Source organism: Jaculus jaculus, chromosome 2 (assembly GCF_020740685.1).
Source record: "Jaculus jaculus isolate mJacJac1 chromosome 2, mJacJac1.mat.Y.cur, whole genome shotgun sequence".
Classification (NCBI taxonomy): Eukaryota; Metazoa; Chordata; class Mammalia; order Rodentia; family Dipodidae; genus Jaculus; species Jaculus jaculus.
In genome coordinates this window covers 136,556,172-136,628,260 of record NC_059103.1, presented here as the reverse complement: position 1 = coordinate 136,628,260, position 72,089 = coordinate 136,556,172, and the positions used below count along the sequence as shown (strand labels likewise).

The following is a 72,089-nucleotide window of genomic DNA, read 5'->3' as shown; positions in this document are numbered from 1 at the left end:
ACATACCTAGTGGTTTGCCTTGAAAACATTTTTTGTAGACATACAATATGTGGCGTAAAGTCACACTGGTTGCCCTGAAAATGTTGCCAAAGCTATCAAGGAGCCCATGTGCAGTTATATAGCTTCCAAAGGTTTCTGCTTAGAGAAGCAACTTAGACCCTCAAAATGTCTTGGGGTGGCCTCATTCATCTCTCTCACAGTGCACCAATCCTTTTGCTCTCAGACCTGGATGATTTATGTGTTGCTCTCTTGAGTATTTTTCTTGGCCAGCAAAAATGAATACCATGGATGTAATAAGCTTGTAGGCTTAAGGGTCTACCCACAGAGGGTCCAAGAAATAAAAAAAGTAGTGGCAAAAAATATAGTCTGGATGATTTATAGTTTCAATTAAGAGGCAATGGTATAATACTTAAGTAAGTTTCCTATGTTTATTTGAAAATTTTAATTTGTGGTATTAAGATGTGTTGTCAGTCCTTCATATCTGTGTATTCTTTAGATTCAACTCAATGCAGATAAAAATATTTCTCAGGGGAAATTTGCATGTGACAAACACATATGCTATCTGTCTCTTGCTATGTAATGCCCTGTGCCCTTGTAGCTATTGGTGTTTTGCAGTGTTAAGTCAAACTAAGTCAACCTGAGAGGCCTTAGTGCACATGTACACACACACACACACACACACACACACACACACACACACACACACACACAGCATATGTACTGAACCCATACAGAAGTTTTCCCTTTCTTGAGTTATTCCCCAAACAATACAGAAAAAGAAAACCATCTTTTTATATAGTAGTAAGTATGGTCTAGAGATGATTAAAGTACAAGGGAGTATTTGTGTAGATTATAAGCAAATTCTATGCCACTGAACATCTTTGGACTTTGGTACCTGAGGGCATAATGGAGCCTCTACACATACTAAGGGCTGACTGTACTGATGGAAAAGAAAAAACACAGTTGGCTCTTTCTGGGCCTGTATAAAAAGTCTAGCATAGTCCATCCATGTGAATGAGCTTTGTTTCATATCCTGTTGCTTTGTGCTTGCATTTATTTTGAAGAGAAATAAAATGAGAGAAGTGGAGAAATGACACTGAAACCAACAGTGAAGTACTGTTTACGTTTTAAATATTGAATCAAGAGCCAAAAAATAATCATACTTAAAATGTAAAAATGCAGGGCCCCCAAGGAAATGGGAGCAGGGGCAAGGGGACAAAAGTTATAATCTATTATAACACACACACACACACACACACACACACATACATATATATTACATATATAATATTTTAAAAGCATAAACTTTGGGCTAGAGAGATGACTCAACAGTTAAGAATTTTGCCATTTAAGCTATTTACTACACTAGTATAGTAAATAACAAACTTTGAGTACATGGTAAAAAAGAAAGTCAGTTTGGAGGAACTTAATCTAAGAAACTTAGACTATGAAGAAAACCACACATTTGCTATTCATTTGTTCATTACTATGTTACTAGTGGGAGTAAAAATTTGCAAGTAGTCTTGATCAGCTATATTAGAGATGAATTATTAGAATTCTATTCTGTAAATTACTATGTAGCTTCTGTGTTAGTGTTCATGAAGATTATGTAGCAACATGGAAAATGCCTACAATGCCCTCTGAGAAAAAAGCTAGATTACCATCTAAGTGAAAAAAAAAAAAAAAAAAGAGAGAGAAAGCTATCAAATGTTAACAACTATTCCTGGATAATGGGTCATAAATGGTATTTTTTTTAATCTTCTCTCATGATTATTTTAATCAGTTTTACAATTGGAAACTGATTTCTGTAAAAATCTGTACAAACTGGAAACCAATGAAAAGCACCCAAATTAAAAAAGGCAATACTTAAAGCTAGAAACAAAGAGACAGGGTTACGTTGAAGTTAGTTGTCCAGCATGCAGCTTCACGAGGTATGTCACCTGGGACACAATCTCAAACCGTCGTTGCAGATTGTGGGAGACTGCATGTATTTTAAGAGTGATTGAAGATGGAAAAACAGTGGAATATAATAGCAAGAGAAAGTCGGCCCTCCCAACCCCAGCTGCCAGTAATTCAGCGTTTTTAGCGTAGGGCTTCAAGAACTGATTTCTGTCCATTTACTGAGGCTGGGTGCTGGAGACAGCTTTCCCTAGGCCATTGTGATGGTGATGGCCTAGTCCCTCCGGGGCTCCCAGAGGACCAGGCACTCAATGGCAGCTGTCTGGTTTGGAGTTACTGGGCATCAGAGAGACTCAAAGCCTGTGCACTACTGACCCGGAGGTGAACAGCCCTCACACCTCCTCCCCAGGGGCAAAAGGGACTCATTAGGGTACAGTTTCCAATCCAAACAACCATTAATCTTTCTCAAGGTTAAGAGGCCAGAAAAGCAATTTTGTGGGTAAACTCTCACTATTTTGATACTATACTTCTCTGTATTTTATCAGAGCAGACTTACTTCACTGAACACTTGAGAACATCTCAAAGCTGTGTATTGAGCTATACAAACAATGCCAACCCCGCCATGGAGAAGGAATGAGTGCAAAATGAGTCATCTGTTGATTGTGTGACTTGACAATAACGTGAGGAAACATGGCCTAATTGGAACAAGAATTTTACTTCATTAAATAAGCCAGGGATGTATATTTTAAGTGAAAATGCTGTCATATATGGGATTTCTATGAAAGTAGTTTATAACCACTTAAATATCTTTCTTTTAATTGTCCTTACCTGGCCATGGCAATTAATTTATGTAAGTGAAGCTATGGGTCCAGAACTTTTAAAACAAGAAATCAGTGTAAATACAGGATTTGAAATTAAAAGAATGCACTTAATTGTTGTCTCTGCAACATGAAAATGTTTGATTTATAGAAGTGTACCCTAGTCTCCTGTATGGCAGTCACCTTTTCAAATAGCAAGTAAGTCACAAAACACATCTTTTCCACGTTTTCCAAATAGTAAGGAGCAAAAAGCATTAAGGCTTCCTAAATCTGTTTCTTCATGCTTGGCCTTTAAAATTCTATCTCTGCACAGTCATTGTCAATATGAATACCAAACACTTCCGGTGAGTCATAGTTCAGCATCTGGCTACTGTTAGGAGAGGCATCAAGTACTTAAGACAAGTAGAGAATTCATTTTTATATTTCATATTATGTTTAATTAAACCTCTGAAGATCAGAATTTTACATTCAAGCATAGGTAACACATGAAATCTATTCATAGCATTTTTAAGCTAGAAGAGGCCTTGGTAGAATAAATTAGACTCAGGCGAGACTGGGGCAAAGTCCAGGGCCACTGGCCCTTCATCTAATATTCCCTAAATAATGCCATATAACATTACAGAAAATACTGTATTTATGATTTTGACATCCATAATTCTCCAAGATTGAAAGTATTGGGGGGAAAATGATTTCATAAAATTCCAAATGGCAAAACTTGAATCTGTTCTACACTGAACACTATGCTGAATGCCATGCATGAAGTGGTGTGTAGGCCTCCCCTGCTGCAGCCTCCAGCTATTCCACAGGTCTCCTACTGTCTCTAGCACTAGTTACAAATTACTTGCCTAGAGGATTGTTCACATCCAAGAAATAAGGCCTACAATGATGTGCTTGTGCTAACCATGTAGGCTTTTCCTTATCATTCCCTAAATAATGGAACACGACAAGTACTTTTATGTATGAGGTATTATTCTAGAGATCATTTAAAATTCATAGGAGGGGCCTGGAGAGATGGTTAAGTGGTTAAGGTGCTTGCCTGCAAAGCCTGTTGACCCAGGATCCATTCTCCTGTTTCCATGTAAGCCAGATGCACAAGGTGGCACATGCATCTGGAGTTTGTTTGCAGTGGCTAGAGGTCTTGCATGCCCATTCTCTCTTCTTGCAAATAAATACATAAATAAATAAATAAATAGAGAGAGAAAGAAATAAAAAATATATAAAATAAAATGCATAGGAGAATGGACCTAGGTGATATGGAAATGTTGCTCCATTTTATGCATTTATTTTACTTTATTCGATTTTTTGGTATAGGGGATTGCATCATTTTATAGAAAGAACTTGGCATTCACAGATTTTTGTATCTGCATGGAATGCTAGATTCAATCTCACAAAGACACAGAGAGATGGATGATTGTATAATAAGAGTTCTCTAACCTAATTTATCTGGTCACTTAAAGGAAAAAAAAGATTTTGAGAGGCAGAGAGAGAGAGAGAGAGAATCTAGGCACACCAGGTCCACCTGCCACTGCAAATAAATTCCAGATGCAGGTGCCATTCTGTGTATTTGGCTTTATATGGGTAATGGGGAATTGAACCCAGCCCTTAGGCTTTGCAAGCAAGTACCTTTAACCACTGAGCAATTTCTCCAGTTCCTTTGGTCATTTTTTTAAGAGTATTACAATACCAAATGTATTTTCAGAAATTCATTGACAACTTTTACTGAAAGTTCCTCAAATTGGCATTCCCTAAACAATACGACACATTTACCTGTCTTCTGCCTCATTCACATACTACTTCTGTTCATACATTCCTCATTCTCCTGAACAGCTGGAAGGAATTTAGTGATGCCTGGCCAGCTGACATTCTGTTGTCATCTTATGCTTTTCTTTTGGGAAGTTGGTATAAGGAATATGAATTTTTCAAAGGAATTATCTTTGTTTTGTGTACGTGTGTATGTGTGTATGTGTGTGTGTGTGTGTGTGTGTGTGTGTAATGCTGGCTGAACCCAGGACCTCACATAGGCTAAGCACATACTCTACCACTGAGTTACACTCACAGCCTCTCTTTCTCCTTTTATTAAAATTAGAAAATTGCAGGCTGGAGAGATGGATCAGTGGTTAAAAGCACTTGCTTCCAAAGACTGGTGGCTTTGGTTCAATTCCCTGATACTCAAAAAAAGCCAAATATACAGAGTGGCACGTGCATCTGGAGTTCATTTGCAGCAGCAAAAGACCTTGGTGTACCCATTCCCTCCACCTCTTTCTCTTACTGCTTGAAAATAAACATATTTTAAAAAAATCAGAAAATTGAGCCAGGCATGATGGCACATGTCTTTAATCCCAGCAATGGGGAGGCAGAGGTAGGAGGATTGCTGTGAGATGAAGGCTACTCTGAGACTCCATAGTGCATCCAGGTCATCCTGGGCTAGAGTGAGGTCCTACCTAAAAAAAAAAAAAAAATCACATAAAAATAAAATGAATTTAAAATGTTCAACATCCCTAACCATCAGGGAAATGCAAATTAAAACAACTATGAGATTCTACCTTACCCCCGTAAGTATAGCAAACATTTTTTTTTTTTTTTAATTTTTATTAACATTTTCCATGATTATAAAATATATCCCATGGTAATTCCCTCCCTCCCCACCCCCACACTTTCCCGTTTGAAATTCCATTCTCAATCATATTACCTCCCCATTACAATCATTGTAATTACATATATACAATATCAACCTATTAAGTATCCTCCTCCCTTCCTTTCTCCACCCTTTATGTCTCCTTTTCAACTTACTGGCCTCTGCTACTAAGTATTTTCATTCTCTCACAGAAGCCCAGTCATCTGTAGCTAGGATCCCCATATGAGGGAGAACATGTGGCGCTTGGCTTTCTGGGCCTGGGTTACCTGACTTAGTATAATACTTTCCAGGTCCATCCATTTTTCTGCAAATTTCATAACTTCATTTTTCTTTACCGCTGAGTAGAACTCCATTGTATAAATGTACCACATCTTCATTATCCACTCATCTGTTGAGGGACATCTAGGCTGGTTCCATTTCCCAGCTATTATAAATTGAGCAGCAATAAACATGGTTGAGCATGTACTTCTAAGGAAATGAGATGAATCCTTTGGATATATGCCTAGGAGTGCTATAGCTGGGTCATATGGTAGATCAATCTCTAGCTGCTTTAGGAACCTCCACACTGTTTTCCACAATGGCTGGACCAGATTGCATTCCCACCAGCAGTGCAGAAGGGTTCCTTTTTTTCCACATCCCCGCCAACATTTATGATCATTTGTTTTCATGATGGTGGCCAATCTGACAGGAGTGAGATGGAATCTCAATGTAGTTTTAATCTGCATTTCCCTGATGACTAGTGACGTAGAACATTTTTTTAGGTGCTTATATGCCATTCGTATTTCTTCCTTTGAGAACTCTCTATTTAGCTCCTTAGCCCATTTTTTGATTGGCCTGTTTGATTCCTTATTAGATATCTTTTTGAGTTCTTTGTATATCCTAGATATTAATCCTTTATCAGATATATAGCTGGCGAAGATTTTTTCCCATTCTGTAGGTTGCCTCTTTGCTTTTTTCACTGTGTCCTTTGCGGTGCAAAATCTTTGTAATTTCATTAGGTCCCAGTGGTTAATCTGTGGTTTTATTACCTGAGCAATTGGGGTTGTATTTAGAAAGTCTTTGCCAAGACCAATATGTTGGAGGGTTTCCCCAACTTTTTCCTCTAGCAGTTTCAAAGTTTCCGGTCTGATGTTAAGGTCTTTAATCCATTTGGACTTAATTCTTGTGCATGGCGAGAGAGAAGAATCTATTTTCATCCTTCTGCAGATATTTATCCAGTTTTCAAAACACCATTTGCTGAAGAGGCTGTCTCTTCTCCAATGAGTATTTTTGGCATTTTTATCGAATATCAGGTGGCTATAGCTACTTGGGCTTACATCTGGGTCCTCTATTCTGTTCCACTGATCTACATGTCTGTTTTTGTGCCAGTACCATGCTGTTTTTGTTACTATGGCTCTGTAGTATAGGTTAAAATCAGGTATGGTGATACCACCAGCCTCTTTTTTGTTGCTCAGTATTATTTTAGATATTCGAGGTTTTTTATGATTCCAAATGAATTTTTGGATTGTTTTTTCTATTTCCATGAAGAAAGCCTTTGGAATTTTGATAGGGATTGCATTAAATGTGTAGATTGCTTTAGGTAAGATTGCCATTTTCACTATATTGATTCTTCCAAGCCAGGAACAAGGGATGTTTCTCCACTTTCTAGTGTCTTCTGCAATTTCTCGCTTGAGTGTCTTAAAGTTCTCATTGTATAGATTCTTTACTTCCTTAGTTAGGTTTATTCCAAGGTATTTTATTTTTTTTGATGCAATTGTGAATGGGAGTGATTCTCTGATTTCATCCTCTGTGTGTTTGTTGTTAGCATATATGAAGGCTACTGATTTCTGTGTATTTATTTTGTATCCTGCTACATTGCTGTAGGTTTTGATTAGCTCTAACAGCTTGCTAGTAGAGTCTTTAGGGTCCTTTATGTATAGAATCATGTCATCTGCAAATAATGATAGCTTGATTTCTTCCTTTCCAATTTGTATCCCTTTTATGTGTGTCTCTTGCCTTATTGCTATGGCTAAGACTTCCAAAACTATATTAAATAGAAGTGGAGACAGTGGACACCCTTGTCTTGTTCCTGATTTTAGTGGAAAAGCTTCCAGTTTTTCCCCATTTAGTAATATGTTGGCTGTAGGCTTGTCATAAATAGCCTTTATTATATTGAGATATGTTCCTTCTATTCCCAGTCTCTGTAGGACTTTTATCATGAAGGGATGTTGGATTTTGTCAAATGCTTTCTCTGCATCTAATGAGATGATCATGTGATTTTTGTCCTTCAACCCATTTATGTAATGTATTACATTTATAGATTTGCGTATGTTGAACCATCCCTGCATCTCTGGGATAAAGCCTACTTGGTCAGGGTGAATGATCTTTTTGATATACTCTTGTATTCTGTTTGCCAATATTTTGTTGAGAATTTTTGCATCTATGTTCATGAGGGAGATTGGTCTGTAATTTTCTTTTTTTGTTCTATCTTTGCCTGGTTTTGGTATCAGGGTGATGCTGGCCTCATAGAAGGAGTTTGGTAGGATTCCTTCTTTTTCTATTTCCTGGAAAAGCTTAAGAAGCAATGGTGTTAGCAAACACCATTTTTTTAAAAAATCAAATGAAAACAAATGTTGGTGAGAATGTGAAGAAAATAGGAACCCTCATTCACTGTTGGCTTGAATGCAAGATGGTATAACCAACTACTATGGAAAGCAATATGGAGACTCCTAAAAAGGTTGACTATAAAGTTACCAATGGACCCAGTTATTCCCTTACTTGGCATTTACTGTAAAAGCTCCATGCCTCAGTTCAGAGATATTTGCTCAACTATGTTTATAGCTGCTCAATTCATAATAGCTAAGAATTGGAATCAATCCAGGTGCCCATCATTGGATGAATGGCTAACCAAGATGTGGTATATCTACATGATAGAATTATACTCAGCAGTTAGAAAAAAAATGACACAATAAAATTTGAAGAACAATGGTCAAACTTAGAACAGATAATACTCAGCAAACTCAGACAATCACAGAAAGACAATCAGTGCATGCTCTCACTCATTTGCAGCTCCTAACCTGGAGCAGCTTGAGATGCTGACATACCTAATAGGCATCTCGAGGCCTGGACAATAGGGAGAGTAGGGATTGAGGGGAGGGTGAGGTGGGACACAAAACTGAACCCAAAAGGAACTGGTACCATAGACTTTTATATCCTGGAAGACAGACTAAAAGGTTGAACCCTCAACAGGACCTCAGAGAGAGCACCTGCATCGAAGGGCCCTGGAGAAGGTGAGATGAAGCCTAACCTTGAATTTCTCCTATTTCTTTCTCTTTTTTTTTCCCCTTTCTTTTTTTTCTATTTTCTTTCCTTTTTCTTCTTTCTTTTCCCTTGGTGCTGGCCTGTAACTCTCAATACCAGGATGTGGTTAACACCCACAATGAGCTGTTGATCAAAGAGACCTACAAGGTTTCTAAAAATAAGACAGACTTCTGTCAGAGCACTTGATTACCCACCAGAGGTTAATGGTAAAACCCTACTGCTGAAGATACCAAATGTTGTAGGTACAGAACATGGAGAGGCCTGGCTGGAATCTGGAAGAGAGTCAATCCCCAGAGAGCCCGTCTAGTGCTAGAAGGTGTTCTATGAGCTACTGGGAGAAAGAGCAACTCCAGGTCTAAGCCACTCAGAAGCAAACAACCTGATGTGAAGCTCACACAAGTGCAGTGGTGGCACACAGCCATGGTGGGTAACCAACTGCTCTTGGATTGGCTAAGAGAGCCACTCAGTGAAAAGGAAGCTATATCTGGGGCTGGGAAACAAGTCAGAATCATATCCAGATAATAAGTTTGCTTTCCAATATCAAGCTCCCACTAATCTTGAGCTACAAGAGGCTCTATACCCACTAAGTTCTCTCTAAACTAATAATGGTTATCCCATTTAACCTGTGCTGACTTCACCCTCTGTTGAGAATCTGCTTCTCTTTTTCAGACAGAAGTGGAACCTGAGGAGAGAAATAACCCATCACACTTTACCCCAGCCCCAGCTGAAGCCACAGAGGAATTGGGGAAATGAGCAAGAGTGCTGCTTTCTCAGTGAACCTGATATCAGCACAAGGGTGAAGGAGATAGACACTGAGGACACTCAACACCTACCAAACCAGAGATCCAGAGGCTCCTAAGAGCCCATCAGTAAAGTAGACTTAAAACAAACTCAGCACAGCTCAGGGAATTTCATGGAAGAGGAGGCAGAAAGATTGTTAGAGCCACAAGTCGGGACATTATGCACAGCGATATTGCCTCTTCCCTATAACTGACAGCTGCCCCCACAATGCATAACCCACAATCCCCATGGGGATGACCAGCATCCCCAATGAGGAGGATCCCCTTGGAGGAGGGGCAGGAATGAGGGAAAAGGTGTTACCAACATGTGCTGTTTACATATTGAGGATGTCCATAACTAATAAAATAAATAAAAATAAAAGTTAGAAAATTAGCCAGGCATGGTGGCCTTTAATCCCAACACTTGGAAGCAGAGATAGGAGGATGGCTGTGAGTTTTAGGCCACCCTGAGACTACCGAGTGAATTCCAGGTCAGCCTGGGATTGAGTGAGACCCTACCTCAAAAAAAAAAACAATAAAAATAAAAATAAAATAAATGAATAGTTTTAAAAAAATTAGAAAATTGCTTGCTTCAACAAGCAAGCATTTGTATACATATATATCCAAAATATAATATATATATACACATATATTTGCCAAGATTTTAAAACATATTTTATTTATTTATGAGAGAGAGAGAGGGGGGGGGGGGATTTGGTACACCAGGGCCTCCAGCAAACAAACTCCAGACATGTGCGCCACCTTGTGCATCTGGCTTACGTGGATACTGGGGAACTGAACCTGGGTCCTTAGGCTTCGCAAGAGCCTTAACTGCTAAGCCATTTCTCCAGCCCCTGTGGTCAAGATTTTTTCTTTTTCTTTTCTTTCTTTTTTTTTTTTAGTTTTTTGAGGTAGGGTCTCACTCTGGCCCAGGCTGACCTGGAATTCACTATGTGGTCTCAGGGTGGCTTTGAACTCATGGGATTAAAGCCATGCACCACTAAGCATTTATACTTTTATAAGAAATATATATTTATAAAACAAAGTTAGAGGATTGACCTATGTGGTGGTGTGCACCTGTAATCTCAACATTAGGAAGGCAGAGGCAAGAGTTTGAGGCCCAGATGAAGGTACAGGGAGCATAAGGCTAGTCTGAACTACATGGAGAGGTCTTTATCTCACAAGCTAAAGCTCAGTGGTAGAGCACTTACCTAATATGCGCAAGGCCTTGGGTTCTATCCTCAGCACCTCAAAAAATATAGTGAAAGCATAAAAATAAAGTGAACTTTTTCTTTTTAATTTTCCATATCCCCAATTCCATTTCTCCAATGAGAGCTTTTATTGGTTTGTTTTTGAAGCAGGGGCTCACTCAAGCCCAAAATGCCCTGGAACTCACTCTGTAGCCCAGGCCGGCTTTGAGCTCACAGGAATTACATTAGCCTCTGAGTGCTGGGATTAAAAATGTGTGCCATCACCCAGCTTGAGGCCAATTCTAACTTTAATATTTTAAAACTGTTAATTTATTTGTACATGTACACACAAATGCATGTGTACTGATGCACAAGGGCCTCTTGCCACTGGAAATGAAACACCAGATGCTTGTATCACTTTTTGGTCTAGATTTATGTAGGTGACTAGGGAATTGAACCCTAGATGGCAGACTTTGCAAGCAAGAGCCTTTAATTACTGAGCCATTTCCCCAGCCTCAACTCAATATTTTGATGTGTACCTCTTTTTCCTATAAATAGATACACTTATATATAATTTAAAAGGTAAGTCAGACCATACTAATATATAATTTTGCTTCAACTTGTTTGTTTGCTAACATCTATTATATAATAGACATATTTACAAGAGATTTACTTCATTTTTATTAATAACACCATTGTATTCTATTGTTTAATATGTTATGGCTTATTTACATAGTATTCATGATAGTATAATTTTAATTTTTGAAACTTTTTTATTGACAATTTACGCAAATATAAACAGTATACCATGATCATAATCCTCTCCCACAACCCTCCCTTCACCCTCACAAATCCTTCCTTCACAGAATCTCTCTCTCTTTTTAAAAATATTTTTATCTATTTGAGAGTGAGGGAGAGAGAGAGAGAGACTAGGCACATCAGGGCCTCCAGCCATTGCAAAAAAAAACTCTAGATGCATGTGCCACCTTGTGCATCTGGCTTATGTGGGTCCTGGGGAACTGAACCTGGGTCCTTAAATGGTAAGCCGTTTTTTTCAGCCCTCTTTTTTTTTTTATTATGAATTTTATTGCTTGACCCTCTCAGGCGCTGATTATCTTCTCATCAGGTTATACTCATATCATCTCTTTCCCACCCCCAATCCACTGAGGGTCCTCGTCAGTGGGGTTACTGGTGTTTCCTCTGGGGTAATGAATGCATCAGTCAATCTCTGAGTGGGGGACAATGCCACAGGATACTCCTTCCCACCCTGTGGCTCTTATGATCTTTCTACCTGCTCTTTCACAATGTTTCTTGAGCCTTGGCTGGTATGTTATAAGACTACTTTAGTATTAAACTCTGCAATCTCTGAATTTCTGCTTTGAGTCAATTTGGGTGTCCTCAGTGTCTATTGCCATTTCCCTGGAGCTGGTTGTCAGGGCAACAGTGAGAGCAGCATTCATGTTTAGATCATCAGTTCCTCTGTGGGCCCTGGATGATGTGATAAATTTTTTATTATTCCAGAAGGTACTGCCAAAAACATCCTTGTTATATTTCTTTACACACTGGTGCTAGTATTTATTTAATTTTCTAGACATGCAGTTACTAGGTATAGGCTATGAATATTTATGTATGTTATAGATAATGAACTTTTGCCCATTTGGTACATGGAACAGAGCAGGGTATTGGGGTAGTTTAGTGTAAGAATATTGACTATTGAAGTCTGGCCCACAGGCCTGACATAGTGCCCATGTGTCTAGCTTGTTTGAGGGAAATGACCCTGAGCATCAAAGAACCTTCTGCACAATCACTGTTAACAGGTAAGTTTTAAGAGTGGGGATGAAATGGCAAAGGTTTAGCCAGTTCAACTTTTGTTCCCAGAACCACAACAGCCAGTGGTAATTCTTTCTATGAAAGTAGCAATTAATATAGTTTCATTGAAGCTTCAAACAGAGCACACAGATCTTCTTCTGACTGGGGACGGGGTGCAAGCTTGGTGACCCTTTCCTGGAAAAGTAAATAAAAAGGAGTTTCAGTTTGTCAATACTACTAGGTTATGCAAATTATCCTGGTCACAAAAAACAATAACTGGGTAATAGTCATATCTTTAAAATCCTATGAAAATAGCTTGGCATAGTGATATATGCCTATACTCCAGTACTTGGGAAGTTAGAGTCAAGAGAAACATGATTTCAAGGCCAGCCTAGGCTACATAGAAAGATTCTGGCTCAAAAATAAACAGCTTCACAAAAACTTAACGTTGTGTTTCTTTTGTGTGTGTGTGTGAAAACCAGTTTTACTTAAAAATACAAATGCAACTAATAGATTTTTCACAGGTAGAAGACAAAGATAAGCAAATGTCCAGGACTGATCTGAAGGCATAGCAAAGTCACAGATGCTGTCACCACTACTGTTTGAATTCCTCAAGTCTATCCCAAGGGAAGCTTGCCTTCCATCAAAAGTTATGTTGTCATGAGCCAGGCATGGTGGTGCATGCCTTTGATCCCAGCATTCGGAAGGCAGAGGTAGGAGGATCACTGTGAGTTTGAGGCCATCCTGAGATTACATAGTGAATTCCAGGTCAGCCTGAGCTAGGATGAGACCCTACCTGGAAAAAAAAGGTATGTAGTCACTATCCTTAGCTATGCATCATGTTTACATGACAGCTTTCCTACAGATAAATGCCACATTGTCTAAATCCACCTCACTTGACCTTTAAGATTATCCTCGGACAGATGCCAAGTATTTATAATTTTGGACAGAAAATAAAGTCTGAGGGGACTGGGGAAATGGCTTAGTGGTTAAGGCATTTGCCTGCAAAGCCTAAGGACCTGGGTTCAATTCCCCAGGACCCATGTAAGCCAGATACACAAGGGGCACAAGTGTCTAGAGTTTGTACACAGTGGCTACAGGCCCTGGCATGCCTATTCTTTCTTGTTCTCTGTCTGTCTCTTTCTCTCTCATAAATAAATAAATAAACTATTAAAAAAAGAAAAGAAGGTCTGACAGAGACTCTCCTGGGCCCAGGAAGCTAGTGAGTGAAAGTAGATGTTACCTGAGAAGGTATGTGCAGCAGCAGTCACCAAGCAAGAAAAGTCCCTGTACTTCTAGATGACTGTGAAAGCATTACTATAGCTCATTTCCTTGAGTAAAGACACTCTGGCAGTAACTAGGATGACTCCTTAGCTCTACTATACTTGTTTAACTAGAAATCTGTCCCAGCAAGACACGGCTAAAAAAAAAAAAGTCAAGCCCTTTATCAAATAAATGAGTATATTGAAGGAAGAGCATATACAATTGTAATGTTGCCACAAGGCAAGGGCATAAAGTATATGTCTTCAAAATCCAGAAGAGGTAAGTCCCAACTTTAGTTTATAAACTTGAATCTATTTTTAAGTGTTAGTTGTCTGAGGTAAAACAAAATTTTACATAATTTCAGTGTAAAGCACCAGAAATGAACACTACAACTGTTCACATCAAAGTAGCAAAAAAAGTATAACAACTACCCAATCAGAGGTATCAGCTAGAAGAACTAATCATTTCAATTAACATTTCTATTTACTTATAAAACTTTGTTCATTAAATTGAGCAAGGGAGTCTGTGAAACTAATGCACAGGCAAAAAAATGCAAACAGGAGCTGGGCGTGGTGGCGCACGCCTTTAATCCGAGCACTTGGGAAGCAGAGGTAAGTGGACTGCTGTGAGTTCGAGGCCACCCTGAGAATACAGAGTGAATTCCAGGTCAGCCTGGGTTAGAGTGAATCCCTACTTTGAAAAACCAAAAAAAAAAAAAAAAAAAAAAAAAACCACGATTGCCTCTTTATTAACAAATTAAACCACACAGTCAGGCCACTTAAAGAAAATCTAATTACAGACGTAACAGAAACTGTACACATATAGCATTAACATAAAGTTCTGTAGGAAGAAATTCTGAATCTGGGCAGATTGTCACTGAGTTGGAATCTAAAGGCTAAGAAGCCAGTGACTGGACTGTGGTGCAAGTCCTGCTGGGAGCTCAGGGGCTGGCTTTGCTTTGTGAATTTTTAATAAGCAGTTATACCATAAGGATACCTGGCGTGATGGAGCCCAAGGTAAGGAGGAGGAGAACTACGTATCTCATCAGTACAGAAAAGTGCACCCAAAGGACACGAGAACTTGAGAAGGTATGAAAGACCAAGCAGGGACAAGTCAGCTTTCTGGAGTGGCACAGATTCTGAAGTTATCTGCCTCTTGTCAGTGAAGTGCGGAGTCTTCACGTGGGCACTTCTGTGTGAGCGTTGGCCAATTTAAAGAAAAACAGAAAAGCTGCTCAGGAATGGATGCAGCTGAGGGACGAGAGAGTTAGCATCAATAAAGTATGACATTCTCTTTTTTTTTTTGGTTTTTCGAGGTAGAGTCTCACTCTAGCCCAGGCTGACCTGGAATTCACTATGTAATCTTAGGGTGGCCTCGAACTCATAGCAGTCCTCCTACCTCTGCCTCCTGAGTGCTGGGATTAAAGGTGTGTGCCACCATCCCTGGCAACGACATTCTGGATAACTAAAAATTATTTAGTAAGCCAAATGAAGCAAGTGAGAAAATGTGTATTAAAATGTTTTGCTATAAGTAAAACTGTATTCTGAGTAACTGAAGGAAAAACACATGAGTGGTTTTCAAAGTGCACCAAGAACAGTCACAGGTGGGGTGTTTAAGGGCTGTGTGGAATGAGACAAGAAGTAGCATTTAGGTCCTCCTGGACTCTTCCTCATTTCAATTCAAACATTCCTAGCTGTGACAACACTGTATTTCTTCTTATTATTTATTTATTTTTGTGTGTGTGTTTCGGTTTTCTGAGGTAGGGTCTCACTCTAGCTCAGGCTGACCTGGAATTCACTAGGTAGTCTCAGGGTGGCCTTGAACTCACACTGATCCTCCTTCCTCTGGCTCCAGAGTGCTGGTATTAAAAGTTTGTGCCACCATGCTTGGCAACACTGTATTTCTTGAAACATTGCACTTGCTTATTTCCTGTGAAGACTGAAAGCCATCAGCCATTGTTCCTAGCTTTCTGCTCAAATGTACAGAATCCAGCCAATAGCTCCTGTAATGACCAAGCGAGGTCAGTCAGCAATCTCTATCAACTGTCCACATGCAGAGATCCTCAGCACACATATTTTTCAACCTAAGGTCTATTCAAAAGGACTTTTGGGGGCTGGAGAGATGGCTCAGTGGTAAAGGCACTTGATTGCAAAGCCTGACAACCCTTATTCAATTCCCTAGTATCCATGTAAAACCAGATGCACCAAGTGGCACATGCAGCTGGAATTTGTTTGCAGTGGCTAGAAGCCCTGGTGTGCCCATTCTTTCTCACTGTCTCTCTCTCCTTGCAAATAAATAAATAAAAAGAAAAAAAATTTCTTAAAAAAAAGGACTTTCTTCAGGACCTGAACAATAAGTGATTCCTTTTCGTCTATTAAGCTTTTATATCTACTTTTCATATCCAGTTCAGTCATTTGCTTAATTTCTCCAATGGTTATTATGAATAGAGTCAGCAAAGACAACATCCTCTGGTGATTTAGACTCCCTCTGTAGCTCTGTGGCCCCTCTGGGGCAAGGCATGATGATCATCTGTAACTTAAATGCACCTGCATGCTCTAAAGTTATTCTCCTCACAGCAGCCGGAGATCCCGACCTTCCCTGGCTCTAGCATAGATCCCATGCTTCCTTTGTGATTAGAACAAGACATGCCCTGTGGGGCTCTGTGCCTGTTTTCTGGTGATAAGCACATGCGTTTGGATGACACCTTGTTAGCAGATAATCTCAGGAGGACAGAGGCTCAAAGTGTTTACTGTTGTGTGCTGGTGCCTACAAGTTAGTTGCTCAACAGTCGTTTGTCAACTTACTGAAGATGGTGGGAAGAGGGGCTATTGGCATCTCAAAGGCCATGTGCACAGTGCCAACGCTAGACACCGCCCAGCCCTCCCATTTCTTATTTCAGAAACAACACCCAGTGCTTCAGACAAAAACCTAGACGGTATGCTTGAGTTCTGCTTCTCCTGATATGCAAGTTTAGCCATTCAGCAAGTCTGCCAGATCTACTTCCAAGATGACTCCCCAGCCTTACACTTACTTCTCACCTCCTCTTGCAACTCAACACATCAAACCCCTGTTCCACTTGCTGCTTTTGTTCCACTTTCGCCCCCCAGAGGTTATTCTCTGTGTGGCTGACAATGATTTTCTCTCCCCCAACAGATTTGGCCATATCATTTCTAGGTTTAATGCTGTGAATAGAGAGTCTCTTTGTAATTAGAATAAAATTATGATCACTGACACTGTGCAAAACTAGTCCTGGTTTTTTGCCCTAGCTTCCAGGCCCCTCCTGTCCCTTTGGTTTCTCCCTTGTAGCAGACAGCTTCAGGTTCGCTGAGATAAACTTCCAGAGCAGGAACAGTTATGGAGGAAGGGATTTATTGAAGCTTACAGATCCAGGGGAAGTTCCATTATAGCAGAAGAAGCTGGTCTGCCTTCACAGGACCAAGCAGAGAGAGAGAAGCACAACCCAAAAGCCAAATGCCACAGCACATTTCAGGAACTCCAGCTAGACACACTTTGCATATCTTTACACTGAAATCTGAAACCCACCACCACACCTTAAGATCCACCCAGTGACATTGCCTCCAGCCAGGTAGCCAGCAGATGCAAACTACAAACAATAAAGAACTGAATATATTGGGGGCCATCTATTCTATTCAAACCACCACAGCCCTCATTTGTTTGTTTATAATAATTGTTGTTGTTATTTATTTATCTATCTATTTATTTATTTATTTGTTTGAGAACGACAGGCAGAGAGAGAAAGAGGTAGATAGAGAGAGAGAATGGGTGCACCAGGGCCTCCAGCCACTGCAAACGAACTCCAGATGTGTACACCCCCTTGTGTATCTGGCTAATGTGGGTCCTGGGGAATCAAGCATCAAACTGGGGTCCTTAGGCTTCACAGACAAGCGCTTAACCACTAAGCCATCTCTCCAGTCCTGTTTATTTATTATTTTTTGAGCCAGAGTCCCAGGCAGCCCAGATTGGCCTTGAATTTCATCATGTAGCTGAGGATTGAACCCTGACCCTCCCTCAACCTCCCCGAGTGTTTACATCACAGATGTGCACCACCATGCCCACCATGCCAGGCTCCAACATCACTTTTAAATGTTGGCCTCTCCCCTCAGTGTAGAAAATTTCACCCACTCTTTCCCTAGCTGCTCTGTCCAGACAGAGCACTTTATACAAAACACTTCACCAACCTCTCTGGAGCTCCCTCCTCCGTTTCATCACAAGGTTACTCTGCCTCATTCCCCAGGCTTTCCTCCATACCACTAGTCATGATCTGAAATGATTTCATTTATGTCTTACTTGTAGGTGTTCATTGCTTGTCTCCTCTCACTAGAAGGCAAGTTCCAGGGAAGAAAGCCTTTCTATTCTTCCTTACTGTCGCTCATACAATGTATGGCATCTGAGGTCTCAGGAAGTATTTTAATTTAGTTTAATTTAATTTAGAGAGAGAGAGATTGAGATTGAGAAAATATAAATGGGCATGCCAGGGCCTCCAGCCACTGCAAATGCAATCCAGGTCCATGTGCCATTTTGCATATCTGGCTTCACATGGGTACTGGAAAATCAAACTTGTGTTGTTAGGCTTTGCAGGCAAGCACCTTAATGAGGAAGTATTTTTAAGGTAAAAGAATGGATGACAAGAAGAAAGAACAAATAAAAGTTAACACAATACGGATCCAAACTCTAAATATAAGAGCATAAACCATACAAGTTTTAGAAGAACACACAGGGGACAACTCTTAGGGCACTTGTCTTGATGGGTTTCTTGGATATGACACTAAGAACACAGGGAACAAAAGGGAAACACAAATCTGGACTAGACCAAAATTAAACAAATTTTGTACACTCGAAGGTATATAAAAGCACCAAAATGAAATGGCAGTTCACAAAATAGGAGAAAATATTTGCAAATAGTATATGTGATAAGTAAGATTAATGTCCAGAATATAAAATTATTCCTATAATTCAACATCAAGCCCCCAATACCTCAATACAAAAAAATGGGCAAAAGAGTTGAATAGATAATTTTCCAAAATGATAAATAGGCAATAAGCACACGACAAGATGCTCATTATTGATTATTAGGGAAATGTGAATAAAAACCTCAACTAGACACTACTTCACACCATCATGATGGCTATAACAAAAGTAATTGAAAGTCAGTGTTGATGACGATGTGGAAAAGTGGAACCTGTGCATTGTTAGTGGAAATGCAAAGTAGCACTGGCACTGTGGAAAATAGCAGTTGATTAAAAAAACTAAAACTTAGGCTGTATATGGTGCTGCATGTTTCAAGTTCCAGCACTTAGGAGGTGGAGGCAGGAGGACTGTGAGTTCAAGGGCAGCCTAGGCTACATAGTGAGACTCTGCCACAAATAAAGCAAAGCAAAGCAAAGCAAAACAAAATCATAAAATTACCATATGAGTTTATTCTACTCCTAGGCATATACCCCAAATAAATTGAAAGCAGGGACACAAATGGATACTTGCAAATGGATATTTACATCATCCAGAATTTGGAAACTTCCCAAGTGCCTATCAACATGTATTGGAATGGATGGACAAAATGCTGTGTACCTACACAATAAAATACTACAATCCATAATGAAATGAAATGGAATGAAATTCTGACACACACTATACCACAGATGAATACTGACGATGTTAGGGTAAGGAAAATAAGCCCAATACAAAAGAACAGATATTTGATGACTCTACTTCTATGAGTTATATAACAGAGACAGGAACTAGAATGGGAGTTACAGGGGCTAGGAGGAGGGAGTTATTTGTTCAATGGGTGTAGATTTGTTTGGAAGCTAAAGAAAATTCTGGAGAGGCTGGAGAGATGGCTCAGCTGGTAAAGTGCTTGCCATGCAGCATGAGGACCTGAGTTCAGATTCCCAGCACCCATGTAGAAAGCTGGGCACTGTATCACTAGTGCCTGTGATCCCAGGGCCCTGGGGTGAGAAGGGAGGTAGAGGCAGCATCACTCAGAAGCTCCTGGGCCAGCTCGGCTGCTAAATGCAGTGTGGGGAAAATGAGAGACTCCACCTCAGACAAGGTAGGAGGTGAAAACTGACACCCGAAGTTGTCCTCTGAGCTCCACACGCATGTTGTAATATGTGCACACCTGTCTTCACATACATGAACTCATACATACACACACAAAGTTCTGACATGAATAGTGGTGATTACTGTACAACATTGTGAATGTGCTAAATAATATTGACTTGTACATATAAAATGGTAAAAATGATGTGATTTTACCATAACTAAAAATAAAAAGAAGGATAGATTAAATTTGAGAGAGGATGAGGAACAATGCTGATGAATATGGCAAAATTTGATTATCTCAGTGGATTTCTTAGAGATCCTAAGAAATTTTGAAAACCTATAGCAAAGCAGGTACTTGTTAGTGGTTGTCTGTTTGGCAGTCAGTCTATCTATCTATCTATCTATCTATCTATCTATCTATCTATCTATCTATCTATCTATCATCTATCTTATGTATTTATCTTATCTAATTTGTGGCAGAGTTCAGAGCTGGAGTTCAGCATGTGCTATGGCCACAGATAATGATGATGGTCCCCACAACATTCTTCTACAACGACAGTATTATCTGATGAGTTCAAAATTTCTACACGATTATGTTTATGTGCGGCAAAGCACTTCAGGACCCTTAGAAACCCCCAAGTCCAAGCCTCTGCTAGGTTTCCCTTTTAAATAGCTAACCTCCAATGACAGGTTAAATGTAGGCAGACACAAAGTAGTTGATCACTGGATGGATCAGCTATGGTATATGAAAACTAAGCTATTTCAGAATGAAAACCTCTTAAGCAATGTGCTATTACTCACAGGCATGCGAGATCAGAGAACAACTGATTAGCATGGGCACTGAAATCAATTTAGACTTCTACTTTTAGCACATTCATAAAATAACAGCATTTCAGCTAGCCTGTCTACCAGGAGTGGGAGTAGACAGCCCTCCTCAGTAATGAAATGTTTTGATTTGAAATGTAAATGTTTCCTTCCAGAGGTTTCAGAAATCCAGCTCAGAAGATTAATTTGTTCTTGCCCACTCCCCTTGCAGCCTGGCTGCTGCGGCTGTTGGAAGCCTCTGCATGCAGGACCGCTATTTGCTGCCACCAACATGGGCCGTGGTGCTCAGTCAGGAATACTGGCCTGGTTGTTCCTTCCAGAGAAAACTGATCCCATGGCCGAACATAAAAGAACCTTTATCAAACACGGACTACATTCAATAACCTTTCTGGGAATGTTCTTTTCAGAACCAGTATATCCTTCTCACTGCCCTAAATCCTATAGATATTAATAAATGAAGATTAGTCCATGTGTGTGTAAAATTCTGAGGTTGCCATGGAATTCCTGTAAAATATTCATTGCTGCCAGAAAACAAACCAAAATCCCCCAAGGTCTTTCTTCATCTGCATAATGGACAAGCTTATTCCCTCTAAAGCCCTACAAATCCGCGAATGTATGCATAGCCCAATCACGCTGGCTCTGAACTGGAACTAGTGCTAGTTAAAATCAGCTGTGTTTCATGTAATCATGACAACATGCCTGAAGACAAAAGACAGCATAGGCTTTGGGGCTGCTTTGTAAAAACACCTTGATGTGAACTAGGTTTCCTACTTGAAAGCATGGCTTGCATTTAAGATTCTTCTTGTTGGCTGTGGTGGCACGTGAAGAGGAAGAGGGTGGGAGCATCATGAGTTCCAGGCCAGCCTGGGCTACACCTTTTAAAAAATCCACTTATTTCTCACTTTTCTGAAAATGAGAAATTCCTTTGTATAGTTAAGGTGGTTTTTGTCTCACATGTGTTTGCATATGTATGTGTGTGCATGGTCATATATGAACATATGTGAGTATGGATATGTGTGGGTGTGCATGTGTGCACATGTATGTGTAGAGGCCACAGGTCAGTGTTGGGTATCTCCCTGTATTGCTCTCCATCTTATTTAGCAAGTCAGGGTCTCTTACTGAACCCAGAGTTCAACTATTTGGCTGGTCTAGCGAGCCTACTTGCCTGTCTCTGCCTCCTGAGTACTGAGGTTACAGAAAGGCTGACACCACACCCAGCATTTACATAGGTGACTTGAACTCAAGTCCTCACACTGGCATGATAAGCAGTTTACTGGCTGAACCATCTTCCCAACTGACTAACTAAGGTTTTGCTTCTGTATCTCCCACTGACACATACAAGGAGGCAGTCAGAATGGTAACTAATTAATTTGCTATTTCAGTTGATAGCTCCAAATATTAGCATGAATCTTCTGCTGTCTAGAGCAGCTTCTGCAGGAGAAGGTCTACACACAGCAGAATTAGAGCAGTAGCATTTGTCCCCTTTAGGCTGATGGCTGGGAGACGCATCGCCAACAACAATTAAATGGTCCAGAACATCATACAGTTTCATCTGGAGATTGTGGATACCATTCTTGGAAATACAGACAAATTTATATTTCTGATCCCTTTCCTGGGCTAAATAAGCAGAATTTTTCAGAGAACCTCTTGTAGAATGGACAGTAAACCTGGAACAGCATTACAAATCCAGAAGCCACATTAACTTATACTGGCCCCTCAGTCTGTGGTATTCCTGAATCCCATCTTTGGCTGAGTCTCAGCTTAAGGAAACATCTCAAAAAGCTGCCACCATCTAGCTTCTCAGCTCACCTGGACAGAGGTTTAGGAGGATAAGCTGGAGCTACGTGCTCATTTAACATATCTACTAGTCTGTGCTGGGTACAATAGAGGATGGACAAGAAAAGGAGATTCCTGCCCTTGTTGGATTTACAACCCAGTAGGTTTCAATTAAATAATTGCAATGGCTATAGTTTGCTTGTTTAGTTTCTAAAATTTAGGGGTTATTACTATGGGTATATGGATTAGTTTTGCACCTATATTACATTTTGTGTTATTGTTTTTTATTCATTAATATTTTTGGATTTTTTTTTTTTTTTTGAGGTAGGCTCTCACACTAGCCAAGGCTGACCTGGAACTCAATATGTTGTCTCAGGCTGGCTTTGAACTAACAGTGGTACTCCTAACTTGGCCTCTTGAGTTCTGTGATTAAAGGTGTGCCTCCACCAAACCTGAAGTATATCTTATTTAGATTTTTTAAATTGTCATTAACATTTTTAAATTTTTATTTTAAAATTTCTCAAGTAAATTTTCAAGCAGAGAGAGAGAGAAAAAAAAATTAGAGAGAATGGGCATACCTGGACCTCTTGCTACTGCAAACAAAGTCCAGATTCATGTGTCACTTTATGCATCTGGCTTTCTGTGAGTACTGGGGAATGGAACCTTGGACCACCAGACTTTACAAGCAAGTGCCTTTAGCCACTGAACCATCTCTTAGCCCCTCATTAATAGTCTTAGATGTAACTGGACCCACTGGCCTTGACTCTAACTCAGGGAAACTGGTGGTCTATGGGTCATATTTCATTTGTACATTGAGAAAACAAGGAATACAACAGAAAGATTTTCCTTAGAAGTTGGAAATTCCACCAGCACAGGAGCCTGAATTCATACCCAGTGATTATAACTGTAGCTGGACAGCCACTCACCCAACCAGACGGATCTACTGCTGCCAGTCACTTGTTTATTGATATCCCCTGCCAGGTTTCTGAGGGATTATGAGCCTGTGAGCCCAACCTACACAAACATTTTATGTGAATGGTGAGGGTGTCAAGAGTCTGAACATCAAGGAAGTGGCGAAGATGGGATTTTGAGGCCCTTTCTTACCTAAATAGGGCTTCATGTGGTAAGTAAGATGCTGAATGAGTGATGATGAGATATCAGCTGCTCTGGTACTAGGGAGAGATCCATGAGTGCCTTAACTTTGAACTGAAGAGCCCCATGGTGATCTCTGTCTTTTTGTATTGGTCAGGAGGACCAAGAGAGTACTTGGAGTATGATAAACATGGTATGGTCCACCAGCCCCATGTTCATGGCTTGGAGTGTCCTGTTTTACCAGAAGCCTACAATAATCAGAATTTGGCTCATTAGCATCTGATGTACCAGCTCTAGAGAGGTCCCAAGAGAGACCAGATCTCTTCACGAGGCTCTTTGGAGAGGGAGTTTTATGCCTGTCATTATTTTACCAAATAAAGGATGGCAGCTTAGTTCTTTGATAACATTCTTTAGTAACACTGCAGTGAAATAAGGCACACAGGGACATAGATGCATATAAAATATTTAACATCCCAACTTCATTTAAGAGCATTTTAATTGTTAATAGTTTTATTTATTTATTTGCAAGGAGAGAGAGAGAGAGAGAGGTGGGCACACACCAGGGCCTCTAGCTGCTGTAAATGAACTCCAGATGCATGTGGCACTTTGTGCATCTGGCTTTACGTGAGTACTGGGGAATCAAATTCAGATCATTAGGCTTTGTGGGCAAGTGTCTTAACTGCTGAGCCATGTCTCCGGCCCTCAAAAGCAATTTTATAATAGTTGCAACTTACAATCTATGTCTATTCTTCACAAAGTAGCAGGGACCTATTTCTTTTTTTTTTAAATTTTTTTCGTTTATTTTTATTTATTTATTTGAGAGCAACAGACAGAGAGAGAAAGAGACAGAGAGAGAGAGAGAGAGGGAGAGAGAGAATGGGCACGCCAGGGCCTTCAGCCACTGCAAACGAACTCCAGATGCGAGCACCCCCTTGTGCATCTGGCTAACGTGGCTCCTGGGGAATCGAGCCTCGAACCGGGGTCCTTAGGCTTCACAGGCAAGAGCCTAACCACTAAGCCATCTCTCCAGCCCGGAACCTATTTCTTTATAATGGAATGTAATACATACAACAGCTGTGTATAGTCATATACACATATACCCCTAAAAGAGTATAAGTGGAGAAAAGACCAATTTTGCCATTGTTCAAGATCAGTTTGGCAGCTTGTACCTTGGATTCTCATGAGGGATCTTTCACTTTTACCAAAAACCTTTGCCTAAGCCATAGTTTTACGGAAGAACATAAAGGTCCAGGAGCCATGGCCTTGTCACACTCAAGGAGAGGAGAACTGCTGTGTGGTATGGAGGAGAGCCGAGGACCATGGGAGGATCTAGTCTTCTATCCCCTTTGACACACTCCAAGTGGAGCGAGTCTTTCCAGAAGCTCTGTGCATAGCAGGAGTGGAGAGCACTGGGTCTCTTACCTGGGGCAGTGTTCCTTTTACTAACGAGGGGATGTCAGCCTTGGAGTATCCAAGGGCAGCTAGGCCATTGTCAACATTTAGGTCAAAGAGGAATTTCCGGAGTGTGTCAGCCAGCACAGCCCCAGCATCTTGGGTCCTGGCAGTGCGGATGTCTGCTCCTAGGAGACATAAGGTAAAGACATTAGGTGAGAGAAAGAAAGCTCTGGATGTGGTTCAGTTAATATTACCTGAATACATAATGTGTATCTGATGCCACCTCTAAACACTGAAGTCAAGGGTCTCACTGGGGCAATGGTAAACCCCAGAGAAGATGCATTGGCATGGCTAGACTGGGGGGCCAAAACATTCTGCAACAAAAGTTAGCTGGGGTGATCTATTGACTCTCATATTTTCAAGAAACTTATGACTCTTATCTTACCACCTTTATGTGGCGTAGGAGAAGAGTAACAGAGTCAAGAAAAGTCAAGAAAGGTGGTACAGATGGAGACCATGAAAGGAAGCTGGAATTGGGAGGAGGAGAGACATAGCTTATGTGTCTTTCAAGGCATGGAGTTTGCTGACATCTAGAGGTGTGCATGGTCAATGTCTTTTCTCACAGCAACATCTTAGAAAAACATAAGGCTGTTGTAAACAGTTTGTGAAACAGGGATATAAATTTATAAAAACTCCCACACTGACCACAAAAAGGGAAGGAAATGAGGATGACAAAAAACGGATTGATTGCACATGATGAGGGAGGGGGGGAGAGAAAAGAGAAAGAGAGAGGAAGGTTGTACTGTAAATCTCTTTTTTGTTTTTGTTTTTGGTGTTTTGGACCCTGTTGCCAAAGGGCAGAAAATATTCCTGAATAAATGGTACAGCATCAGTTGGGCAGAATACAAAACATGATGACTCACACAGAGCTGTGTTTCTTGTGTAGATAATGATACAGTGAGGAGACAGGAAGGTTGCTAGAACTGGAGACTTGCAAGGAGAGAGACTTGATCGTTCATCGTGAATACACATTATCACAGATGCCAGTCTGCAAGAGCCATGGGGTTCTGCTCTTAGGTAGGGTAGCCTGAAAGGAAACTGATTTCCCAAACCCTCAGTTCCTGCCCTGCTGGCCATGGGTTCAAGTGGAGCCCCTGCACTGACAAATAGGAGAACACTCTGAACAGAGCGCAGCATCGAAGGAGTCTGTCCAGAATGCCTCCAAGGGACTTGGACACACCGCCCATCTCTACATTGAAGCCTATTGCTGTTAGTTTCAAGCTTTTCCTTTTGATGACAGTCAGAACTGTTTGACTAACTCAGGAAAAGGTATAAATAGATCCAGACCCAGGGCCAGATGGAGAGCAACTGGATATAAAGTAAACCTTGCCTGACAAGACCAGTCTGTACTACCCAGCAGCGGGTAAAGTGTGGATTAGGTGGAGAGGCCGACACATGATATGGCATTTATGATGTCTTTATGATCCTGGGATGGCTGCCATAAAACACACTATCAAGACTTCTGGGTTTTCCTATAAAGTGCTGAGAGATAAAGAGAGACAGAGGGAGAGAAAGAAAGAGAGGGAGGGAGAGAGTAAGCACGCGAGTGAGCACAGAAAGGGGAATGCATTAGTCTGACGCTAAGAAAAATCTTGGATTACATAGAGAATTGACATAGGTAACTGCAAAGAATGGGATAATGGTAAAAATTTTTATGCAAAAAGAAAGAACTTATGAATTCTTCTCCGGATTTTGCTCAATAGAGGAACAGCTTTCTCAATATGTCAGTGGTTGCCTGGAATGCGAATTTCATGTTCTCTAAGATTTTCCCGTTTACCATACATCTAGCCTCCAATTTGGGACCCCTTGTGATTTATGCTGTCTACATATTTACAATGGCAGAAGCTATGTCTCAAAGTGTAGCTGAGCTGAGCATTCCCCATCCCATAGGAAAGAAGGGCACAAGATTCTTGGTAAAGCTGGCAGCATGTTCTCACAGCACATTCCAGAAAAAAAAAATTAAGCCCAGGGCTGGCTCTTGGTCCTGGGATTCTGACATTAACATTCCCAGCACAGCACCTCGAACTCTGGGCTGCACAAAAGGCTGGTGTGAGAAGAAGGGAGGGGAAGCAACCATGCAGAAGGCTGTCTGCGGTCACTCCTGCCTCCCTGGACTAATCTCTCCAACGGCTGCAGCTACAGGACATAATGAAGAATGAAGGGTTCTTTACAGCCCCTCCCTTCCCACCGTAAACACAAGTCGAGGAATGAGATGTTTTGCAAGCTAGTCAAGTTCTCCAGTTTGCTTTTAAGAAAAAAAAAAAAAGAGTTCTTGTTTCAGAAAAACACTAAGATTTTATTTCCTACTATAACTAACCTGCAACATAATTTTCTTTCTGGTACAATTTAAAAGGTACTGTGTGAATCATTATTATAGATATTATTTATTCTATAGTATGACAAACAGCTTGCTAATTTGGGATATTTTAATGATAGTTCTTAATTAGACTCTCTGTATCCAGGAGGTTACTCTTGTTTCTGATTCTGATTAATTTTATTATTGATTCAACACACCAAAATCTAATTATAGCATAACTCTATGTAGGGAGTTATACTCTTCTTAGGGATGAAAGAAGAGCAAATAGTATTACTGCGAACTTAACAGAATCAATATCTAGTTCCATTTCATTAACGTAAAGCTGTACTATTTTAGTGTTAGTGAGGGCTTTGGCCACATCACTGACATTTTATTGTTAAGTTATCTCAAGCAACATTCTTCGCTGCTGTTCCTTATGAGTATGTCCAGAAGCTGCCCCAGGCAATGCTTCACCAGGGTGGGTCTCAGATTTAGGAGTGATGGTTCCTACCCAGTATTTCTGCCGTCTCCAGGTGCCGCTCTGGGAACATCTGGGCTGTGAAGGTAAATACCGCCGGGGATGTGAGCACCACAGAAAGGCCGTGAGGCTGGGGAGAGAAGGACAGAAAGCTGTTCTTTCTCCTCAGCAATCTACAGTGATTAGAGAGAAGTCACGCACTGAGCAATATGGGCTGGGGATATAGCCTAGTGGTGGAGTGCTTGCCCACATGCATGAGGTCCTGGGTTCGAGCCCCAGCATTCCCCTCCCCAGTTGAAAAATATGATTATGGACATTTCAAGGACTATGAAATTGAGTTAGATAATTTATTATTCATTATTTTTACCACCAGTGGGTGATCCACATTGTAATCCTTGGCTTTATATGTCTTCACTAAACCTGAAATTGGGTAAGACATTCCATGGCTAGAAAAGAAAAAAAAATTATGTTGATACACAGATACCAGAATTCAAGTCAACACCGAGACACTGTCATGGGAGTGCCCTGCACAGTCTCTGGACATAACTATTACCTCACAGTGTGGTACATCCTGCTTTCCTGGATGCCGGGATGTATAATGATGCTCTCCAAGTTTAAGTGTATTAATAAACAAAACCTTTGAGATGATCAAATTCCAGGGTCATGGAATTAGATACATTCATTGACATACAAGCTGATCCATCAGTAATTTTAATAGACTCTTTTAAATGTTGCATGCTAATGGTATTGAATCATAAAGGATTATTCTGTCTTAAGAGGATAGGTTAATCAATTCTAGTTTAACTGGCTTCTCTTGGAAGAATTCTACCTTAAGGATTTAAGATCCTTAGATTTTATAGATATCTAGAAAAGGCACCATGGTTTATGTTTTTAACTGAAAAATATATCTTCTTGAATTCTTACTAAACAAATAGAAAAATATTATAGCTTAATAGATGATTTATAAGAAAATATTGTGACAAGTTAATACATTTATAATTAATATGGTAAAAAGAATATGCTTTATATGACCAAAATGGACTATAGTTCTTCCTTCCTTCCTTCCTTCCTTCCTTCCTTTCTTTCTTTCTTTTTTTCTTTCTTTTTTTTTTTTTTTTTTGTTTTTTTGAAGTAGAATTTCACTCTAGCCCAGGCTGACCTGGAATTCAATATGTAGTCTCAGGGTGGCCTCGAACTCACAGTACTCCTTCTACCTCACCCTCCTGAGTGCTGGGATTAAAGGTGTGTACCACCTTGCTTGACCTTTTCTTTTCTTTCTTTTTATTTTTTCGAGATAAGGTCTCACTCTAGCTCAGGCAGATCTGGAATTCACTATGTAGCCTCATGGTGGCCTCGAACTCGTGATGATCCTCCTACCTCTACCTCCTGAGTGCTGGGATTAAAGGAGTGCACCACGCCTGGCTCTTTTTTTTTTTTTTTTTTTTTTTTATGGTAGGTTCTCATTCTAGCTCAGGCTGACCTGGATGTCACCATGTAGTTTCAGGCTAGCCTTGAACTCACAGAAATCCTCCTAACTCACCCTCTCAAGTGTTAGAACTAAAAGCATATGCCACCATATCTGGCACCTTACAATTGTGTGTGTGTGTGTGTGTGTGAGAGAGAGAGAGAGAGAGAGAGAGATTGAGAAGGGGTACGCCAGGGCCTCCAGCTGCTGCAAACAAACTCTATATGCATTTGTCACCTTGTGCGTCTGGCTTATGTGGGTCTTGGGGAGTTGAACTTTGGTCCTTTAGATTCGCAGGCAAGTGCCTTAACTAGTAAGCCACCTCTCCAGCTTATAACTCTTTTAATATAGGTTACTGGATGATTTTATGTTTGTTCAGCCAAAGGTTCACATTCCATGGGAGGAAGTGTTTTGGTGAACCATCTGACTGTCTAAAAGAAGCAGTAAGCTCCTGCTTATCCTTCATGAGACGCACTGGAAGCTGTTGCTTCTCTGCGTTGTTGGCTGCTTCAGGATGTGCTTTGTCTCTGGGGCTCAGAACACCACATGCTAGTGCTCATGTAGCTCTCAAGGGAGCCTTCTAGCAATATATACATTTTAACACTATTTAACACTGTCTAAAATTGCTTTCATTGGGCATGGTGGTGCACTCCTCTAATCCCAGCACTCGGGAGGCAGAGGTAGGAGGATCACCAAGAGTTCGAAGCCACTCTGAGACTACATAGTGAATTCCCGGTCAGCCTGAGCTAGAATGAGACCTTACCTCTAAAAAAGAAAAAAAAAATTAAAAAAAATAAAATTGTTTTCAACAGTTACCAATGTTCTCCATAGAAAATAAAAATTATCTATAAGATTTCCTTCTAATCATTTCATGAATACATTCAATTTATGACTGTATTGTGCATGTAGTTTTATACATTGCTTTTGTTATTAATATTTTTGTAGGTATACATTTATTTTAAAACATTATTCTTTTTTTTTTTTTTTTGAGGTAGGTTCTCACTCTGGTCCAGGCTGACCTGGAATTAACTCTGTAGTCTCAGGGTGGCCTTGAACTCACGGCGATCCTCCTACCTCTGCCTCCCGAGTGCTGGGATCAAAGGCGTGCGCCACCACGCCCGGCTTAAAACATTATTCTTGATGTTTTTACCCTTTATGTGCTGTACTTATAGTCACGTATTAATTATTGGAAATTGTGTTTGCATCTAAGTTTTTCAATCATAAGTAACATTTAGGTAAAAATATAAGAACATTCATTGAACACATCATGGATATCTATTTAGGTTAGATACCTGGAAGTAAAATAATGGGCCAAGGGATATATATTTTTGTCAGGCTCTAATATATTTTGTTCACTGGCTTTTGATGTGATCAATTTATGTTCCAATTAGCATCAAAATTTGGGGACCATCATTCCATTTCACTCACCCTAGCAAAGATCTGCTCTTAATTTTCAGTGTTCACTGTTTTCCAATTATTTATTTATTTATTTATTTTGCTTTTTCAAGGTAGGGTCTCACTCCAGCTCAGGCTGCCCTGGAATTCACTCTGTATTCTCAGGGTGGCCTCAAACTCATGGTGATCTCCTACCTCTGCCTTCTGAGTGCTGGAATTAAAGGTGTGCACCACCACACCCAGTTTGTTTTTCAATTTTTAAAGCAACATACCAGGAAGGTTTAAATCCAACAGATGAATTATGGAATATTTACAAAAATTCTGATCTCCTTTTTTTTTTTTGTCAGAGAGTAAAGGGGAAAACTTGCATTTGAGATTTTAAAAACAACAACATGTGGTAGGATATGGAAAAATCAGAATCTTCATGTTGGTGTGGATATAAAGTGGTATAGACACTATGCAAATGCATCTGGTATAAAATAAGAGAAATAAGAATAATGTTTTAAAATAAATGTATACCTACAAAAATATTAATAACAAAAGCAATGTATAAAACTACATAGGCAAGTTATTCAAAAACGTGTATGGGCATGTTCATACCAATAGTAATTACAACAACCCACAACCCAAATGTCCACCAGCTGACGAATGGACAAATGAAGTGGTATCGCCATACAGGGAGTGCTACTTTGCAGCAAAAAGGAGTGAAGTGCGTGTTCACGGGTGAACTTTAGTGATAGTATTAAGTAAAACAAACCACACACAAAAGGACCATATGATTTTGTGTATGAAATGATCAGAATAGGGAAATCTGTAGTGGTGGAAGGTAGCTCAGTCACCTCTAAGTACTGAGAAGCAGGGGGATTGGGAAGCAACAGCTAATGGGCACTGGGTTTCTTTATGGAGTAATAAAATATTCTAAAATTAATGGTTGCAAAACTTTGTATATATGAAACACTACTGAATTGTACATTTTAAGTGGAATGTAGTATTGCATGGTATCTGAATTATATTTTATTTTATTTATTTATTTATTTATTTATTTTGGTTTTTCGAGGTAGGGTCTCACTCTGGCTCAGGCTGACCTGCAATTCACTATGTAGTCTCAGGGTGGCCTTGAACTCTTGGCGATCCTCCTACCTCTGCCTCCCGAGTGCTGGGATTAAAGGCGTGCGCCACCATGCCCGGCTATGAATTATATTTTAAAAGCTATTATTAAAAACTTCATGACCAAGCCAGGCATGGTGGCACATGCCTTTAATCCCAGCACTTGGGAGGCAGAAATAGGATTTCTGTGAGTTCAAGGCTGCCCTGAGACTACATAGTAAATTCCAGGTCAGGCTGGGCTAGAGCAAGACCCTACATCAAAAACAAAAAACAAAACAAAACAAAAACAATAAAAAGCACTTCATGACCCAATAGACTATTTAAATCAAGAAAATATTTAGGGACCTTAGATTTCTTCCTTTCATAGCATACTTTAAATTTACCACTTACGGGCATGGTGGCGCACGCCTTTAATCCCAGCACTTGGGAGGAAGAGGTAGGAGGATCACCATGAGTTCAAGGCCACCCTGAGACTCCATAGTGAATTCCAGGTCAGCCTGGGCTAGAGTGAGACCCTACTTCGAAAAAACAAAAAACAAAAACCTGCCAGTTCATACCTACTTTAAATTTACCACTTATCCTGAATTCTAAATTTTTTTAGATTTGAAAGTAATGTCTTAAAAATAAAAGTTTGCTATGTGTGGTGGTTCGTGCCTTTTTAATTCCAGCACTCAGGAGGAAGAAGTAGGAGGATCGCTGTAAGTTTGAGGGCAGCCTGAGACTACATAGTAAATTCCAGGTCAGCCTGGGCTACAGTGAGACCCTTCCTTGAAAAACCACAAACAAACAAACAAACAAAACCCCCAAGAAACAAAAGTTCATATTCACTTACCACAGATGAACACCAGCATTTCCAAATCCAATGCCAGCAAAAGCACTTGCCAAGTGCATATCAGACCTTGCTTCAAGATCATCGGGATTTCTGACAGCCCTGTGTTGTATAAACACCGAACAATAACACAGTAATGTTGGCATTTCCTACTGCATAAAGAGCTGCCTTAGGGGAAGAAGGGGATGCAGAAATGCTACCCAGTAGGAAGGAAAATTAGGCAAGTTATTCAAACAACACCTTGTCTTCTAAATGAAAACGGAAGGGAAATATATTTTCTCATCAGTGGTTTCACCAAAGGCATAATAAATATGCTGTCAGCAGCTCGCGACATACTGTGCCAGAGGGAAGCAAATCCTTGATCCTTGGACTGTGAGAGCTGCACCAGGGAGGTGGCTGAGCCTCATTCTTCTTCTTCATTTGTCAGTGACCTTGACGGCAGTTATGAATGGACTCTGTGTAAACATATTCTCAGAATGTACCCTGAGCCCTTGTCACCAGGGGCTGCCTGCAGGCTAACCCAGCAGGCACTGCCATCTTTCTTCCTGAGACACTGAACCAAGTTGAACCTGCTGGGGATCTCTGTTAGTACCTGTAGGAACTCAACACTTATTCTCATGCTGTTATCATGGAAGTGGGACGGCACTGTGGCAGGAGCTTTTGCTTGCCCTCTGTGTCCCAGCTGCCACTCCAGTTCTCAAAGGCCCCGTGAGATTCGGTTCAGCCTTCCCACATACACTGCGTAGAAATTGGCCCCAGGGAGGGAGCTTGGTGTTTGCCCCCTGAACCATTCCTACTTGGTGTTTCCAAGATTTGTGTGGAGTAAACGGGTTCTTGTTATGACAGGACACCTGAATGGTGAGAAGTTTATGCCTCCTTTTCAAAACCTACTTTTTTTCAAAACCTCCTTTTCAAAACTCTAGCAAGGTGGAGTAGTAGATTTCAGTCATCATCTCACCTCTTGTGGGCTTCTCCAACCCATGAAGGAGCTCCCATGGCCTTTCCCTGGGCTCTGCTACAAATGTGACGTAAGCCCCTCTGTAGAACTTCTGGGTCAAGGCTAGAGAAGGCAGCATATCCAGGTCTAGTCTAAGCAGCCCATGTCCTCCCCTCCAACACTAAACACAAAACTGAGTCTGACTCACGTCTCAATGTCTCTCAGTTTTCACCTTTAAATATACTTACTTAGCCTTTCATACCTATGAACTCTACATCCACAGAGTTAACCAACTGTGGACTGAAAATACTCAGATACAATTATGTCTGAATTGAAAACATACAGACAATTTTCTTGTCGTTATTCATGAACAATACAGTCTAACAACTATTTACACAGCTTTTGCAGCATATTAGGAGTAAGTAACATAGAGAGATTCAAAGTGTACAGGAGAATATGTGTAGGTTATATGCAATGCCACAACATTTTCTGTAAGGGACTTGAATATCTACAGGCTTTAGTGGCCCAGGGGATCCTGAAAACAATGTCCTGAGAATATTGAGGAACAACTGCACATGCTTACTATTTCATGAGCCTATTCCTATTTGTTCTCTAACAGCCTCTGACTATTCATGGGTGTACGTATATATGCATGTATTTGTATCCTTTAAAACAAATTTTAAAATTTATCAATATATTTTTGATTTTTTTCAAGGTAGGGTCTTCCTATAGCACTGGCTGACCTGGAACTCACTGTGTAGCCCCAGGTTGACCTAGAACTCACTACAGTTCTCCTACCTCAGCCTCCCTGGTGTTGGTACTAAAGGTGTGTACCCCCATATTCAGATCTAAAATTAATCAACTAAATTTTTTTTTGAAAATTTTGGCCAGGCATGGTGGCACATGTCTTTAATCCCAACACTTAAGAGGCCGAGGTAGGAGGATCGCTGTGAATTTGAGGCCAGCTTGAACCTACACAGTGAATTCCAGGCCAGCTTGGTCTAGAGTGAGACCCTACCTTGAAAAAACATGTTTTCAATGATGGGGTCTTGATATCCTTCCCAGGCCGGCCTCAAACTCCTGGGCTCAAGTGACCCTCCCCTTCAGCTCCAGGGGCTGGGATAGTAGGTCTGTGCCACTGCAGCCAGACTGTATTTGTATTGTTAAGTCTTTTAAAACCTTTTCCATTCTCTGCTTCTTGAATCAACGATCTCTACACCCTGTTTTTCCTTGAATCTAGTTCCTGTACGTTTGCTTCACAGGTGGCTTCTTTGTACATTTGACACAGCATAGTCAGCAACTGTCTGGGTAGTTCTCATTTCTGCCAAGTCTCAAATGATGTCTGCTCTCATCCTAACTGCAGGTTTTGAGTTTTCTTCTTCTTTTTCTTTTTTTCTTTTTTTTTTTTTTTTTTTTTGGTTTTTCGAGGTAGAGTCTCACTCTGATCCAGGCTGACCTGGAATTAACTCTGTCATCTCAGGGTGGCCTTGAACTCATGGCGATCCTCCTACCTCTGCCTCCCGAGTGCTGGGATTAAAGGCGTGCGCCACCACGCCCGGCTTTCTTCTTTTTCTTAATGCAGGGACATATTGTACATCCTTGGATGGGCTAGTACCAACAATATAATGCATGCCAGCACAATCCTCCTGCCTCCGTCTCCCAAATACTAGAACTACAGGTGTTATGCCACCATGCCTGGATAGTTTTGGAGCTTTAAAAGAAATGATTGCAGTATGTGGTGTGTGTGTGTGTGTGTGTGTGTGTGTGTGTGTGTACGCACGTGTGCACGCGTACACACTCATGTGCCTCATATGCATGCTGCAAAGGCCAGAGAAGGATATCTGGCATCTTCTCTTATCACTCCTTGGCTTTATTTCCCTAATAACTCCCCAGTTTTTGGTTAGACAGGCTGACCAGGGAGCCCTAGTGATCTTCCTGTCATTGCCTACCTCAGTGCTGGCATTACAAGCACTGGTATTACAGGTATGTATGGTCATGCCTGGCTTTTATGTCTGTGCTAGGGATCGAACTCAGGTCCTCCCGCATAGCCAGCAAGTTCTCTTTCCCACAGAACCATCTCCCCAAGACAACAACTTCCAATTTGTCTCTGGGCAGTCATTGCCTTTCCAGACCCAGGGATCCAGCTTTTTTTTTTTTTTTTAAAACAAATATATTGTTTATTTATTTGAGAGAGAGAGAGAAAGAGGCAGAGAAAGATAAATGGAATGAGTGTGCTGGGCCTTCGGCCACTGCAAATAAACTCAAGATGCATGCATCCCCTTGTGCATCTGGCTTACATGGGTACTGGGGAATTGAACCTGGATCCTTAGGCTTCGCAGGCAAGTGCCTTAACCACTAAGCCATCTCTCCAGCCCAGGGATCCAGTTTTTACCTGCCACCCTGAGTCCCTTCGGAGGTCACTGGTAACTGCTGCTTCTTCATGTCTCTGGGCTGCTCTAGTGAATTCAGGGTGCACCTTTCAGAATTAGGTATGCCATGTTCCACACAAGGGCAGAATATGGGCTTTCTGTTCTGTCTCCCTCCCCTTAAGGCGACCTACCTCTTCAGATACTTGGCGACAATCCTCAGTGCATGGACTGCCCAGATGTCACTGATTGGGTTGCTGCCCTGGTACGCAGGCCGAGCGATGGGATTGGAAGGACAGGGGCTCCGCATGTGGTAGGGAAGGGCAGTGTAGGATTCCAGAGCATGGCTGAAGAGAAGTGTTTATAATGCAAAGAATAAGCAATATTTTCCACCCCCCTCCATTAATTACAAAACTCATTATTAACTATCATTTTTAACTCCTGGTTTGAAAAAAAAAATGGATTTTTAAACAATGTGTTAAAAAAACGGAGAGTTGGTTATTTCAAGAACCTCAGAGCTGCTTCCATGTGCAGGCCGTCATGGAGCCTAACTCCCTAACTGCAGAGGGTGAGACGAGAGTCACCCAGACCATGATGCACTGGGGCGCAACGTAGCATGACATGTTTTGCATGAAGTTTGCATTAGTTTCCAGTCTCCTGATGGAGGATTTACTCTCCTATGTATGAGAAGCCTTTCGAACAAAGCATTATGTTTTTTAAAAAACCTGATAGATAGGCGCTATGGTTTTATGGTTCTAAATACGGATTGAATTAGAAATGCAAGAATTATGTGTACACGCTGAGAGGACAGGGCAGGGCTAGAACCTGACCTCTGCCATGTAAAATATCTAGATTGCATCAGGATTCTGAATCCGGGGCGCACATGTCTGGAGTTCGTTCACAGGGGCTGGAGGCCCTGGTGCACCCATTCTCTCTCTCTCTCTGCCTCTTTCTCTCTCTGACGCTCTCAAATAAATAAATAAATAACAATAAAACAAAGATTAAAAAAAAAAAAGATTCTGAATCCACCAGGAGTGGTAGCATACACCTTTACTCCCAGCAGTTGGGAGGCAGAGGTAGGAGGATCACTGTGAGTTCGAGGCCAGCCTGGGACTACAGAGTGAGTTCCAGGTTAGCCTGGGCTACAGTGAAACCCTTCCCTGAAAAAGAAAGACAGAGATTAATAGAGATTCTGAATCTAAGAATATACTAGGCAGACACACTCACTGAACTGAGCTCACAGAAACTGTAAAACCTGGAAGTCTGATTACTGATTTATAATGATAATATACCTCCTGAGGAAGACAGACATCTGAACCTTCCAGCACCTTCTTTTACTGCAGGCAAGCCATGTGATGGCTTCCATGGAGTTCTAGCAAGGAGAATTACCTCTAAGGTTTAATTCATCTCTATGTTTATTTTTAGAGTAGACCACTGGGCCTTAGGGGAAGATTTCTTGGGACACGTGTTTTCTTGAACAGTCCTTGGTGGAGAAATATTACAGTTTGGATCTGAATTGTCCTTTGGAGGTCCATGTGTTGAAGCAAAGTGATATAGGTTCCTATCCAGTGGTCTTATCCAGAAGCAGTAGAACCTTTAGTTAGTGGAGCCTAGTGGACAGAAGTTAGGCTACCGTGGATATGCCCCTGAAGGGGAAAATGGGACTGCAGATTCTTTCAGTCTCTCTTTACTTTGTGGCTTTCATGAGGTAAATAGTTCTTCTCTGCCATGTGTTACCACCATGACATACTGTGCCATCAACCAAAGCTGAAATATCTGAAACTGCAAGCTAAAATAAACTGTTCCTGCTTTTGAGATGGTAGTCTCAGGTGTGTTGGCATAGTGATGGGAAGAAGCTGCTTAACAAATACTTCCATCATTCTCCTTCCCTGGTCCATTCCCAGCCAGTGACATCTGGGTCTGAGTAATTAATGGCCTGAGAGATGACTGCTTTGAGCCAGGGATGTATTTATTATATACTCGATAGTTAGGAAGACAACCTCATTTCTCTTATTTCCAAGTAAATAGGAGACAGTCATCAAAATTCTGATAATAGTGGCCAGAATGGAGTTGAATGTCACTTTCCTTTTTTTATTTAAAATTTATTTATTATTTATTTATTAGAGAGAGAGAGAGAGAGAGGTGGCAGGGGGGACGACAGAAGGAGATAATGGGCACACCAGAACCTCTAGCAAACAAGCTGCAGATGCATGCACCACCTTGTGCATCTGGCTTTACATGGGTACTGGGGAATCAAACCTGGGTCCTTTGGCTCTGCAGGCAAGTGCCTTAACTGCTAATCTATCTCTCCATCCCTTAATACAATTTTCTAAGCAGAAGAATGCACCAAGAAAAGAAGACCAGGGATTGGATAGACCTAGACATGGGTCCTGGCTATTACCTCCAGTTCATGTGAACAGGATTCAACTCAAGACCTGTGATATACCAGAGACTCAAGAAGTATAAGAAAGTGCCGACTGAGTGGGCATGAGGGAAGAAAAACGCTTATACTGACTTCTGCTACTTGCTGAGATAGTGGACTTAGAAGAAGCAACGGTATGTGAGATGAAGAGAATTATCATGTTTTATCAACTTAAGATGCCATCAGTTTTTTTTTGTTTTTTCAAAATAGAGCCATACTCTAGCCCAAGCTGAGTTAGAATTCACCCTGTAGTCTCTGGAACTCTTAGCAATCCTCCTACCTCTGCCTCCCAAGGGCTGGGATTAAAGGTGTGTGTCACCACACCTGGTGTCATCATTTTTTAAAGGTACTGCTGAGTACATTATAAAACATAACATTTAAAGATGTGCCACAAGATACACAGTTTTTATAAACAAAAATCATGCTGCTGAAAATTAAAAAAACACTACTTTGTGTAGATTTTAAGATATGTACTGATTTCAGAAACATGAAAATGTGACAAAATGTGCATGTGCCAACAGATGAACTAGGGTGTTTTGGGACTTGCTGAAAGTGAAGTGTCCATAGAGCTCCTACACATGACTGGGGCTAATGGTCTGGACCTCAGGAGCAAACTCTGTGGTAGAAATACTGATTGGGAGCATTTGGCCCACTGCCCTGAAGCTAAAGGAATGCACTATGAACCAGGCAAGTCACTAAACACCTGAAATACACTTTCCTTTTCCATTAGTGAGGGTCTTGTATTGACTGGCACTGCAGGGAAGCAATGATGTGTGTAAGGTCCCTTCTCTGTTGTCCCTGGTTCAGTCTGGGATCTTCCCTTTTAGGTAGGTGGTGTGACACTGAGATATGGCATGTCATCTCAAACTGCCCTCTGTTCTGTGCCCTGTAGCTATGGATGTTATCTGAGGTGATTATCCTGAATAGCAGGTTTGTGTCTCTAACCAAACTGCACTCAGGTACCAGCTTTCCAGCTTTAGTGTTCCCACTGGGTCTTATTGAAAGGGGACAATGAGACCCAGTGCAAGGAATCCTGATCGATAAAGGCTTGTCAGTGTTTATAAATAGGCACTTGTGTGGTAAAATGCTGTCCTTAGACTTGCCCTAAAAATCCTCTTCAGGTGGCAGCGGTACCTACCAAAGTACATCGAAGCCACTGTTGGCGACCACCTGGCCAGGCATGTGGAGGGTGTGCAGAGGATCAACTAGTCCCAGTGTGGGCTTGATGGCTCGTGAAGCAATGCCTGAAACAGAAAGATTTTAAATAGGCATGAAGCTGTGGACAGTATTTAAAAACAAAATAACTTAGGATAATAAATTGGAACGATGAGAAAAGATTCATTCTCATGAGGCAAGGAGCAGTTGAAAGAGATCTGGAATCAGAAACCTAGGTTTTTCAGTGATGTGCTAGAGTTGGCTCCTTCCAGGTCCCAGGAGCCACCTGCACACATCTCTTCCAGAATCATTGGTCCAGTTGGGAATATTCATACCACCAAAACCAGCAAAAATTATGAGTCAGTCTTATTCCTAAATTATGGACAGTTATTCACTGGCAGACTGCCAACCCTTGTTCTATATCTTTGTGTCATTGAACATATTACTTAATCGTTTTGAGTTCTTATACAGATATGTACAAGCAGATGTATATTTGATGAAGATTCAACCCAGAGCCTTTCAAATGCTAGGCAAGTATTCTACCACTGAGCTATACTCTCAGTCGAGATTAGACTATAATAGCAGTGTTTCATCCATTATAGATCTGTTGTAGGGATCAAATGAGATAGTATATAAGTTTTTTAAAAATAGAGGGAGACAGGAAACAACAGAATCAAATTATATTTATATTTGAAAATGCTAGAATCTCTAAGTCTCTGCATGCCAACTAAAATAAATAAATAAATGGATAAAATAAAATAAAACCCCAAACCATAAGGTCTGATTAAAGTGTTGGTTATTATAAGTATCTTTAACAGTGTCCAGGGACTGTGTAATTTCCTTTTGAAAAGGCGATTGTAAGTACACAGCTGAATGCTAGCTTATTCTGCTACAAGGGCTGAAACAGAATACTGAGTCAGACTTAGGAGAGGGATATTTCTACATATCAGCCAAGAGTCAATCAGAATTAAGGATAAATTTGTAGTTATGATAGAAAGCAGAACAGAAGGGGCCTGGAGGGATTGGCTAAGATGGAACACACAGCAACTTTTCAGAGTTATGGGAATGTCTAGAATCTTGATTGAGGTGTTGGTTATGTGGACATGTATACTTGTATCAAATCATACTTTTGAAATGTGGGAAATATGAAAATATCACTCCAACAAAAATTAACTTTAAATGTGAAAAAGATGTTAAAGGTATAGAGAACATGCATTTGTCATTAATCATCACTAGTGTGGGCAGAAGAATGATCAATATAGACTCACTGTATATGAACAGATTTTTGTAGCTAATTCTAAAAAATAAATTTATTGTACTATTTTCAGATGTACTTGGAAAAAGAGAATGTGTGTATGCATATGTCCTCTCTTTATCTCCAGAATTCCTTAATTTCTAAACCACAGCATTAAAGCCAGAAGAATAGGGGTAAAAGGTGCAAGAGAAAACACCCTGCAGGTAAAGTTCTTACCAGTTTTCACCTTCAAGTGTTCGTAGTCAAAAATGGCAACCCCGGTAGTTTCACTCCCAGTTCCAGAGGTCGTTGGGACTTTAAAAATATAATATTAATATTAGAAGGTATCCAAGTAAAGGTACATGGGGAGATTTAAGTCACTATTAAAAGTAAGAAGTAATATTAGGAAAGGAAGCTTTGCTGTCTTGCTGGTTGTATGTAAGCCTATGCTTGCATTAATGCTTAGGATCTGTGTTTTGATTAGTATGTATGGCGTCTATGCCTACATTAGCATGTATGAGATCTGTATCTGTGCTAGTGTGTGTATATATGTCTAATATACATGATGATGTTTGAATGCACATGCATGTTTAATGTGTACCATGCCTGTGTCTATTAACATGCAGACATATTCAATGTTTATGTGCCCTCTATATCTGTGTTACCAGGCATGAACAATATGTATGCCTGAATTAACAGTTATATAGAGTTAACAGGGCTGGGGAGATGGCTTAGAGGTTAAGGCGCTTGCCTATAAAGCCAAAGGACCCAGGTTTGATTCCCCAGGACCCACACAAAGCTAGATGAATATATATTTAACATGTATGTGGGTTTAATATGTATGCTGCATCCATGTAAATGTGTTTATATGTATGTGCTTGTGACTGCATTCACATGCATGTGGGTTGAATATGTGGGCTCTGTGGTAACATTCATGTATGCTATCTGTGTCAACACACATGTATGTTAATCTTGTAATACATGCCCATACTATAGCAATGAGCTCTGGAAGCTCGGGGGCTCCTCTACCCCGAGCTCACACAGCTGCAGTTGGGGATTCAAATGCAGGCTGCCCAGCACCTCCGGTGGGTGGGAACACTCATATTTGCTGTCTCTAAAAGACATCTTTATTCCCTCTTGGCAGCAAGCTCAGGAACACTCAGCCTTTGCTGGGCCCTGTGGTTTTGTAGTTCTATCAAGTTTCTAAACTTTACTAATCACCCCTCTGTGTGATGCTGACACGGTTTCACCAGAGGGTTCCATTTGCCAGACCCCAATTAGGCCGCTCCCTGCTGATTTCTCATTCAGGTCAAAGCCCAAAGTCCTTCATGTGACACAAACTCCCTCATGTCCCTTCATCACAGGGCCATTCACAATAGGGGCAGGAGAGGGGAGAACAGAAAACAAGACTGAAACTGAGCATATTTCCCTGTGACTAGTTAGTGCATTTTAGCTACAAAACTTTAGAGTGGTGTGCTAACAGCCATAAAATTGAGAGGGAAGAAAAGAATGGAAAATCCCAAGGTCCCTGTGGAACATTCAAACTATTCTTATATGGATTTGTGTGTCTGTGCACTGGGCAGCCATGGAGCAGATGTCATCCCAAATGATATGGTCATGCTGGCCACATGTCCCAGGAAAGAGACAAAGCCTGAGATCAGCTGAAGAGCCATTATGTGCAGGAAGGGTTGAGTCACTGAAAAATGACGGCAAATGCTCTCTTTACACTCCACAGTAGCTAACAAAATGGGACAAAGCAGATGGGGTTTAGAGGATAAACCTGCCAACAGAGGGACCTACAAAATGTCACTGAGGGTCCTGCCCCTCCTTCAAATAGTGACTCGATAGCTTAACTGTGCAGATTTCCTGCCACTGACCCAATCTGTCTCTATCTGTGCAACAGTGAAGACCAGGATTTTACAGTGATGAACTGCTATTTTGGTCTTAATGCATTGATTCAAAATGAACAAATGAGAAAGTTACAGTAATATAGACTTCGATGTTACTAGCTGGCCTCATTCCTAAGGCCATTCTGCCACTTGCAAAATGAAGCAAACAAGTAGTCTTTACCTGCAATCAGAGGCCTAAGGGACACAGTCACTGGCTTTCCCTTGCCAATGGGGGCATTAACGTAGTCGAGGAACTCTGAGTGGGGGCTGGACGCATACAGATTGGCAGCTTTGCAGGTGTCCATGGTGGAGCCACCACCCACAGCAACATAAGCATCGAAGGCTCCCTTTTTGGCAAACTCAATTGCATCCTTGAAGCTTGGAGAAGGGAAAAAAAAAAGTTGTTATGCCATATTTTTTCAGAAAAAAAAAAAAATAAAACTGTCTTCGCATTAAAATAAGGCCTGGGCCGGGCGTGGTGGCGCACGCCTTTAATCCCAGCACTCGGGAGGCAGAGGTAGGAGGATCACCATGAGTTCGAGGCCACCCTGAGACTACATAGTGAATTCCAGGTCAGCCTGAGCCAGAGTGAGACCCTACCTCGAAAAACCAAAAAAAAAAAAAAAAAAAAAAAAAAAGCCTGGAACAAATTTTCAACAACATTTGTTGATTTGTGTTCTTCTACTTAAAGTAAGTGACAACCCCACTACAAAGTTACCTTGCATCCGTGGGTTCCACCCTCACATCGTCATACACCTGAAAGCTGATACCATTCTTCACCAGGGAATCCATAACTGCTTGAACGGGAGGAAGCTGGGAGAGGTTCTTGTCTGTCATCAAGCAAACATTTTTAGCTCCCATGTTCTGCAGGTCCTACAATAAAATAATTTATAGGTTAGGTTTGAGTGTAGTAGTAAAGCTGCAAGAAACTCTTAGGGCAAACCTAACATTGTATTTCTTTAAGAAAGATCTGCGCTGGGTAGATGACTCAGTGGATGAAGTATTCCTAGCTCAAGCTGGATTACCCAATTCAATCCCCAGACCCCACGTACAAAGCTAGAGGACCTGCAAGGCTGTGGCAATGCTGGCACACGGAGGCCGATGGCAAGATGGGAGATGGAGATGGGAAATTTCTTCTGGAAGGGAGCTCCTGACTACCACCGCAAAGAGCAGCAGAGCAGAAATCCAGAGCAAGAAACCTTGACGCAAATGAAGCGGGCCAACCGCAAGTTGTCCCCTGGCCTCCACATGCGTACTAATGTATCCATGCTCACATACATAAATACAAACACACAAACCAAAAAAATCAAAATGAGGCATTTAGTTATTATCCACTAGTCCTTTCTTTGGGGTGTGTGAACTATTTGTGGTATGTAGATGCATGCCCTCCCCCCCCCCCATGGAGGATTCAGATGTCCTCTTTTTTTTAAAAAAAAAAATTATTTATTTACTTGCAAGCAGAGAGGTAGAGAGAAGACAGAAAGAATGGGCATGGCAGGGCCTCTAGCCACTGCAAAGGAACTCCAGACAAATGTGCCTCTTCTGCATCTGGCTTACATGGGTCCTGGGGAATTGAACCTGGGTCCTTAGACTTCATAGGCAAGTGCCTTAACTGCTAAGCCATCCCTTCAGCCCTGGTGTCCTCTCTTCACTGAACCTGGAGCCCCAGAAATCTTCCTGGCTCAAGGGTGGGGTAAGAGACATGCGCAGCCATACCTATTTTTTTTAAACTTTTTTTCTTAAAAAAATTTTTTTTGAGGGAGAATCTTGCATCTTGCTCTCTCTCTCTCTCTCTCTCTTTGTTTTTTCGAGGTAGGGTCTTACTCTAGCTCAGGCTGACCTGGAATTCACTATGTAGTCTCAAGGTGGCCTTGAACTCACAGTGATCCTCCTACCTCTGCATCCTGAGTGCTGGGATTAAAGGCATGCACACCATGCCCAGCTGCTCTCATTCTCTCTCTCTCTCTCTCTCTCTCTCTTTTTTTAAAATATTTATTTATTTTCAAGCAGAGAGAGACATAGAGAGAAGATAAATGGACAGAGAGAATGGATGCACCAGGGCCTCCAGCAGCTGCAAACAAACTCTGGATGCATGAGTCATCTTATGCATATGGCTTTATGTGGGTACTGGGGAACTGAACATGAGTCATTAGGCTTTGTAGGCAAGCACTTAACTGCTAAGCCATCTCTCCAGCCCCCATGCCTGCGTTTTTATGTAGGTGCTTCAGAATCGAACTCAGGTACTCATGCTTGGGAAGCAAACACTTTTACCTACTAAGCTATATTCCTGGCCCCCAGTAGCACTTAAAAAATTTGACATACATCTGGTACTTAGGACAAAAAAGATAAGACTTTGATACTTATGATAGGAGGCTGTAAACATCTCAAATACTTGCCATGCCCACTTCCTTTGTAACTCCTGCTCCATATCTAATATTTGAAACTGCCATCTGAAAAAAAAAGAAACAGGTACATCAGAGAGGTGGTCACTGTATTTATAAAAAGCACAAATGATTACTCATTGTCTAGATAATAATTTATATGCTCCTTAGTGTGGCCATCTAGATCACTCACCCTCTGGCCTTACCCTCCTTCAAGAGAACCTTAGCTCCAGTCATATTTTCTTTTCCCAAATATACCATAAACTCCCCTTCAGCTTCAAAGGCCTGTATCAACTCTCCCCAACTCCAGAGCTGCATCAACTCTCAAATTTCTTACTTTCACATTTAAAGGTAATTTTCTCTGCATAGCTTTTGCCTGTTTGTCTACCGACCCCTCTTGCATGCATGCATGCATTTGCATCCAATTCTCCTTCTACCTAACCAGCACCACTGAGCACCAGCTGCGTTGTTGGGCTCTGGTAACACAAGTAACCACAAAGCAGAGAAACACGGCCTTCTAACATATACAGGTAAAAGAAGAACTTTCATTCTGATGGATGATGGGTGTCTCTCTCTCTCTCTTTTTTTTTTTTTTGGTTTTTTGAGGGAGGGTCTCTCTCTGGCTCAGGCTGACCTGGAATTCACTACGTAGTCTCAGGGTGGCCTCGAACTCTCGGCGATCCTCCTACCTCTGCCTCCCGAGTGCTGGGATTAAAGGTGTGCGCCACTACACCCGGCCGATGGGTCTCTTTTTAATGGAAGGTATGCTTTGTTTGATTCATGTTATGCTCAAATTTCTTTTTTTTTAAAGAAATTTTTTAAAGAAAATTGTTTAAAAACTCTTAAAAATAAGGATTTAACCCATCCAACATAACTACCTGAATTTCTATTTCTGTTGAACAATCTGGAAACACTGGAACTGCATTTTCAAGCAGCAGCAATCATGTGGGGCTGAGTGGAGGCTGGATCTTTACTATTATTTTATTATATGGGGCCTGAGTTCTCAGAGGGTCCCTGGTGACCTTATGACTCCTGGACTAGGAGGAGGCATGGAATTAAGCAGGTATTTATAAATAATTATGTAATTACTATAAGAAAATGCACAAGAATTGTTTCTTTTCTCTTGCTTCAACACATTGCTTTGTCCTCTTTGTCATCACTATGAAGGATTCACATAGAATTTGGAGAGTGGAGAACTAAGTCTGTCATTTTTAAGGGTGTATAGTGTTTCAAACATTAATCCATTATCTTCATAAGGCACTTTGCTGAACAGAGCCCAATCAAAAAGAGATTAGAAGTCGGGCGTGGTGGTGCACGCCTTTAATCCCAGCACTCAGGAGGCAGAGGTAGGAGGACTGCCATGAGTTCAAGGCCACCCTGAGATGACAGAGTTAATTCCAGGTCAGCCTGGACCAGAGTGAGACCCTACCTCGAAAAACCAAAAAAAAAAAAAAAAAAAAAGAGAGAGAGAGATTAGAGAGAGATTATGGAACATTAATTAACAACACATTGCAAATGAAATACTAATGTGACAGGAAAATACTTTAAATTCATTTTTCAGGTCATTCATAAAAGAAAGAATGAATTGATAAAATCTACCTCAAAGGCATAGTCTGTTGTTTTCCCAGAAGGAGAAAGTCCAGGAGCTAGAAATGCAGAAATTAGCATCAGAGTGGACCTTAAAAATAAATACTGTTTTTTTTCTGATAGCAGAACCTGGCAGTGAACACAAGTACCTTCTGTAAAATCTTACCTAAAATATATATTTGGGTTTCATGATTGCACATCAAATTTAAGTCTCTCTAGCCCCCCTAAACAAATTTTTGAAAATGTAGTACACTAAAAAATGTTTTCTTCCAGAGCTGAAGAGATGGCTTAGCCAATAAAGACTCTTGCTTGCAAAGCCTGCTGGTCTGGGTTCTATTCCCAAGTACCCACATAAAACCAGACACACAAAGTGGAACATGTATCTGGAGTTCATTTACAGTGAAAAGAGGCCTCAACACAGCCATTCTCTTTTCTCTCTCTCAAATTAACAAATAAAAAATATATTTTTTTAGACAGGCATGGTGGCATTCACCTTTAATCCCAGTACTCAAGAAGCTGAGGTAGGAAGATTGCCATGAGTTTGAGGACAGACAGGGGATACAGAGTGAGTTCCAGGTCAGCCTGGACTACAGTGAAACAATACCTTGAAAAAGGAAGAAAGAAAGAAGTCATGTTAAAAAATACGTTTTTGAAAATGTCTTCCAGAAGTCTGGAGAGATGGCTTAGCAGCTAAGGCCTGCAAAGCCCGACTGGGGTTCCATTCTCCAGTCCAAGTAAAGGCAGATGCACAAAATGACACACACATCTGGAGTTTATAATGGCTGGAGGCCCTGGCATGCCCATTCTCCCTTCCTCTCTTTCTTCCCCACCTCTCTCTCTCTCAAATAAATAAATATTTTTTTAAAAAAAGTCTTCCAGAATCTAGAGTTGGATTTAGGTAAAACAATTAAATTAGAAAACTGTGAGGTTATTTTTCTGAGTTGTGAATTTTATTCCCTCCTTTAGAAAATTGTTGAATTTGTTGTTGTTGTTTCAACTAACCAAGTATTGAATCAAACCAACTGAAAATGAAATTCTGCCTTTGTGCTTGAGGGCCGTAAAGGCTGGGCATCCCTCTGCCAACTGGGAGGTGCTTAGTGACTGTAGGCCCTGGGCTTGTCCTGAAGGGTGGGTAAGCCCCTCGAGCAGGACAAAGGCCCTGGTCCTTTAGTCTCTCTCTTCTCCCTTCCACCGGCCTCTAGGTGGGCTCTCTGCATGGTCAGGCCTCTCCTTCCCATCCCCCAGCTCTTTGTTTATAACTGACCTCTTCTTCCAAGAGGCACAATCAGGTTTGTGTCAATAATTCATGTGACACTCGGAGGACATGCTGAAGCTGCAGTGGGCATCCTGCTGCTCTGGGGACAATGGATTCTGCTAAGGATTAAGATGTTGGGAACTGAAAACGTTTGCCATTCACTTTAATTATATAACAAATAGATTATCTTAAAAATAGTTGTGTGCAAGTCTTTCCATGTAAGAACCACCTTATTTATTTTATTTTAGCCTTTAGCTCTTTGAGATTCTTTCAATCCAAAAGATTTCTTCCTCTCAATTAGTTGTTTGGTAAGCCCACTGGTGCATTTTTAGCTTTGACAATATCCAATTTAAAACAGAAGAATTACACATAGCATTAAATACATATTTGAGCCTAGTAGTCGGTAGCATACACTCAACTCACCCCGCACAGTTGGTGCTACCACCAAGTCACAGTGAGAGGGAGGTTGTTCTCACCAACCAGCCTATCACAGGCCTTGGTCTTCTTGCTTTACCCTTTTCTTTTCTTTTTTTAAATTTTATTTTTATTGATTTATTTGAGACCGACAGACAGAGGGATAAAGAGGCAGAGAAAGAGAGAGAGAGAGAGACAGAGACAGAGACAGAGAGACAGAGAGGGAATGGGCACACCAGGGCCTCCAGCCACTGCAAACGAACTCCAGACGCATGCGCCCCCTTGTGCATCTGGCTAACGTGGGTCCTGGGGAATCGAGCCTCGAACCGGGGTCTTTAGGCTTCACAGGCAAGCGCTTAACAGCTAAGCCATCCCTCCAGCCCCTTTCCCCTTTTCTTAAGTGCATTATTACACTTTCTACAACTAAAATTCTGTAACCAAAATTGTGACCAGTGTAAAAACTCAAAAGTGCATTACCTTGGGAATAAGTATGAGAATGAGTTGGGCACTGGCATCTAGGGAAAAGAAAAAAGGAAAATGTAAATGGATACTGGAATAAAAAAAAAAACGAGAGAGAGACACGTTAAAGTAACTCTCAGTGCATTCTAGTCCTGAGAGACTAAACTGGTACCTATTCAGACCTTGTGCAACCAAACAGAAACAAAACAAACAAACAAAACACAAGGACACAACACAACCCAAGTTTTAAAAAAAAAAAGCCTTTCGGATCACAAGGGCAAAAACTTGACTCAGTTCCAGAATTATAGGATTTTTTTCCTCCCACAAAGTCATTTATACCTCTTAAATGCCTCAGGCAGCTATAAGAAGTTCTTGGCGGGGGGTGGAGGGACACGCAGGTTTAAGATGAAATTCCCGGGTCGCATAAGGCGAGGTTAGGAGCTTTGAGCTAAAGCTTTGTCTAAAGGTTGACTGTACAGCTGTGCCTCTTCTCACTAACCCCACCACCCACCTCTGCCCGGGGATTTTCCTTGTCATTTCCCCACATCTTCAGGCTGTTTAGTTTTTCTTCAAACAAGCCTTGCACCTGCATCTCCAGAAGCCCCAGACCCAAAGGCCTCACTGCTCACCGCCTCACATCCCCACGGCATCCTTGGCTGGCCTCAGAGTCTCTGCCTAGTCACATCCCTGGGAGGTCCTCACAACCAGCACACCCTGCTCCCTGGGACTCATCACCTCTTTTCATTTCACTCAGCTTCTCTACGGATTTGCCACCTCCTCCTTTCTGGAAGGTCCCCTCCCTCCTATGATGTGGTTGCCTCTCTGGGACAGCCAGTCCTTCTGGTTTCACTTTTCCCCCTATGGCCCACAAGACCTGGCATAACAGTGTGTCAGGAGATCCTTGAAGTGTGTGGACTCCTCCTCTCCCTGACCCGCCAAAATTCAAATCTGGAATGAAGACTTCTGATGGGGAGGGGGTGAAGGGAGGAACTGTGAAGAAAGGAGAAGGGTGACTCTCAGTGGTCCTCAGGGTAGCCCAGAACTCCTGAGGAGGGAAGTCAAAACACACTTAGGTCAAGACTGCCACCTACTGGTCACTTAACTCCCGTTCCAGACAAGAGAGCAGGCCAGGCCCAGGTGGGCTTTGCTTTGTAGAACGTGTCCTGCCCTATACCACTGGGGACAAGACAAGAGAAGCAAGGGAAGAAAAGCATACAAACTCAGAGCCTTGCAGAGGATCCTGGGAACGTAGACTGCCGCCTCCTGCCCCCTTTCATTTCTTTCAAACTACTTCGTTTCTGTGCCTTATTTGGTTACTGTCTGTCCCGTTGCTTCCTTCGGAGGACAACTATGTGAATTGTATTTCTTTGTTTCCTCCGCATTCCATCCTTCTCACCATACTTAGGGGTATGACACTCCAGGAATTCTTGGGGTGCTGCCCACCCTCTGATTCTCCCCTCCTTTTGTCGGCTGTTTCTGTACTTCCTTTGCCCCTGAAATCGGGCTGATTTTGCAAGTCTCCGCTTTCAGATGGATCCTCATGTGCGGACAGTTCACGCTGAGGGCACAGCACTGTCACGGGTGGGTAGTTCTTTGGCTTCCCAGACTAGCTGACCCGGGTTTTCTCTCACTGTCCTTTCTCCTGCTTTTTCATTCTGCCCATTCCTCAGTGTTGGCTTCTTTCCTAGGCCATCCTGACCCTTCTTCCCAACCCTTTATTATTTGCCACATACCAAGGCCCAGACCTTTATCCCCATGAATCTGTCCATTTCTCTAAGGGTCTTTGCAGCTCTGATTCCATTGTCACTTCTTGTTCAGAGTGTTACTGGTTTCCTAACTGGGTCCTTAGGCTGCACCTTTGCCATCTTATTTCCCAAGTACACTTAGAGGCATCTTTCCAATGCTTGCAGTCCCTTGAATAAAGCTGCTTCCACGACAAAGTTCAGATATGTACCAGCCTGTCTGGCCCAGCTGCCTCTTCATCTTGCTCCATTTCTGGATTCTCAGTATTAGCTTCTGAAAACTTAAGTTAGTCTTTGCTTTCAGTGGGCCACAATCTCTCCATTTCTCCCATCTACTGTCTACCTCTTCCTCTCCCCACGAACACATTTCCCTTCCCCTTTCCACTAGATGGGGGTCTTTTTTGTTGTGTCACAGCGTAGTCTTTTCTGGGGCCTCATGTAGACATCCTTCTTTGCGACCCATAGTATTGCTGTGCCTCTCTCCTGATTAAAACTGTCAAAACTTGCCTGGCGTAGTGTGGCACGCCATTAATCCCAGCACTTGGGAGGCAGAGCTAGGAGGGTCACTGTGAGTTCGAGGCCACCCTAAAACTAAATAGTGAATTCCAGGTCAGCCTGGGCTAAGTGAGACCCTACCTCAAAAAACCAAAAGAAAAAAAAAACTGTCAAAACTCACTGTACACCTCTAGTCTTTCCTTCCCACACCCAGAGTGAGCAGACATAATTCTACGCATGGTGCATTCCCTTCCCTTGCAACTGTTCTAAAAACATGCTCTGTGTGATACTGGTCCCAAAGGGTATGAATAGTGTTGTATGATAAAAACCATTGTATAGTGACACAAAAATAGAACACAGAATTTAAACACAGGTTGTTTTTTGTTTTTTTTTTTCATGTCCCTCCAAGACATCAATAAGTAGTTTTCCAAATTCATTCGGCTGCAGATATTTTTTAAAATCCTAGGGCTTCTCAAGACATTAGTGCTTCAAGATAAGAAACACTGCTTCGGTAGCTTTCTGTTATTCACAAAGTACAGTTTACATTCTTACCACAGGCCTGAGAACAAGCACTGAGGTTAAAACATTTGGGATCAAAGTCTGGCTGTGCCATCTGCTTTGCTATACAGCACTGGACACACTGTTTTCATATCTTCGCAGTTCTCCTGAGGATTACCCACTGCTACTAACAGGACATGTAACGTGTGTGCTGGACAGGACCTGCCACATGTGTCCAGTGTTAAGGTTAAATGTTAACTCACCGTCTTCATCCTCACCTCCACCTAGGAAGGTAGGCAAACTTAACTGCCCTTCCGCTAGGGCTCTTTCCTCTGAATTCCTTTCCAGCCCCTCTCCTTTCCCAACCATTTCTGTCTGGTAATTTCTGTCTCCCAGGCTGGTTCATGCGCATGTACTTTTCACGTACCTGGCCTTGGGAAGCAGGGGGAGTCAGACCTGTCTAACATCGAGTACTTCAGTTCTCTTCTATAAAGCTGAGTAGCCACTCAGCTGTTTCTGAACTGGGAGGGTAACTCACTCCAGCGTGTAATGTATGTATGCCTATTAAATATGTGCTGTTTGGACATTTCGTGTTGACCACTGTGCCAAGTTCTATACTGCCACGCGGTGGGGCCAGGCCCTGTCTTCTCTGGACCTTCAGTTTCCTTAATGGTAGATGAGCAGAGTAAAAGTTGTCACCCTGCATGCATGGCACATTCTGGTAATGCTCCTGGCTGTAGTGCACTGTGGTGTCTGCTTCTCTAAGGTCTGCAAGTAATCAGCGAAAACTGCATGGGTGGGCCCCGTACTCACGCTGCGCTCTGCAGGTGCCTCAGCAAGTGTGCGACCCGGGCCCGCGAGGCTGTGGCCATGGCTGTTCGGAGTCCCCCGGGCTTCCCCTCGGGCACCGCCTCCACTGCTAGCCAATCAGGGCTGTCTCCCAGCTCCAGCCCTGCAGGCTATCCCCGCCCACATCTGGCCAGTAAGGTCACCAGTCCACAGTGGCTCAGCCCATTTCCTCAAAGGAAGTCGGAAGTAGGTCCAATTGCCAAGCCTTACCCTCCAACAACGGGACATCCTTATTTTCTACTCTTAATTATTTAAATGCTAGTTTGTCTTCTGGAATTATCTTCAGATGGCGCATTTATACTTTTAACAGTAAACAAAAGCCTTGCAAAAAGTTCGATGTTCTTTTATATTAAAAAAAAAACCCGCATCTTTCTTTGCATAGCAATTTTTAAAAGTAGCCTTACAAAAGAGGCACTGAAAAATATTGCACACCAACTGAAAATCACCTGTCAGATCCAAACAGATGATAGCTACTTACCGCTTTGTAGTAGTGAAAAATTCCTCCAGATACTGGATTTACTGTGAGTAATTTTCGGAAAATATTTATTTATACAAAGATGTTTATTAAGATTAATCAGATACTGATGGTGAGAAAGGGGACCCTGGACAGCTATACACATTTCACCTCTTCTGGGGGTGGTAACCCACACCTGTAATCTCAAGTTCAAAGTCAGCCTAGGCTACACAGTGAATTACAGGCCAGAGTGAGAACGTGTCTCAAAGAACAAAAACAAAAACAAACCAAACCCACGGATTATAAACACAGAAAGACTTAAGGATTTTCTGAATTGACAAGTTCATTACCATTTACTGTCATAAGTCATTTAAAGTACTTTAAATGGTGTTGAAACTAGAAAAGTGTACAAAAATAATCAACACTGCTACCCAGGTCACTGCTGCGTGTACAACTTCTTCCAACAGTAAAAAAGTAAAATGCAACACCAGATGCCAGCATACTTATATTAAATAACCTTTCCAGTATTTCCAAACCACTTGGATAGATGCGATTTCTCCTTCTCTCCGCCTCGACAAATATACAAGTTTGTTATAAAAATAATGCAAAAATGTATAAATCAATCAATCTATCAGAAGTCTCGAAAATATAATTCAACCAATATCCAAAAGTAAAAATAAAAAAGAATGGCCATGAAGTCACTCTGGTTCTAACCAAATTACACCTGTAATTCTCAAGTCCTAAAAGACACTCTTACTCTCCAGCCAGTCTCGATTGTGGGGAAAACATTACTTCGTTGTAGTCCTCACTCGCTGGAGAGGAGGGCAAACTTGCCCCTTCCACCTCAATGCCATTTCCTTTTCAGCTCCCCCAACTTAGGACTCCGAAATCAACACTCAGCACAGTTCTTGCTCCAGAGAACAGGTCCGAGGGTGGAACTATTACTTCCGCCTCTTCCCTCCATGGGGCTGTACTCCTCCTCTCCTTTTGCCACCCACGCCAGGCGGTCTGGACTGCATCTTGCCGCCCAAGCCTCCCTTTCTCTTCCCCCCCTGACTGGGCGGACCGCCACCTTTCCTCTTGCCCCCAGGACCTGGTCGGCCTCCTTTTCTCTTGCCCTTCTGGCTCATTTTCTTCCTCTGGGCGGCGGCCTCCTGGTCCTCCTCCCTCATCTGTTTATTGGTGGCCCTTGTCACGTCCAGCTGAGGCTTCTTGCTGTTCATGACTCGAAGTAGCTCCAACTGGCTCTTTTTCTCGGCTGCAAAGTCCCCGAAGAGAGGCTGAAACTTCCTCTTCTTGCCGGAGCCCCGAGGCGCCTTCTCCTTGGGGAGGCGCTCCTGGAAGCGGCCCACCGAGGCGGTGGAGACCTTGGCCACCTGCATGGCGCGGCCCAGCTCCTCCTTACTCTGGTGCCCGGTGGGGTGCAGGCCGGCGGCGCTGGGCACCTGCATCTTGTGCGCGCGGGCCAGGTTCCGCAGCCGGTTCAGCTCGTTCTTGGCCACGCGTTCCTTCTTGGCCTGAATGCGCTTGGCAAACTGGTCTTCCATGGGGTCCGCGCCACCTGGCACCTCGATCAGCCATTCCTTGGTGTCGTCCCGGGCGCGCTTGTAGCCCCAGCGACGCCGCCACTGGCCGCTCGCCTCGTCCCACACCAGGTTGGTCTTCTTCTTGGGACGGATGCCCTTCAGGCGCGCGAACTGCTGCCAGCGGGTCAGGGGCCGCGGCCGGGGCAGCGGCTTCTCTCGGGGCAGGCGGGTGCTGGGCTCAGGCAGGCGCGCCACCACCGCCTCCTCCACGCGCTCCGTGGGCAGCTGCCACAGCTCGTTGATGAGCAGCTGCGTGTTGTCCCGCGCCAGGGCGCGCAGCTCGGCCTCCGGCGTGGCTCCCGCGTGCCGCACGGTGGTCGGGGGGTTCCGGTCCGAAGCCAGCAGGTTGCCCAGGTCGAACTCCAGCTCCAGCTCCTTGTGCACCGTGATGCGCTGCAGCTTCTGAGCCTCGTCCCGCTCCGCCTGCACCAGCAGCTCCTCCACGTTCGGGGCCTCCATGGCTCCAGCCCCACCCGCTCGGCACCCTAGCTTTTCGGGGAGCGCTCGAAGTTACCTCGGTCACTGCGGCGCCCAAAGAAACCGCAACCACGTGTGGACGCGCGGAGCCCTCGATCCGGAAGAGAAAGTTCACTTCCGGGGCACCCGAACCGACTCACGATCCGGGTCACCGAAGAATGGGCCGGCAGAGGGCGGCATTGGAGAGCTGATGGGCTTCGAGGCAGGGACCGCGGGCTCGCACCCGGATGTAGGCGGAGCTAACGCGAGGCGCTCCGAGGTTCAGGGCCTGCTTGGGACTACGTTTCCCAGGATGCCGCGGGAGCAAGGGGCGGTCGCGGCGGGCGCGGGCAAGTCAAACCCCCCAGGCTGATGGTGGTGTGGGTTAGAGGGTGTGGTTAAAATTTGGGTGGTTGAGCTGGAGAAGATGATTTAGCGGTTAAGGCTCTTGCCTGTGAAGCCTAAAGACCTACGTAAGCCAGATGCACAAGGTGGCACATGCGTCTGTAGTTCAAGAGGCCCCGGTGTGCCCATTCTCTCTCTCCCTCCCTCCCTCTCTCTCTCAAATAATATATATATATATATATATATATATATATATATATATATATTTTAAAAATTCAGTGTGTAACTAAATCCACTGTGAAAGTATTTTGGTAATCAGCTCTTCTTACTATTCCACCAGAGACGCATCCCACTCATGCACCTAAATGTATGGAAGAAAAACTCTACAGTTACAGGGCCCAAGATCCAATGCTGGAGTGTCTAACTTGTTTAGGCCTTTGAAAAATCCTGTCAGATGAAAATTCTAATGGACTACTTTCTAATAATGTAGTACTTTCCAGGGCTGTTATAAAGATAAATGTGTTGATGTCCCTTAAGAGAGAATCAGTAAAAGTAGTGAAGTAGCTCAGTGAACTAGCAAGTTTTATTTATTTTTAGTTTTGGTTTTTCGAGGTAGGGTCTCACTCTGACCCAGGCTGACCTAGAATTCACTATGTAGTCTCAGGGTGGCCTCGAACTCACAGTGATCCTCCAACCTCTGCCTCCCGAGTGCTGGGTGTAAAGGCCTTCACCACCACTACTGGCTTAATTTTTATTTATTTTTATATTCATGGTGGGTCATTTTGTCTCAGTTTACCATTTACTGTTATTTTATCTACTCTCTCCCTATTCATCAAGTGATAAATATGAAACATTAGTTCCTGACACATAGGAAAAACTCAATAAGTAGCTATTTTTGTTGTTAACTATGTTATTTCCACTGATTAAAAGAGCAGGGCTAGCAAGTGAATTGACTTATGTAAGGTTGTACAACTTGGAAATGTGGGTGTAGTAAGTATAATGACTAATGTTAGAATATATATTCTTTGCAATGTCATCCAAAAATCATTTTTAAATGAATTTTTTTATTAACTTTATTTCAGGGAGAGAGAGAGAGGCATATAGACAATGGATACTTCAGGGCCTCTAGCCATGGCAAACAAACTCCACATTCATGTGCCACCTTGTGCATCTGGCTTATATGGGTACTGGAGAACAGAACCTGGGTCCTTAGGCTTCTCAAGCAAGTGCCTTAAGTGCTAACCCATCTCTCCGGCCCCCAAATGTCTTGATATTCAGCAGCTTGTTAGAAATGCAACCCAGATGTAATTTATGAGAACCTTCATTTTCATATGATCTCTAGGGGATGAGTATATACAAAGTATGTACATGTCACATTTGGAAAGGCATTGCTGATTGAGGTTTGCGAGGTTTGTTTTCTTTGCCCAGGAGTTGGGCCTGGTAAAGAGATTATGCTGAATAATCAACCAAGAGCAAAAAATCTAACAGCAGTTAGAAAATGCTCAGTTAATGTTCAGCATTGTTCTGGACTCTACTTTCCCCCTCTTATTTAAGTTGTGGGATTTGCTGCATGTGTTTATGTTATTATTTTGTATCCTGAGATTTTAACACTCAGGAAGCTTTTAACCTCAGTAGCTCTATGGGACCAAGGCTATGACCCTATGAGCTAACTTGCCTTAAACCTTAAAACCTTTGGAATTGCCTTGGAGGGTGGTATTGATTCTATTACTTTGGGCTTGGTTTTGCTTTTCATTCGTTCATTCATTCCTCAGCAAGCATTTAAATGAATGGCTATTATATGCCTGATACTACATACAAAGATAAATGACACCTTGTGGAACATTGGAGAGATGGGCAAAGAAAACTCAGTGCTGGAGATAAAACTAGGCTCTTGTGTATGATAAGCCTGCATTCTATTCCTGAGCTACTATTGCAGCCCACTCTGATTGAGACTTTCTATTTATTTATTAAAATTTTTTTGTTTATTTGAATTTATTTGTTTGAGAGCGACAGAGAGAGACAGAGGCAGATAGATAGATAGATGGAGAGAGAGAGACTGGGCATGCCAGCCACTGCAAACGAACTCCAGACGCATATGCCCCCTTGTGCATCTGGCTGACGTGGGTTCTAGGGAATTGAGCCTCCAACCAGGGTCCTCAGGTTTCACAGGCAAGCACTTAACTGCTAAGCCATCTCTCCAGTCCGAGACTTTTATTTTTATGAGAGAGAGTAAGAGTGTGAGAGAGAATTGATGTGCTAGGGCCTCTAGCCACTGCAGTGGAACTCCAGATGTATGTGCCACCTTATGCGCATGTGTGACCTTGTGCAGCTGGCTTATGTGGGTCCTGGAGAGTCAAACCTGGGTCCTTGGGCTTTATAGGCAAGCGCCTTAATCACTAAGCCATGTCTCCAGCATTTGAGTTGAGCTTTCAATAGGAGATACAACCATGTATGATTTACCTCCTTTGTCAATGCTCTGAACTAGGAAAAAAAGAGTAGAGATCATTGGTTCTGTCTCACAGGATGAAATGTTGTTTTGTCTGGATCTGGACTATAGTTGTTTTAATTTTTAAAAACAATTTTTTGCTTATTTTATTTATTTATTTGAGAACAGAAAAGAGAGAGGGGAGGAATGGGCATGCCAAGGCTTCCAGCCACTTCAAACAAACTCCAGATGCATGTACCACCTTGTGCATCTGGCCTACATAGGTCCTGGGGAATTGAGCCTCAAATCTGGGTCCTTAGGCTTCACAGGCAAGTGCTTAACTGCTAAGCCATCTCTCCAGCCCCTGTTTAAAATTATTTTTTTCTTTTTTGGGCAGGATCTCATGTAGCCAAAGCTGGCCTTGAACTCATGAGGCAGCCAGGAAAGAGGATGCTTTGAATTTCCGGTCTTCCTGCTTCTTCCCCTCAAGTGTTGAGTTTACAGGCATGAGCCACCTACCAGGCCCTTAGAGGTACATCTTTGTTCCTTTTCAGAGCATTAGGTTCCAAATTGCCAACTACCTGCTGGACTTTTCCACTGTACTTTCAACTCAATACACTGAAAACTGTACAACACATAATCTTCCCTAAGATTTCCTGCTTCTTCCATCATGCATCCCCTCACCTTTCCCTTCCCCCTAAATACATGCTGGTAGATTGCCTTTGATACCTGAGGAACCATGCCAACAGGAATACAATGGTGAGTAAAAGCAGTTTCAGTTGATGTTATCATCATTCTGTCCTAGTAACTTGATCTTAAAATGATGAATTCTGTTTTTGACATTTCTTGTTTTTCTAAATCCAATCAATTCAAAAGTCTTGTTAGATTTGTCTCTGTTATTTTGTTCCCTTTCCATCCCTACTACAGTGATCTTATCACTATTCTTCTAGCCTGGGTCTCTTCCATAAGCCTCCCCACAGCCTTCTTTCCTTCTGCTAGTTGGTCATGGTTGCCAACTGGTTGGGACCAGCAAGACACAATGACAGAAGAACAAAATATGTGAAGGGAGTGAAGTCATGGAGGGTATATCCCAACCCTCTATTGATTGTCATCAGAAGGCCATCAGAGTTGTGTTTGTGTGTGTGTGTCTGTGAATACAGGCATGAGTATGCCACCGCACGTGTGTGGAGGTCAGAAAGATGACTTGTAGGGTCTTGATCCTTACCTCTCATGTTGGAGACAGGGTCTCATGTTCATTGCTCTGTTTGCTGGGCTAACTGCCTGTAAGCTTTAGACAGATTCTCCTGTCTCAGCTTTCTTTCTTGCCATGGGAATGCCGGGATTAAAGATGTCTACTATAGCACTGGGATTTTTATGTGGGTTCTGGAGATCCAGACTCAGTTACTACACTTGAATGGCAAAGGCTTTATCCACTGAGCCCTCTCTCCAGGTCCTCAATAGGCTTTTGTGGCCATCCAAAGGATAATTGGAATCTGGTAACCATCTTTAACTCTGGTGGTTTCCTTGGTACCTGCAGGCCATTGTAGTGAGTCTATTCTTCTTTAGGTTCTTTAAGCTGTGCCCATGTCTTTGGGCTTTGTAAATGTACTTGCTATTTATCTTTCTTAAATCACTCAGGTTGACTGCTATCTTCTGTCAGGTCTTTGATATCCTGGGAACATTGTAGGTTATCTTAACAGGCTTCTGCCTCCAAATTCTTCAGGGCATTCATGAAGAAGTATCCTCCTTGTATCTGGCTAATGCACACTCTTCTAACCGACTATTGATTGTTCTTGGTCTTACTTGTTCATGATCTGCCTTTAAAGTCCATGTCACAAAAGTCTTCCTTATAATTTCCTTCTAATCCTACTCTCCTGTTTCATATGTTTGAAAGCTCTCTCTCCCGATGTTCCTCAAGAAAGGCAAAAGTAAGAAGCAGGGCGGAAAAAGCAGCAATGAGATTTTTTTTTTTTTTTTGGTCAACTCTGTTGACATTTCTCATGAATGAACCTATAGGGAGAGGATTTTTCATTTTTGTCTCTCCCTCTATCTCAACCAGGAATAAGAAGGTTAAAGACATGAAAGTAATACTTTTCCCCTTCAACATATGGCTACTTTTTCTTTGTATTTTTTTTTAATGAGAGAGAGAAAATTGGTGCACCAGGGCTTCTAGTCACTGCAATTAAACTCCAGATTTGTAGGACATCTTGTACATGTGTGACCTTACACTCTTGTGTTACCTTGTGCGTCTGGCTTATGAGGGACCTGGAGAGTAGAACATGGGTCCTTAGGCTTTGCAGTCAAGCACCTTAACTGGTAAGCCATCTTTCCAGCCCAACATATAATTACTTTTAAAGCAATTAATTCATTATTTAATACATATTAACTTAGGTTTACTTTCTACATATTGCTCAGTTGCCTGTCTTGTTGATGGTGGAAATCTTAAGGAAGATTCAGCCATTGTCAATCCTGTAGTGAACATAGTTGCTTTTTCTTTGAATATTTTTTTGTCTAGAACATTTAGTATGCCAGTTAATTTGATAAACTATCAGAAAAGGGCCCTTAAAACACTCATATTATTTCCACATGGCACATTTTTTACTGATTTATAATTTTATTTTGGAAGTACTTCAATGAAATTTTACTTTTGAAAATTTCTTAATCATAGACAAAATTTGCTTCAGTGATCTTACTTTAATCAGAAGCCTATACTAAAATCTATTATTTTAAAATGAAACAAAGAAAATCTAGCAATAAGATTTTATGTAGTTAGCATAGAAGCAAATAAAGAAGCTACCAAACAGCACATTGGCTACAAGGAACTGTGTGTGTGTGTGTGTGTGTGTGTGTGTGTGTGTGTGTGTGTATGTGTGTGTAGGTGTGGTGTATGCACATGAATGTGCAGATGTGTGCATGTGCACACAGGGACAGAGACAATGTCAGCTGTCCTTCCTGTATTACTCATCCATGTATTTCCTTCAGAACCTCTTTGAACCTGAGTTGTGGTTTTTGTGAGCCCCAGCCATTCTCGAGTCTCTGCTCCCCACAGGATTAGGGTTATAGGACTAGGCCCACTTGTCTATATGGGCCCTGGAAAGTTGAACTCAGGTTGTCTCAGACCCTCACACTTGTGTCACGTGCTAAACCATCTCCCTAGCCCCTGGATTTTAACACAGCAAAAATTACTTAGTCTTTAGGAACTGACTCAAGTTGTTTTGATGTCTGTATAAGACTTGTCTTTATTTTTCAAATATTGGTCAATGAAAATTTTTGTACTTGCTTTATCACCTCCTATAAGATAAGGAAGCACCATGGGCTGATGCTTTTTATTCATGAACCGCTGTCATCATATCCCAAGAGGATATTATTTTTTTGGCCCTTATATTTGACTTCTAGGAAGAATTCAATTCATAGATGGGAAGTTCATGCCTAAAGGAAAGCTACATTTCCAGAATTTTAGGTATATTTGTATTCAAAGTATCCTACAACAGGAAATTTAAATCCTCTCATTAAACAATTGTTTTTATTTACTTCTTTATTATCTTGCCATATGAGGGCTGGAGTTACAGATACTCACTACTATATCCAGCCTTTTGTTTTCTGAGGCAAACCCAACAGACTGGCCTTCTTTTAAGTTTAAAAAATATATTATTTATTTATTTATTTGAGAGAGAGAGGGAGAGAGAGAATGGGCACACCAAGGTCTCCAGCCACTGCAAACGAACTCCAGATGCATGTGCCCCCTTCTGCATCTGGCTTACGTGGGTCCTGGAGAATTAAATGGGGATCCTTTGGTTTTACAGGCAAATGCCTCAACTGCTAAGCCATCTCTCCAGCACCCCATTTTTTTAATGAGAGACACACAGAGAGAGACAGAGAGAGAAAGGAGGAAGGAGAAGGCAGGAGAGAATTGACACGTCAATTCTCCTGTTTTCAGGCTTTCACAGCACATAGTTTTACCCACCAAACCATCTATCTCCCCAGTCCTTTTCATGTTTACATATTTTAATGTGTATGCATTATGTGTGCATGCAGGTACATGTAGTATATTCGTATGCATGTGAGTGCATATGTTTGCATGTGTATGTGGAGGCCAGGGGCTGATGTCAGGTGTCTTCTGTGATAGTTTTGCAGTTTCGTTACTGAGGCAGGGTCTGTCACTCCAGCCCCGAGATTGCTGACTAGGCTAGTCTTGCTTTGCCTGCTGAGTGCTAGGGTGACAGTCATGTGCTGCCATGGCCAGCATTAACAGGGCTTTGAGGCTCTGCACGCAGATACTCATGCTTGTGTGGCAAGTGCTTTACCACTTTGCCAGCTCCCTTGTCCTTTACTGACATTTTAATTTAGAAAAGAAAAATTGCAACACATAAGAATTCCTAACTAGGCATGGTGGTGCCTGCCTGTAATCCTTGCACTCAGGAGGCTGAGGTAGCAAGATTATAAGTCCGGGGCTGAGAGCGTAGATCAGTGGTAGAGTGCTAAGGTGTGAGCTCAAGGCCAGTCTTGACTATACACTGAGACACTGTTTTCTTTAAAAAAAATAACAAACAAAAAACTTTTTGTATTTTTCAGGTTAGAATATTAGCATTTTTTAAAGAGGAGATTTAGTTAAGACCAGGCTCCTGAGTCCTCAGTAGCTTTCCATTAAGGAAAGCATCCTTGTTGCCAGCCTTTAATTTGTCTTTGTAATCAGAGACCATGTATACATACATGATCCTAGCCAGTCAAGTTTTTCTTCTAAATTTTCCCACTCAAGCAATATTAAGAATGTAGAAGAGTTATGATTATGCCTAATAAATATTAATTCTTGGTTCTTGTTAACCATGGATTGTTTCTAAAGTTTAATTAACCCATTATTTTATAGAGTACACGGACAAAAGTGAAAAATAATGGGTAGAGAAACTAAAATTATGACTGTCTAGTTTTAAAATTCTGTAGGCTATACCTTTTGTAGGAATTCTTACTTGCTGAAGGAAACTGGCAAGGAAAAGAACCTCTTAGTGGTAAGTAGGTGTCATTGTATCCTGTGAGCATCTGAGAGCACATGGCAGCCTCACCCCGCCCCCCCAAAGACTTGAGAGGCAGGAGATGCAGCAGCTTGGAGCTCATGTGCTTTCTCTCAGGGCCCAGCAGGGCTGTCCATCTGGAATGTCTAAATAATGACCCTGGCAGTTCCCAGAATTTAGTTTCCTCCTCTTACTATTTAAAATATGTGACTTTTCGACTGGGAACGTTGATGTATAGTGGGTCCAGGGTTCCCTTCCATGGGATTTCAGTGGAAACAATTTAGATATGATGTTCATCAGGAAAAGAAAGTTTTGTTTTTTTTTCTAGGTGGCTTTTACCTCTCACCTCTGTTTTTCTTCCATTAAAATCCTATATTTTGGGGGGGAGGAGAGAGGGAGGGTGGTGGGATGGCTTAGTCAGTAAAGTACTCATCAAACATGAAGATCTGAGTTCGGATCCTCAGAATCCATGTTAAGGTTGGGCATCATGGCATGTGCCCATAACTCCAGGGCTAAGGAGGTTAATATAGGGATGCCTGGGGCTTGATGGCTAGCTAGTGTACCTGAATTCATGAGCTCCAGGTTCAGTGAGAGACCCTCTCTTAAACAAAACATGGTCAGTGATTGAGGAAGATACCTGTTATTGACCTCTGTCCTCCACACACATGTCCCTGCACACACACTTACACCCATGCACATGTAGTCATGTCACACAATGCATTATACACATGCATTTGTGTCATATGCATGTACATAAAAATCTTATCTTTGGGCTGGAGAGATGGCTTAGTGGTTAAGCGCTTCCCTGTGAAGCCTAGGGACCCTGGTTCAAGGCTCCTTTTCTCAGGACCCACATTAGCCAGATGCACAAGGGGGCACACGTGTCTGGAGTTCGTTTGCAGTGGCTGGAGGCCCTAGCATGCCCATTTTCTCCCTCCCCCTTTCTCTGCCTCTTTCGCTGTCTGTTGCTCTCAAATAAATAAAAATAAACAAAAAAGTCTTCTCTTCTTTAGGTGCCCCAATATTATTTTCTTAGAAAATGCTTCCTTTTGTGGTTATTGGTTAGTTATGGACCAATGTGCTTTATTTTACAAGCCTCACCCCCTTGCTGGTCATGTAAACATTCCTCCTTTTTTATTTATTTCCTTATTTTTTTTTTTTGTGAGCGGCTTCTTTGCTTGTTTTTAAAATTCAGTCAGTCTACTATCATTCAAGATCTCTGGTTCAGGGTACTCTAATTTAAAATTAGCTCGCTGTTCCAAGAAGTTACCCCCCCATATTAACTTGTTTAATTGTCTTTATTTATTTTGTTCTTTGCTCCCTCTCATTTTTTCAAAATAAAATTTGAAAACGAGGACTTTGTCTTGCTTGCTGTAGTAGTTGTAGTGCATAGAATATTATAGAATACTGCCAGAAGTATTTGTTGATTAATACTTAGTAAAGGCCTATGGAGTGAATAAGCTGTTCCCTTACCCTCAAGGAATTTGTGGTCTGGTAGGGAAATCAGAAAACAAACTCACCAGGAAACAGTCTACTTTAGAGCACAGAGTGGTTATGAGTTTATGCTCAGTGTCACAGCCTTAGGTTCAAGTCCTTGTACTGCTGCTGACTAATATAGGCTGAATTATGTCCCCCTTCCTTCCCATTCATATGTTGACATTTTAACCCCTAGAACATCAGAATGTGATTATTTGTATAGAGGATTTAGTAGGGGTAATTGTGTTAAGTGAGGCCATTAGTATAAGTCCTTATTAATTCCTGTCCCCTTTCCATCACTTTTTCCTCTCCCCTCTCAATTCCCCTTTCCTCTGTATCTTTTCTCCGACTGCTTTTATGTCACATGTATTCTTTTGTTCTTCCCTCTCCCTCCCTTCCAGATCACTTCTTTTTTAAAAAAAATTACTGGAGAGAGACAGAGAGAGAGAGAGAGAGTGAGCGAGCGCGAGAGAGAGCGAGAGCGAGCAAGCGAGACAGAGACAGAGACAGAGAGACAGAGAGGAGAGAGAGAATGGGCATGCAAGCGCCCCAGCTACTGCAGATGAACTCCAGACAGGTGCGCCCCCTTGTGCATCTGGCTAACGTGGGTCCTGGGAAATCAAACCAAGGTCCTTTGGCTTTGCAGGCAGGCAAATACCTTAGCCGCTAAGCCATCCCTCCTGCCCCAGATCATCTCTTTACACTCACTTTTGGTTATGGTTCTAACCTATAGGTTTATCCACATTGACCTCATATATTCATAGTTATAGATATTACAAGGTAAGACTCTCATGTCAGAGAAAACGTAGTTTTGGTCTTTCTGAGTTTGAGTCATTTCACTTAATATGATTTTTTTCCAGATCCATCCATTTTCCTAAAAAATTCATTTTTCCATACTGCTGAATAGAATTCCATTTGTATATGTACTACATTTCCATTATTCATTCATCAGCTGATGGGCATCTAGGCTGATTAAATTCTTACCTATTGTGATTAGAGCCATAATAAGCATGGATGTGCAAGTATCTGTGGTATAGTGTGGAGTCCTTAGGATATATGTCCAGAAGCGGGTCATATGGGAGGTCTATTTCTTTTCTTTTCTTTTCTTTTCTTTTCTTTTCTTTTCTTTTCTTTTCTTTTCTTTTCTTTTCTTTTCGCTTCTCTTCTTTTCTTTTTATTTTATTTTAAAAAATGTTTATTTTTTATTTATGAGAGAGAGAGAGAGGGAGAGAGAAGAGAGAATGGTTGCGCCAGGGCCTCTAGCCACTACAAACGAACTCCAGATGCATGTGTCACCTTTTGCATCTGGCTTACGTGGGACCTGGAGAATCAAACTTGGATCCTTAGGCTTCACAGGCAAGTACCTTAACCATCAAGTCATCTCTCCAGCCCCAAGCATTTTATTTTTATTTATTTATTTGAGGGAGAGAGAGAGAGAGAAAGAGAGAGAATGGGTGCACCACGTCCTCCAACCATTGTGGATGAATTCAAGATGCATGCCCTGCCTTGTGCATCTGGCTTATGTGAGTCCTTGGGAATTGAACATGGGTCCTTTGGCTTCTCAGGCAAGTGCCTTAACTGCTAAGACATCTCTTCAGCCTGCTTTTCTTTCTTTCTTTTTTAAATTAATGAATTTTTTGTTTATTTTCATTTATTTGAGAGCAACAGACACAGAGAGAAAGCAGGAGAGACAGAAAGAGAAAGAATGGGCATGCCATGTTAGGACCTCCCTTGTGCATCTGGCTTATGTAGGTCATGGTTAATCGACCCTCTAACCAGGGTCCTTACACTTCACAGGCAAGATCTTAACCACTAAGCCATCTTTCCACCCCCTAGTTAATTTTTTTTAAACATAGGTTGTTGTATGTTTCCTCCATCAGTCCTCATTTCCCTGTGGGCTCTCCTCAATAGGGTCATTGGTATTCACAGTGTGGTAATTAGGGCCTTTGTCTCTGGGAGGAATTGTGCCACAGGTTGTTTCTACCTGTCCCTCTTTCTTAACAGTCCCTGAGCCCTGGCAGGTGTGTTATCAGTTGGTGTTGACTTCTTTGTAGCCTCTGTAGTTCTGTTATGATGTACTTTGTTTCACCACAGTGTTCGTTGCTATTTTCCTGATGTGGATGTCAGGCTAGCATTAGGAGCAACACTTGTGTTGCAGTCAGGTTCACATTGCTGGTAGAAATCACCCAACCAAGAGCAGCTGGTGGGAAAAAGAGGTTTATTTTGGCTTACAGGATTGAGGGGAAGCTCCACGATGGCAGGGGGAAATGATGACATGAGCAGAGGGTGGACCTCACCCCCTGGCCAACATAAGGTGGACAACAGGAACAGGAGAGTGTGCTAAACACTGGCATGGGGAAACTGGCTATAACACCCATAAGACTGCCCCCAGCAATACACTCCCTCCAGGAAGCATTAATTCCCAAATCTCTGTCATCTGGGAACTAGCTGATAGAGCATTCAGAACACCTAAGTTTATGGGGGACACCTGAATCAAACCACCACATTCCGCCCCTGGACCCCATAAACTGATATTGATACATGATGTAAAATACAATGCATTCACTCCAACTTTAAAAGTCCCCATAGTTTTTATCAATCCCAATGATATTCAAACATCCCCATAGTCCATGATCTTTTAATTGAGCCATAATACCAAAAAGTCCTCCAAAACCCCATAATGGCACAGAATAAATATTCACACTGCAAAAGATGGCATTGGGCATAGCAAAGAAACATTCAGCCAATATAAGATTTAAAACAACCAGGGCAAACATCAAACTCTGTAGCTCCAAGTCTAACAACTCTAGCCAGTGACAAATCTCCAAGTCCACTAATCCTAACCAGTAACAAGTCTCTGGAATTCCAAATCCACCCTTTCAGCTAGGCCACTCACAGTCCTGGAAAACTTCATTGGGGCTGGCAACTTTCCTTAGCAGCCATCTTGTGGTCCTGGCATCTCCACTGGTTCTCCACTGCAATCCATGATTCATCCTCATGGCTCCATTCGGTCTCTACGCAGGCAACCAGAAAACCTGCTTCACACTGCCCATGGCTGTTTCCAAAACACAAGACTGTGTCTCAAACTCAATAACCCTCTTTCCAGCATTTCTTATACTCCACGATACCAGGTAGGGTGCCAATTTGTTAATCCAGGGGGGAATAAAGCAGACTTTGAAGAACAGGACACTCCTTGAGCATTCAGGCCCCTTCAAAAGAGTCCACATTCTTCCTGTTGTCCCAGCGCAGGTCAGCTGGCTCAGCCTCAAAGGTTGTAATCTCTCAAACAATTTGCAGGTGAATGGACAGCAATTTAGGCCCAAAGATTTCATTTTTTCTGTGCCATAACCCTCTGCTCACACAAGTTCATTTCTATGCAAAGCAACCCTGCACAACTTCTCAGGACATGGGTATAACAGCAAGCTTTTCACACAAACTGCTAGCTCAGTCCAAGCAAAGCTCTTTCTCACCCTCATAAGCCAAATCTCACAGTCCATAGTTCTTACTGCATTTAGGTCTTTCAACTCTGACCAGAATAGTCCATCAAGCTGTACTTACAGCACTGCAAGGTGTCTCTTAGACCAAGGTTTCAAATCCTTCCACATTCCTCTTGAAAATCAGCTCCAAAAGGCCAAGCCACACAGTTAGGTGTCTAGCAGCAATCCCACTCCTCGGTACCGCTTTATTGTTGCAGTCAGGTTCACATTGCTGGTAGAAATCACCTAACTAAGAGCAGCTTGTGGGGAAAAAGAGGTTTATTTTGGCTTACAGGCTCACGGGGGAAGATTCATGATGGCAGGGGAAAATGATGGCATGAGCAGAGGGTGGACATCACCCCCTGGCCAACATAAGGTGGACCATAGCAATAGGAGAGTATACCAAACACTGGCAAGGGGAAATTGGCTATAACACCCATAAGCCTGTCCTGAATAACACACTACCTCCAGGAGGCTTTAATTTCCAATTGCCATCAGCTGGGGTGACTAGCATTCAGAACACCTTAGTTTATGGGGGACAGATGAATCAAACCACCACAAGGGGCCAGGGGCAGAATATGGTAGTTTGATTCAGGTGTCCCCCATGAATTTAGGTGTTCTGAATGCTGGGTTCCTAGCTGATGGAGCTTTGGGAATTAATATCTCCTGGAGGCAGTGTATAGTTGGGGTGGGCTTATGGGTGTTATAGCCAGTTTCCCCATGCCAGTGTTTGGCACACTCTCCTGTTCCTGTTGTCCACCTTATGTGGGCCAGGGGGTGATGTCCACCCTCTTCTCATGCTATCATTTTCCCCTGCCATCGTGGAGCTTCCCCTCAAGTCTGTAAGCCAGAATAAACCTCTTTTTCCCACAAGCAGCTCTTGGTTGGGTGATTTCTACCACCAATGTGAACCTGACTTCAACACTCCTCCAAAATGAGAAACTCGGTGGGCTGGGCCAGCAATCTGATGTAATAAGTTCTAAAGCTCTCTTGAACTTTTTCTCTAACACTTGGGAACTCTGACACAGAGAGCTTGATTGTTTTCAAGCATTTGCATGACCAAAGTACTCTGCAGGGCTTGCCTAAATGTGGATCCTTCAGCCCATGCTAGAGACTTGGAGGCAGTAAATCGAAAGAGCTATGAGGGAAGTGTGTGTGCGTGCGTGCATGCATGTGTGTGTGTGTGTCTGTGTGTGTGTGTGTGTGTATGTACAATTGACCTTAATCTTTGCAAGTGCTTGGTCTCAGGACCCACAAATCCTTAAATACCCAAATGCTTGGATATTAGTCCTTTACTTGCATATAACATACATATATTCTCCCTATTACTTTAAACTCTATTCCATAAATATTCACTGTGGTGGTTTGACTCAGGTGTCCCCCATAAACTTAGGTGTTCTGAATGCTAAGTTCCCTCCTGGAAGGAGTGTATTGTTGGGGGTGGACTTATGGGCTTTATAGCCAGTTTCCCCATGCCGGTGTTTTGGCACACTCTCCTGTTGCTATGATCCACCTTATGTTGGCAAGGGGGTGATGTCCACCCTGTGCTTATGCCATCGTTTTCCCCTGCCATTGTGGAGCTTCCCCTCAAGCCTGTAAGCCAAAATAAATCTCTTTTTACCAGAAGCTGCTCTTGGTTGGGTGATTTCTACCAGCAATATGAACTGGACCGCAACAGAAAGTGGTACTGAGGAGTGGGATTGCCGCTAGACACTGTGTGGCTTTGGCCTTTGGGAACTGATTTTCAAGAGGAATGTGGGAGGATTTCAAACCTTGGCCTAAGAGATGTCTTACAGTGCTGTAAATACAGCTTGATGGACTATTCTGGTCAGAGTTGAAAGACCTGAATGCAGTAAGAACTATGGACTGTGAGATTTGGCTTATGAGGGTGAGAAAGAGCTTTGCCTGGACTGGGCTAGCAGTTTGTGTGAGAAGCTTGCTGTTGTGCCCATGTCCTGAGAAGTTGTGCAGGGTTGCTTCACATAGAAATGAACTGGTGTGAGCTGAGTGATATGGCACAGAAAGAAAAACCTTTGTGTGAATTGTTGCCCATTCAACTGCAACTGAGAGATTACACCCTTTGAGACTGGGCTAGCTGACCTGTGCTGGGGCAACAAGAAGAATGTGGACTCTTTTGAAGGGGCCTGAGTCCTCAAGGAGTGTCCTGTTCTTCAAAGTCTGCTTTATTCCCTCCTGGATTAACAAATTGGCACCCTACCTGGTATAGTGGAGTATAAGAAATGCTGGAAAGAGGGTCATTGAGTTTGCAAAACGGTCTTGTGCTTTGGAAATAGCCATGGGCAGTGTGAAGCAGGTTTGTTGGTTGCCTGCATAGAGACCCCATGGGGCCATGAGGATGAACCGTGGCTTGCAGTGGAGACCCAGTGGAGATGCTGGGACCATGAGATGGCTGCCGGCCCCGATGAAGTTTCCCAGGACTAGCTGGAGGGGCGGAATTGGAATGCCAGAGACTTGTTGCTGGTTAGAATTATCGGACTTGAAGATGTGTCACTGGCTAGAGTTGCTAGACTTGAAGCTACAGAGTTTGATGTTTGCCCTGGTTGTTTTAAATCTTGTATTTGTTCAATGTTTCTTTGCTATGCCAATGCCATCTTTCAGTGTGAATATTTATTCTGTGCCATTATGGGTTTTTTGAGGTTATTTTTTGGTATTATGGCTCAGTTAAAAGATCTTGGACTATGGGGATGTTTGAACATCATTGGGATTAATAAAAACTATGGGGACTTTTAAAGTCAGACTGAATGCATTGTATTTTACATCATGTGTGGATATCAGTTTATGGGGGCCAGGGGTGGAATGTGGTGGTTTGATTCAGGTGTCCCCCACAAACTTAGGTGTCCTGAATGCTAGGTTCCCAGCTGATGGATATTTGGCAATTAATGCCTCCTGGAAGGAGTGTATTGTTGGGGGCGGTCTTATGGGTGTTATAGCCAGTTTCCCTAGGCCAGTGTTTGGCACACTCTCCTTTTGCTATGATCCACCTTATGTTGGCAAGGGGGTGATGTCCACCCTCTGGTTATGCCATCGTTTTCCCCTGCCATTGTGGAGCTTCCCCTCGAGCCTGTAAGCCAAAATAAATCCCTTTTTCCCAGAAGCTGCTCTTGGTTGGGTGATTTTTACTAGCAATGCGAACTGGACTGCAACATTCACTATAGGTACAATGATTTTTCAAATGTTTTCTATCTATAGTTGTGGCTCAATCTATAGATATGGATGGAGGCCATGGATATAGAGGGTTGTCTGTGTACACACACACACACATTAGAAAAGTGGTTCTTGTATTGGTGGTCTGTAAGCCAAAATAAACCTCTTTTTCCCCCACAAGCTGCTCTTAGTTGGGTGATTTCTACCAGCAATGCAAACCTGAGTGCAGCAGTCAGGGATGGTGATACTTCCTGAAATGTTTCTTTTGTTGAGAATAGTTTTGGAGATCCAAGGCCCTCTGCAGTTCCATATGAGTTTTGATGCTTTTTTTTTTTTTCCTATTTTTGTGAAGCAGCTTTCTCTTTATAGGTATTAAATTGAATATGTAAATTGCTTTTGGTAGAATGGCCAGTTTTATGTTGTTGATTCTTCCAACCCATGAGCCATCTTTTCATATCCTCCTTGATTTCCTTCTTCAGTGTTCTTTTTTTTAGTTTTGTTTATTTTTATTTGTTTATTTGAGAGTGACAGACAGAGATAGAAAGAGGCAGTTAGAGAGAGAGAATGGGCACACCAGGGAATCCATCCACTGCAAACAAACTCCAGACACGTGCACCCCCTTATGCATCTGGCTAACGTGGGTCCTGGGGAATCGAGCCTCAAACCAGGGTCCTTAGGCTTCACAGGCAAGTGCTTAACCACTAACCCATCTCTCCAGCCCTCTTTCAGTGTTTTCATGTTTTCTTGGCTAGTGAAATTACAAGATATTTAATTTTTTGTGGCTGTTGAAAACAGAATAGCCTCACTGGCCTTTTTCTCCATATGTTTATCTTTACTGTATGGAAAGGCTACTGATTAAAAAAAAATCTTTCTTATTTTATTTGCAGAGAGAGATAGGGCCTCACAACACTGCAGATGATCTCCAAATACATGTGCATCTAACTGTATGTGGGTCCTGGGGAATAGAACCTGGGTCATTAGGCTTTGTAGGCAAGCACCTTAACCACTGAGCCATCTCTTTAGCCCCAAGCACCATGTTCTTAATTGAGCAGGTATCTAAATGCTTCATCAGTACCATAGGTTCTCTGTAAAGTAAATAATTCACACCAATATGTTATGGTTTCACTGTTGGAAACAATACACCAACAAGTACAACTGGAGAAAGAATAAGACATTGATCATTTACAACCCATCCTTCTACAATAATGAGTCAGAGGGAACTGACATAGCAAGTTGATTCTGGGAGCAGTAAACCTTGACCACTGGTTTATCTCCCAAGATGATGTGACTTCATGATCCACAGAATTCTCACCAACTCAGCTTTCAAATTCATGAGCAAACATAATAAAACTATCTGATAATTACAGAGGATGTACCAGTGTGTTTAAAGAACTTCATATTGTTTGGGAGTAGGTAGAAATGTTATACACTTTGCTTTCTTATACATACAGAATCCAAATACTTCAACTTCTTTAAGCTAGAAAAACACCAAACAATATCTGATCTCTCCTTTGCTGTAAGATACTCATAAATATTTTTATTG

General features: G+C 42.0%; 2 protein-coding genes across 3 annotated transcripts; both read right to left on the bottom strand.

The window, feature by feature from the left end:
- Positions 1–11,668: 11,668 nt before the first annotated feature.
- Positions 11,669–52,200, bottom strand: Adhfe1 (alcohol dehydrogenase iron containing 1). 2 transcript variants are annotated; one of them, XM_004653311.2, is made up of 14 exons: positions 52,122–52,200; positions 48,592–48,629; positions 46,458–46,504; positions 44,874–44,927; positions 43,196–43,350; positions 42,659–42,855; positions 40,826–40,903; positions 39,338–39,443; positions 35,972–36,124; positions 32,478–32,576; positions 28,046–28,124; positions 27,712–27,808; positions 24,872–25,029; positions 11,669–12,625 (listed from the first exon to the last, which is right to left on the bottom strand). In XM_004653311.2, the coding sequence occupies exons 1-14, from the start codon at positions 52,178–52,180 to the stop codon at positions 12,542–12,544; spliced, it is 1,404 nt and encodes a 467-aa protein (XP_004653368.2). In that variant the 5' UTR covers positions 52,181–52,200; the 3' UTR covers positions 11,669–12,541. The 2 variants fall into 2 exon arrangements, with proteins under 2 accessions (XP_004653368.2, XP_044998489.1); XM_045142554.1 differs by lacking the exon at positions 52,122–52,200 and adding an exon at positions 49,309–49,326.
- Positions 52,201–52,699: 499 nt separating this feature from the next.
- Positions 52,700–54,801, bottom strand: Rrs1 (ribosome biogenesis regulator 1 homolog). The gene has a single exon (XM_045142555.1). The coding sequence runs from the start codon at positions 54,654–54,656 to the stop codon at positions 53,553–53,555; it is 1,104 nt and encodes a 367-aa protein (XP_044998490.1). The 5' UTR covers positions 54,657–54,801; the 3' UTR covers positions 52,700–53,552.
- Positions 54,802–72,089: the final 17,288 nt, after the last annotated feature.

Excerpts from the sequence above, each read along its gene's own strand:
- Adhfe1 (XM_004653311.2), bottom strand. The coding sequence starts at position 52,180 with ATGGCCACAGCCTCGCGGGCCCGGGTCGCACACTTGCTGAGGCACCTG. Across the intron at positions 27,809-28,045 it reads ATGTGGATCACCCACTGGTG|CCTCACGGCCTTTCTGTGGT; the intron begins GTAAAAATAATG and ends TTCTCTCCCCAG. Across the intron at positions 12,626-24,871 it reads TAAAAGGAACACTGCCCCAG|GAAAGGGTCACCAAGCTTGC; the intron begins GTAAGAGACCCA and ends TTACTTTTCCAG.
- Rrs1 (XM_045142555.1), bottom strand. The coding sequence starts at position 54,656 with ATGGAGGCCCCGAACGTGGAGGAGCTGCTGGTGCAGGCGGAGCGGGAC.